This window comes from Curcuma longa, chromosome 1, assembly GCF_044706935.1.
Source record: "Curcuma longa cultivar G26 ecotype Majalengka, Jawa Barat chromosome 1, ITB_CL_G26_1.1, whole genome shotgun sequence".
Classification (NCBI taxonomy): Eukaryota; Viridiplantae; Streptophyta; class Magnoliopsida; order Zingiberales; family Zingiberaceae; genus Curcuma; species Curcuma longa.
In genome coordinates, this window is record NC_133861.1 from 6,421,493 (window position 1) to 6,493,581 (window position 72,089).

At 36.5% G+C, this 72,089-nt stretch overlaps 4 protein-coding genes and 1 pseudogene across 4 annotated transcripts; 1 reads left to right on the top strand and 4 right to left on the bottom strand.

The window, feature by feature from the left end:
* The first annotated feature begins 10,256 nt into the window (after window positions 1-10,256).
* LOC141823222 (uncharacterized) lies at window positions 10,257-11,328 on the top strand. Its single transcript, XM_074710490.1, has 4 exons — window positions 10,257-10,313; window positions 10,562-10,675; window positions 10,749-10,850; window positions 10,930-11,328. The coding sequence occupies exons 1-4, from the start codon at window positions 10,257-10,259 to the stop codon at window positions 11,326-11,328; spliced, it is 672 nt and encodes a 223-aa protein (XP_074566591.1).
* Window positions 11,329-15,049: 3,721 nt separating this feature from the next.
* LOC141813914 ((3S,6E)-nerolidol synthase 1-like) lies at window positions 15,050-17,653 on the bottom strand. The gene is made up of 7 exons (XM_074701924.1): window positions 17,510-17,653; window positions 17,156-17,420; window positions 16,706-17,075; window positions 15,975-16,193; window positions 15,747-15,885; window positions 15,424-15,663; window positions 15,050-15,340 (listed from the first exon to the last, which is right to left on the bottom strand). The coding sequence occupies exons 1-7, from the start codon at window positions 17,651-17,653 to the stop codon at window positions 15,050-15,052; spliced, it is 1,668 nt and encodes a 555-aa protein (XP_074558025.1).
* A 9,602-nt stretch (window positions 17,654-27,255) lies between these two features.
* Window positions 27,256-29,915, bottom strand: LOC141813831 ((3S,6E)-nerolidol synthase 1-like). The gene is made up of 7 exons (XM_074701824.1): window positions 29,772-29,915; window positions 29,418-29,682; window positions 28,968-29,337; window positions 28,168-28,386; window positions 27,940-28,078; window positions 27,623-27,862; window positions 27,256-27,546 (listed from the first exon to the last, which is right to left on the bottom strand). The coding sequence occupies exons 1-7, from the start codon at window positions 29,913-29,915 to the stop codon at window positions 27,256-27,258; spliced, it is 1,668 nt and encodes a 555-aa protein (XP_074557925.1).
* An 8,420-nt stretch (window positions 29,916-38,335) lies between these two features.
* On the bottom strand, window positions 38,336-42,057 carry LOC141823232 (uncharacterized; annotated as a pseudogene).
* Window positions 42,058-48,951: 6,894 nt separating this feature from the next.
* On the bottom strand, window positions 48,952-51,619 carry LOC141813272 ((3S,6E)-nerolidol synthase 1-like). Its single transcript, XM_074701214.1, has 7 exons — window positions 51,476-51,619; window positions 51,130-51,397; window positions 50,685-51,051; window positions 49,869-50,087; window positions 49,641-49,779; window positions 49,325-49,564; window positions 48,952-49,242 (listed from the first exon to the last, which is right to left on the bottom strand). Exons 1-7 carry the CDS (start codon window positions 51,617-51,619, stop codon window positions 48,952-48,954), a joined length of 1,668 nt encoding a protein of 555 aa, XP_074557315.1.
* Between the last annotated feature and the right edge of the window lie 20,470 nt (window positions 51,620-72,089).

A 72,089-nucleotide genomic window follows, 5' to 3' on the forward strand; every position in this document is an offset into this window, starting at 1 on the left:
AATAGCATGACTGATATAACATGGTAGAAGTAATAAATGGTGTCACTTTATCTAGGCGAGGAACAAGGAAATTAAAATGATAATGCGGCTTTAGATTGTCAAGTTAAATATTGGGACAAGGCATAATCCTAATTTAAAAAATATTGATTACAAAAAGCTACACTAGTAAACAAAGAATCAATAACTATGCAATTCTGTGACTCTTAACTAATTTCATGAATTCTATCACCTTTTAAGAAAAAGTATGTTTCATCACATATCAATTTAGGGAAGGAAAAGTAAACCCTAGAAGCCCTGCAACAAAAGAAACTCAAAAACTAGATGTCTATCTAATCGTGAACAGTGACTTTACCAGATATCAGGAAATTTCTGGTTTATTGATAATAAATACAAATTGACAACCAGAACAAATCAGTATGAATTTCCAAGGGGTAACAAACTTGTGCTATCACTGCTAGTGTTATGGTGAAAAATCCATGTTTCTTACTATAGGTAATCTCTTCTACCGATGTAGATTATTAATCAGTGTAAAAATTATAAGTAGGTTCTCTTGTATGAATAATATAATTTTACATTCAGGTACATTCTTTATAACTACATTCCGCAAGTGTATCAAGTACATACATTCATCAACGAGCAACCTCTAGAATGAGTACTCGATGTCATAAATTTTTAGTCTAAAAATGTTAACATAGAGTAGGTACTCCTTTAGTCTTGTGATCCTAATGGAATAATAACTGATGATAATGATGTCATCTACATAGTCAATAAGAAGGATGCCATCCTGATTAAGAAATGAGATGAAGTGATCCATCACACTCCTAGTCATGCCATATTGAAGAATAACATAGCCAAATTTTCCAAACCTCAAGTCCTCAAAAAGTTTTAGCTCATAAAGTGATTTCTTAAGCAAAAACACTAGGAGAATCTCTACCTAAGTAACAAAACGTGAAGCTTGCTAGTTCTGATGAAGGAAAGCATTCTTGAGATCAGCTGATAAAAGGGCAAGTAAAATATAGCTAATAAGGTGAGAAAGATGCAAACTGAAGTCCACCAAGTCACCTTTCAACCAGTCTACAATAGCATTAGGAGAGCATTTACTAGTAAAAATTCACTTGAATCCCAAATCCCATTGCAGACTTTCTTGATAGGAGATTAGTCAGCTCCCAGTTACTACTAAATTGGGAGAGCATTCATCTTATCAATCATATCGTACAACCAATTAAGATCCAAAAGAGCCTCCATGACAAAACAAAGCAAGTAGGATAGATATATTTGGAACTTGCCTGCAAATATCACGAAGCATTTTTAATCTCTTACGCCAACTTAACCTCTTTTTCTGGCCACTTGTATGTATAAGATAATACAATGATCCCATCTCCATGTACTCCGTTATCAATGAAAAGTGTGGAGGTTTCATGCATGCACCAAGGAATAAAATAACTGCATTAAGAAAAATAAAAAGAATTTAAAAAATGTTGCGCGGAAGATTAGTTCTATCTGTGTTGCAATATTATGTGGTAGTAGAAAACCATTACCATTAGGGTGCCGAAGACGACTGAAAAGAAATGAAATATGTCAAGAATGGAAATAAACGACTAGAGAAAAACTACAAAAGAATACTTGTGAAAGAGTAAGAACGTGATACCAGAGTATAGATATCTCATTGCAGAAATCTTCTATGTTGTCAGTTGTTAGATCTTGTTCTAGAAAAACTTTTATTGCAACATCAGTGCCATTCCATATGCCTCGGAAAACTTCTCCAAAAAATCCTGAAAATAAGTTAGCAAATCTTTAGTCAATTATCCCTCTGGTTTGTAGAAAGTTGATAAACTTCCGACAAGCATCACTGCTCGACTAGCAGATGCTTAGCTTTATGTAACTGTTGGAAATTAATCATGTTTTCTTATTGGATAACATAAAAGCAATCAGTATAAACTATCTTTACGCTACAAAACTGAAATACCAAACTTGCATTATTTACATACCAGACATATGACTGGTGGGCACCAACAAATATGCTATGAAATTCTTATGCTTAATATTGTAAAGCATTAAGAAACACTTCATAGTTTGCAGTGACTGATGTTGGAAACTTATCTACTGATGGATCAGCAGTAGAGGGTAAGTTTATTGAAAATATTGCACTGGAATAATGCTGAATCATGAACGATTTTCCAAATATTTTAATTGAAACTGAATTTAATGTTTTTTTTACCATTGCTCATCAACTACTATATATATACGTGTATATATATATATATATATATATATATATATATATATATATATATATGGAATTTTACCTTGTGCCCCTCCCCCTCCACGCCCCGCGTGCGGGCCTGAGGGGGGCGACCACATGGGGGGATGCCACCCCTGCTACCACGTCGGCCCCCCCCCCAGCATGGACTTGGGGCGCGTAGGATATCAACACCCTATATATTTGCGGGGTGCCCGAAAGTGATCCGGGTGCCCGGATATGCACTCTGTTGCCCATGAATGGTGTGCACGGAGGGTGTACAGGATATCACCCCTATATTTATATATATATATATATTCAATGCTTGCCTTGATGTAGTCAAGTGTGTCAATTGCCCACCTAGAGTTGTTGGTCCAATATTAAGATAGAAGAGAGCAAGTTAATTCAAGCATTCAAATATTGCCCCCATCCATCACATTTGCATAAGGTGTCTAGGTAGCCAATTGAGAGAGGCTACCAACAAGTTGCATCAATTACTATCGGTGCCAGTTGGAATGTCTCACTGCTAGTACAGGTACTCTCTTTACTAAACAAGAGATTGAGTTATACATTAGTGGAGTGCACACACCCTTACAGGTAGAAGTTAACATATGCAGGTACAGAAATTACTGTCATCGTGAACTTGTAAGATTATATAAACATCAGAGTAGCCAAAGAGCATATCCAACCTTAATCTACCTCCAAAACAACCAACACATAAACCATTCATCAAATGTTAAGCATAGAGAAATGCTTGAGTGGTACCACAAAGGCTTGTGCTTTAACTGCAATGAACATTTTACTCCCACCCATTATGGCATGCATGTCTTTTGGCTCAAAGGATAGGAGTAAGAAATAAGAAAGACGTCAGTAATAAGCTATTCACTCCCTCCACCTCTAGCTAGACATGAGTCCTATATGGACCATGGGCCGTGGACCAGACTAACAATCTTAGCAATTAACCTGTAGAGCACCCATCACGTAGACCATAGCATATTGACACTCAGATGTAAAAGTGACTCTAAAATATTTCTAAAAGATAAAAAAAGACACAAAGGTAGGGTATTTCAGTGACAGAGATGCATAGGATTTAAAATGAAAAAGTGGATCCAAAGTGCAACACTTATGAGTTCTTTTATGAGAAGCAATGGAAATGCCTAAATCAGAGAAAGGATCCAGAATAACATTTGATGATTAAAGGTTGGAAGTCTCAAGGAGGTGTTAAGAGTGTCTCCACAGCACAGTCGTTCACTGTGCATCTGCAAGGTAGGTGCCTCAGGAGAGTGGTAGGTCAACAACAATAGAGGGTAGTGAGAGGTCTACCAATAAAGTTGAAAGAAAATGAAATAATTTCTTACATAAACTCAAGTAAAGGTGGTGTAAATGAAAGAAAGGAGTGAACTCAAAAAAGGTCACATCATAAGAAGAAAAACATGACATATCTCGGGAGAGTAACAATGGTAATAATTTTAGAGATGACAACACCTGAGGAAAATATACTTGGTGGATCAGGGGCATATTTATCGCAGTTGGGGGGCATCAAGTGAGCAAATCAAGTGAATTTAAAAAGTTGTGGTGAATTAAAATATATAGGATAGTGAAGAAAATTTATTATGAAGAATGGGGAATCACATACGATTAATGAGATAACATTCAGTGAATAGCATTGCCCTAGAAAGAAAGGGTACATACAGTGAGAGTAATGCATCTATTTAATTTTACTCGAAAAGAAATTGAAAACCACATTGAGGAAATTGAAGATGAATTTTTATTCCACTAATATATATATATATATATATATATATATATATATCAAAAGAATCAGGGAATGGCAACCCATATTCTCAAAGATATCCTAAAAGATTAATTAGCTAATTAACACGTGCAACTATATAAGGCATTTTGTAACACCCCGATTATTTCTCCCTATTTTTAGGGATTTTAATTAGATTTAAAATTCTAATAAACGTACTTTAGTTAAACAATAGAAGAGAGTTTAATAAAATAAAATGGATAAAAAGGTTTGTCTCGCAAAGACGAATCCAACAAAACTTGTTTGGATCAAATCGGAGGTCGTTTGGTTAGTAAACCAAGTGAACCAAAATTTAACCCGGTTCGGTTCAATCGTTATAATGGGATTTAGCCGGTAGTTTAGAATTAATTGGGTAAAGTTACTGTGCACTCCTCAAATAAACGCCGCGCGAGACGTTCCCTACGCGCGACCCCGTCCTCCGAGTTCGGCGGAACCGAAGCCGGAGAAAACGTCGGGAAGCCGCCTTTAAAAGGTCGTGCAAGGGAGGGAGGCGAGGCACCAAACCCTAGCCACCAGCGCCTCCCCTTTCCTCCGCCGCCGACAGTCGCCGACGCCGCTGGGCCGCTGCCCTTCGCCGCCGCCGCGTGAGAAGGCGCTGCCGCTCCCCTGCGACTGCCGACGCCAGCACCGCCGCCCGGCCAGCCGCCCTCTGCCGGAAGCTCCCCGACGCCACCGTGAAGAAGCTGCCGACCTTCGCCACTGACCAGCACAGCCACCGTGCCACCTCCTCTGTTCTGTCGGGTTGAAGACGAGCGAAGCAAATTATTAATTAGAGTAATTGATTAAGGTAAAGTTTAATTAAAGTTAGGTTTGTTGATTAAACTAGTTTAGTTAATAATCGGATGCTGATCAGTTAATTAAGTAGTCAATTAGTAAATTAGTAATTAGTTTAATAGTTAATTTATGTTTGATAAATATGTATATGGTTGATTAATCTAATCGGATTAAAGGGTATTTGGGTTTAACTAATTAATTGATTTAATTGGGATTAAGTCGTGATTTGGATAAATTCAGATGAGGTATAGGATTCGATTAGGGTTATTCTTGTATAAAGTTTATAGGATATGTTAAGAGATAAGTGTTAATAATTAATTAAAGTATTGAGATTTAAATAATTAACGGACTTTGACTCAAAGGTGGATCTAATAGTATTTAGAGGTTCGTATTGCGACGATTCATCAATAGCATTAGGTAAGTACATCTCTCACCTGCAGTATGAGTTGTTCCGTTACTTTCGTTATTGTTTCCATGATGTGATTTGATAGAGCATGCATACAGTATTCCTGCCATGACATCATTTTAAGTTAAAGCATGTGTAAATTGTTTCTTTCAAAATTGCATGATATACGAAGTATAAGAAAAGTATTTTACTTTATTTTGATGTTGACAAGTACCGGACCGTGAGGTGTCCAAGGGATGGGCTCCATAAGTTGCCCCTAGGCCGCGAGGTGCCTAGTACGCTCTAATCGGCTTCGGTGGCTAGCTACCCCGAACCGGTTAGGGATGCGCGCATTGGTACTTTGTCAGAGCCCAAAGGATGGATGTTTAGTATGTTTACTTATTATGAAATAGTATGTTTTGAAAACCCCCTCACATGTTTAGATACGAACATTCATGTTTGCATTACGAAGTTTTCTATGGTTTTGTGAGTTAGATGATGTACTTACTAAGCATTGCTTATAGTTTGCATTTCCTTATACTGCAGATAAATAAAAGGAAAAGTTTTAGGAAAGAGGAGGCAGCTGGAGAAGTGTTTGATGTGTGGTGTTGGCGGAACCGCGGAATAAGATCAAGAATTTAATAAATGTTTATTTTATGTCCAAGCATTATTATTTATTTCCTTGCTTCCGCTTGTTAAACAGAAAAGAATATTTTAAATTGTGCTATGTCATTAAAGTTAAAGTACGTAACGTCTCCCTATTAGCTTAAGAAAGAGGGGGATGTTACACGAGGTCAAAGAATGAAGAAGGGGTAGAATTACTGAATGAATATGAGCTGTGGCTAATACCCGAGGCATAAAAGACGCATTTTCTACGGGATCCCGAAACCACCAGCCATCCCCACCAACTTCCTAGCGACAAGTCGACAATGAGTGTCAGAGCGAGGCCAATGGGAGCGGAATGACAAAGATACGGCCTGCGATCAGCAGAAGCGGAATGGAAAAGGAACAACAAAGCTGTGACCTGCGGTCGGCTGAAGCAGAATGGGAATGGGATATGTGAAATGTGATTCGTGATTCGGGAAGGCCGAAGTAGATCTAGGTTTTCCTTAATAGCCGTTGGATTTAGGTTTAGGCTATTATAATTGATAAGGTGTAGTCTGTGCAACTTATTCATTATTTGAAATTTTTTATTAATTTTTTTCAAGCCCACGGGCCAACTCGAGCCCGCCACGGGTTGGCCTGCCTGAACCCGCGGCCTGCTTGGGTTGACCCGTTTAGGCCTGCCTGATGATGGGTTGATAAATTTTCAACCCAACCCGCTTAAATTTGATGGCAGGGCGGGCCAATCCGATGGGTCCAACCCAAATTGATGACTATAGTTTTGTAGAGTCAAAATTAGACTTAGATTTTAGGTATAACCAACCAACTTAACTAGTTCGTGTTAGTGCAATCAACCTCTGGTCAAGATTGATCAAGTTGACCAAACTCGAGTTGACTCGAGTTCGATTTTGATGTTTGAGCAATATGTAGGTGGTAAAGTGAGACGTCCAGTAAGTCAAGGTTGACTGGATACTTGATAATGTCGTAAGTCCAGTGTGGCGTTGGCATAAGGGTGAGAAAAGTCCAGGTGGATCACAGTTGACCGTAGAGTTCTCACAGGAGAAGGTGTATCATATGTAACTCAACAGGAGGAGGAAGCTGCATCCACCAAATATGCTTTGTTATCCAGGTATGAAGACTTAATCTGTGAAACATCTAAGCAGATACTATACAAGGAGGAGCATGACAAGAGGAACGAGATGGCAAGCATCGAGGAACGGGCCCTACAGAATATTTTGCATAGCCTGAATGAGATGGAGTTAATCTTGCAAATTAGTGATCAAAAGACCACAGGAAATTTGCATGAAGATGATAAGTCCAAGTGGATTATAATTGATTCAACACTTTGTGGTCAGAAGTCTAATAGAGAGTTGACATGAGAAGGGAAGTCCAAGTGGGTTATTGAGGACCAAACACTTGATATGAAAAATGAAGTATAAGTGAGTTATGAAGGATTAGATACTTAGCATAAGAAACGAAGTCCAAGTGAGCCATGAAGAGGACTGAACACTTGGTGATGATGGAAGTCCTGGAAGGTCAAGGTTGACCAAATGCTAGACAAAAGAAAGTTTCAATAGGTTAAGGTTGATCGGATGTCAAACAATGATGAAGTTCCGACATGTCAAAGTTGATTGAATGTCAGACAATGATGAAGTCCCAACAAGTCAATGTTAACTGGATGCTAGACAGTGGGAACTCTCGGCAGGTTAAGGTTGATTGGATGCCGAGCAAAGAAAGTCTTGGTAGGTTGAGGTCAATTACATATTAGATAAGATGAGAATTTAACCTTAGTAAGGTTGAAACATGAGTATTAGCCGATTGATTTGGTATACTGATCGACCGATAGACTATAAATCTCAAAATTAGAGTTTAAGGTGTTTTATAGTAATTAGAGTTTCTACTATAGTAGTTAGGATTGCTACAGTATCTAAGGTTTTTTGCAAACCCTATACCTTGAAAATTATGATTGCATAATAACTTTAGGGGTTGCTATAATAACTATAGGATTGCTACAGAATCTCGTTCTTTGGAAAATTATGACTTTTCTTCTAAAAAGTCATTTTCTTCTGTTATTAAAGATCTTATTTAGTGTTTAGTGCAGGCCAAAAGAGGTTTTAGGTCCGTGCATGCCAAAGAGAAGTTTTAGGTCCGTTAGGCAAATCCTGTCTGCTTAAATAATTTAAATAGATTAGATTAATATTTTATTAATTTATTTTAAAGTGCGTCCAGGTAGATTGATCTGTCTTGGCCTCCACTAAATTTGGATTGATTGCAGATTATAATTTTTAAAAATAAAAAAATTAATGGTCTCATGAACTTAATCCATCCAATTCACAATCAAATTTAAATTTTTTAATATTATATATATAGTGGACTTGTAGGATTAACTCACGTAATCCGCAATCCAAACGTAAAAATTTCGATCTTATATTTTTAGTAGGTCTGTAGGTTTGCTAACATGTAACCCGTCTTAAGTTGGATCAAATTTGAAATTTCTTAGTCCGCCAAAATGACGGATTTGTTCGTCCCATCCCGTCAATGGTGAAGCCAGGGGCGGATCCAGGATTTCATATTTGGGGGGGCCATATTTGAGGTGTATAAATCTATGGCTTGTGCAATAGGAGGACAAATTAACATGGATGTGTGCTGTGTGCATATGTTATAGATTTATAGGTGAAAAATTCTAAAGCGCCATTCAATTTGGAAGCAGGGCAAAGAAGACCATGTAATAAACTAATAATAATTAATAACTATTAAGATTTTTTTTCCCTCTCACCGAGGAGGAATATTAATATATAGTACTTAAAACTCAAAAATAGTTTTTTGAGAGGAGTACGTATACTACGTTGATATTATCATCAATAACGCTTAACAGCTCTTTATAAATAAGTTGATGCAATTGTTCAATAATTTTAAATAATCAGATAAATTTAAAATATAATTAACGGAGATAATATTTGGACATGTCGATGAATTAACTTATTTATATAGTACGTATATATATATCATCTAACTTTAAATTTTTAGGGAGTTTATTAGTATTTGTAAAATTATATTTAGAATGCAATCTAATTTAATTATTTTATGTAAATTCCATTACAATTTATTAGCGACTTCATAAACCGAGCAAAAGACAAATAATACATTGATTCTAGGAAAAAGAATCAGTCGTTGAGTTCTTACACTCGTTACCAGCAACGGCCTAGATCTTATAGGGACCTGGACGACGCTTCGGACCGGGATGAAAGGGACTCCGAACCGAGCTGATAACTCGAGAACGAACCGGAACCAGCTTCGTCGGAACTGGAGAAGAGTCCCGCGAGCCGCTGGGGCACAATCTCGGGCGACAACTTCGCTGCTTCGCCCTCCTCCACTGCCGCCCTCCACCGCTGGTAGAAGAACCCCCTATACGCCGGGAGCACCATCCCCCTCACTGCCTCCCTCACCTCCTCTCTCATCCCAGCGTCCACCACCACCCACCTCGCCTGTGCGGCACACGCCGCCTCCACCGCCTCCACGAATGCCCACATCTGCACCCGCGCCACTCCGGCGCTGACCTCCACGGCCGGAACCTCCGCTGCTACCTTCCCCCACGACACCCTTTCGTAATTCGCTGCATGCTGCCTCGCTTTCGCGGCGTGCCGCGCCACCCACTCCTCGCCTAATAAACCCCTCAGCCGGCAGTGGTGGATCGTGTTCACGATGTACTGGAGGTTGTTCGCCAGGAAGAGGTATGATTGTCTTGCGTTCCGATACGTCGCCGCCTTGCCGTCGAGCTTGCAAAGGAGCACCAGAATCAACCACGCCAACCGACCGGTGATCCCCGATCGATTACCGTCGGAGGAGGAGGATGAGGAGGAGGAAGAAAACAAGGAGAAGGACGCAAGCGTTGATGTCCCTGTTTTCTCCGCCGCTGCCGCCGATACAGAGTCCGAGGCATCGAAAAAGAAATTCGGATGGAGACCAGATTTTTGAAATGGGAACTCCGCGTAGATCTCGATGAGGGTGAAATCGTGGTCGGCGAGCTTATGTAATCCATCACGCGATGAGTGAGCAGGTGAATCCCACCACCCGGAACGATCACCCAGGGGTCTCCGTGGGCTGGGGGGGCCATGGCCCCCCCGGGTCCCTTACTACATCCGCCACTGGGTGAAGCCAGCCCGGATGATTTACCCGAGATGATTCCGGACTGTGGGCTACGTACACCGACGAAATATCCTGGGCTATAGGTCCTTCGACCGGACAGGCCGCTGCACAGACACGAGTGTTGATAGTCCCACTCGGTGATTCGTAAGTATCATATCTTTATTATATTGTCAATTAAATTTTGATAATTATTTAACATTATTTATTTGATATTGTATAATAGGTTTACTGATGATCCTATATGGATTGTTCACGATATTAATCGAATCGTGAACAATCTTTGACGAGGGGATTCTATGAATTATAGAAGCACTCCTGATTCCACCAAGGACTTGTGGTGGAGTGAATTCAAGGTAAACTATTCATTTAATTATATATATATATGATATTATTGTATAATAGTTAATAAATTCATTGGTTTAATTTTCAGCGAGCGTTTACTTGGGATCCGACTCATGAAGTCGAGATTCGGCGTATTTTTTAAAAAAAATGCGGTGATCACATCCGGCATATCTTAAATCATGCCAAAACAAGGAAGAAAAAACCAGCTTGCATCACTGATGAGAATTGGGTGAAAATTTCTAAATTTTGGAAAACTGAGGAAAGCAAAAAGATAAGTGCTCAGAATAAGTTGAATCAAGCTTATAATACTGGTGCCTCATCTGCGACGTATGCGGGCGGCTCAATCAATATGGATGAGCATACGCGTAGATTGGTAATTTCTTTCAACTACTTCAATTTAAATTTATTTCATATTTTTGTTTATATATCTAACAATATTTTTTTAGGCTAAGGAAATAGGTCGAGATCATGATTTCATCGATACTTTTACTCGCGCATTTCAGAAAAAAGACAAGAGTTGGAGCGGAGACCGAGCAAAAGCCATGAAGGTTTTAATATATATTTAAATATTTATGTGTTTAATTTCTCAAATATTATAACTTATTGATATATCTTTTGATAATACAGGATAAATTTATTGAGCTTTCTTCAGTTGCTAGCTCTGAGGGATCTGAGTCCTTAGTTGGGAATGAATTGAGTCTGTGGTTGAAGGCGAGTGGGGGATGCAAAGGTGGTGGAAGGATTTTGGGTATGGGTTCTTTGAGCAGAACCCATAGAGTTGCTGGTACCTCTTCTACCACCTCCCCTGCCGTCACATCACAGATACATAGCTTGACAGAGGAGGTCACTCAATTGAAAGGGCTATTACAACAAAGAGACGAGGAAATGATACAAAGAGATAATCAAATTAAAAAATTACAAAAACAACAAGAACGAATTTTGCGCCATTTTCAGTTGCAACTTGGTGACGACGACGACGACGATAACGACGACGACGACGGCGACGATGGTGGTGATCCTTCATGAGTTTTTTTGTGTATGCATTTTTTTAAGCATTATTTTATTTATTTGACATGTATTTTATTACAGCTGCAAGTTAATAATTTATATATTGTTAATAATACTGTTTGTTTTTTGTTAAACAGGTTTTGATAAACAAATCAAAAAAAAAGGTTAGTCTTTACATATTTAATTTATAGGTTTTAGTATTAGTTTTAATTTTAAAAATGATACTTTCTCTTTATCTTTTTTTTCTATGCAGGCGAAGACAAGATAGTGACGAAGAATCAAGCAGAGTTTCCGGCGGACCACGATGATCTCCTCTATCTTGTCTTCATATATCTTCTGATTTGTTTGTATCAGTACTTTGTAGCTTCTTTCCTGTATTATGATGATGTGACTTGGTTAGACTTATAGACATGTACATACATGTCTAATGTAGTTATTTGCTGGATTGTATTATGATTTTTATGGATTGTAGATGTTATGGATATTTGGATGTTATGGATATAGATATTTTGGATGTTATGGATTCGTGTATGTTATGGATATTTTGGATGAAATGAATGGATGTTATTGCTGTAGGGTCTAAAGAATGTCCGTATCTCCACAATGGTATGATATTGTCCACTTTGGGCCTAAACCCTCATGGCTTTGTTCTTGGGCTCTCCTCAAAAGGTCTCATACCAATGGAGATACTTTTCATCCTTTTAAACTCATGATCTTTCTCATGTGTTTTAGATGTGGGACTATGTTTGCACCCTTGCAACCCAACAATCCCCCCCTCAAACAAAGGACCACTGGAAGCTCCGCTACCATTTCTCATGGTCTGGCTGTCATTTCTCATGGTCCGGCTGTCCTCATGGTCCGGCTGTCATGTCCCTCATGGTCCGGCTGCCATGTCCCTCATGGTCCGAGCCTCCCCTATTTCCTTTGTTTTTCCCCGAGGGTCCCCACATGGTTAGATCTGGATCATGGCTCATCCGGCGGTTAGTCCGGTGAAGAGCGGCCTCGCTCTGATACCAATTGTAGGGTCTAAAGAATGTCCGTATCTCCATAATGGTATGATATTGTCCACTTTGGGCCTAAATCCTCATGGCTTTGTTCTTGGGCTCTCCTCAAAAGGCCTCATACCAATGGAGATACTTTTCATCCTTTTAAACCCATGATCTTTCTCATGTGTTTTAGATGTGGGACTATGTTTGCACCCTAAACCCTAAACCCTAAAGGAAGGCCTAAACCTTCCTTTATTTGTATTGGATTTGATATGCTTGTTTGTTACAGGTTACATGTATTTATGAATCGATCCAATTGGATCGATATTGTTTGTATATACAGGATAATCATCAAAATAAATATTGCATTGAAATTTTTTTTGTTTTTGCAACGAAATTTGTGACGAATATAGGATTCGTCGCCAATTGGCGACGAAATTAGCAACGAAAACTAGTTCATCACAAATATATCGTAAATTTACTATTTATCAAAATTTGCAACGAATTCTAGATTCGTTGGTAAATTCGTCGCCAATTGGCGATGAATTTTGGATTCGTCGCAAATTGGCGACGAATACATTTTCGTCGCCAATTGGCGACGAATTTGACAACGAAATTTTATTTTCGTTGTAAATATTTACAACAAATGTGGATTTTTTGACATAGATTTTTGGCGACGATTTTATTGCGACTAATTTTGTTTCATTGCAAAATTCATCGCCAAAATTTTTGGGACAAATTTTTTTTAAAAAATTCGTCCCAGATTTCGTCGCAGATTGGTGATTTTTTTTGTAGTGAATTGACTTAAGTTGGGTTTCAATTTTTGAGCAATATGTAGGTGGTAAAGTGAGACATGAAGTAGGTCAAGATTAACTAAATACTTGACAATATCAAATGTCCAGTGTGACGTTGGCATGAGGTGAGAAAAGTTCAAGTGGGTCATGGTTGACTGAACACCTAATGATTAAAAGACCACAAGAAGAAGATGATAAGTCCACGTGGGTCATAGGTGATCGAACACTTGACGGTCAAAAATCCAACAAAGAATTGGCATAAGAAGGAAAGTCCAAGTGAGTCATTAAAGACTGGACATTTGGCATAAGAAGTGAAGTCCAAGTGGTTCATGAAGGATTAAACACTTAGTATGAGAAACGAATTCCAAATGGGTCATGGAGAGGACCGAACACTTGATGATGATGGAAATTCTAGAAGATCAAGGTTAATCGAATGTTAAGCAATAAGGAAGTTCCGATAAGTTAAGGCCGATCGGATGTCAAGCAATGATGAAGTCTCGATAGGTCAAGGTTGACCGGATGTTAAGAAACAAGAATTCTCGACAGGTCGAGGTTGACCGACCAAACACTTGGTGATGATGGAAATTCTAGAAGGTCAAGGTTGATCGAATGTTAAGCAATAAGGAAGTTCTGATAGGTTAAGGTCGATTGGATGTCAAGCAATGATGAAGTCTCGATAGGTCAAGGTTGACTGGATGTTAGACAATGAGAATTCTCGACAGGTCAAAATTGACCAGATGTTGATCAAAGAAAGTCTTGGTAGATTGAGGTCAATTGGATACTACAAGATAAGAAGTCATCCTTGGTAAGATTGAAAAATGAGTATTAGTCGATTGATTGGATGTATTGATCGACCGATTGACTCTAAACCTCAAAAATGAGATTTAAGATATTTTTAGAGTTTGCTATAGTAATTAAGATTTTTGCTATAGTAGTTAGGGTTGCTATAGTATCTAGGATTTGCTGCAAATCCTATAAAAATTAGGATTACTCAGTAACTTTAGTGGTTGTTATAGTAACTTTAAGGCTGCTACAGTACCTTTAGGGTTTGCTATAGTGTCGGGTTCAAGATTTTCTACTATAGTATTTTTGCTACTATAACCAATCAATTGGTGGCTTTCAGCAAACAATTGGTGACGTAGTAGCAACGAATAGAATGCTTCAAAATCGATTGACCAATTTAGCTAGAAGCAAGCAATCGATGGGTATGAATTACCAATCAATTGGTCAGGTAAAAAAATAAACTGTTCTACAGGTTGAAATGGTCGAATTCAATGACAATTGATTGGTGATGATAATCAATCGATTGTCAGACGGAAATCAACCCGAAAGCAACCTAGAGAACGGGGTTTCGTGGAGATTTGAAGGTGTCGGATCTTGAGGGATTAGAGGTGAAGTGATACTGTATTTTCAACCATCAAGAAGCTATCCAAAGTAACAAGCAAACTTCAAAAGCAAAGATTTTATATATAAAGCTTGTTTTACTTTTATTTACTTTTGTATTTATCTTTCTTGTTGTGTTCATGTAAGAACAAGATTGTAAGAAGCTTCTCCGCCTCCGAAAGGAATTTGAAAAGAAGAAAATTCTAGTGGAGGGAGATTGTTAGGAGTAGCCTTGGATTAGTCGTCTTAAAGATGTAGACCAAGCTAAGTAAATCTCAGAGTTATGCATATGACGTCAAATTTGAGTCAATATTTGCGCTACACATTCAAACGACGAGTCCTCATTCAAGATAAGAAATGATTGGAGTTATTCCCCCTTGAAGCTCGCACGGGTCTTAACTAGTTCGAACTATCATGTGCCTATTATGTCACAAGACTTTGAAATTAATGTGATATATAATTGACATATTGGAACATCATCCGATTGACCAAACAAAATGAAGGGGAACATTTATACAATACATAATAGCTAGCATTACGTACTAACCTTGAACATTTTAGATATATATGAGGTGTTTAAATTTGTTTAAACAATAATAAGTTTATATACTCCTTAAGCATGGGGAGGTTATGCTCTTCGTTGTAGTTGTACATCACCCTCACCATCCTCGCACTATTCAAACAAGCCCTCACAAAATCTTGAGAGAACATTGAGGTCGATGAGCTGAAGCTTTCCTTGTTGAGCTCCTCCCATGCTTCATCTATCATTTGCATTACTTTTTCCTTTGCAACTTCCAACGACCAGTGTGGGTTCTCCTTCATCATGCAAACCAACAACGAGCCATCCCTCCCATTTTGTTTTTCATCCTAATTAAATATTATCATACACAATAAATTCATTATCCTCTTATTAGTACGTATATAATCATAAAAATAATAAAACTATCTACCTTTGCACTTCCCAAGTCATCCCAAAGACGAAGAATTCTCGCAGGACAAGATATAAGACTTGGGATATCTTCGCAAAGATCATTCTTCGTGCGATGTCCTAATAGAAAATACATGTGTATTAAGACAACAGGAACACCACAAGTAATTGTGGCAATCTTCATGTAGTCATCCATCGTCGGGACTTGGTCTTTTGACAACCATTTTGCTTCCTCTAAAAATGCATTGCTTAATTGTATCCACTACAAAACAAAATCAAATCATTTTTTAACCAAATAATACAAACACTAACATATATGTTACCAAAAAAAACAACAATTCATACTGATTTCTTTAGATATTCGATTGGATTCCATCCATGTTCCTTGAGTACAATCTCAGCAATCTCATTGATAGTGTTATTTAATGCCTTGAAGCATGCCCTCATGTAGTTGGGAAGTGAATCCATTGAAGAGTGATCCCATCTGGAAGGACCATAAAAGTCATTAATAATTATCTCACTCTAAATAAAAACTCAATCTTATTAGTTGTTGAAATAAACATGATTAAGTACCTTTTGATGGCCTGTACAAAGAGATGGAGATCATCCATCGATCCTTCCACATCAAAAATATCATCAAGAAGATAAACGAATGCGATGATCTTCGAGAGAACAATCCTATAACTTGAAAATTTAGGATTTGGTAGGCTTGTCATTATCCAAGTGAACCATTTCAAGGATTGATCTCGAGCAAACCCTAACTCTTGGCCCAACCCTGACTTCTTCCACCAACTATATTCACATACATATATAATTAATCAAACAATAAATCAATCAAATAATAATTATGACTTTAAATGAATCAAATGTTTGTGAGCAAACTTGATGTTCAACGTAAAATCATTAAATAAATAAATTTTAAGAACTCATTAAGCTATATAAACAAGTTTGAACACATATATATTTAATTTATATATTAATGCTAAAGAAACTCTTATGTAATTTATAAATAAATAAAGAAACTTTTAAAATAAAAATAAATAAATTTATAATATCAAGCTCACTAATTAGTCAAATAAATTTAAAAATATAAAAGTTTCAAATATAAAGTTTGAACCAAGCTCAAACTCTTTTTTTAAAAAAATCAAATCAAGGTTGAATAATTTTTTTTAATGATTTGGTTCATTTTAAATTCAAGTTAATTTGATTCGATTATCTTATCAAATAAATTTAAACATCAAAGAGTTTGAATGACTTGACTCATTTATAGCCCTAACAAAAATTAGCCAAAACAAAAATTATACCTTGTGACTTCTTTTAGTTCCTTTTGATGCAGTGACTGGAGCATGGTGAAATCCATCTCCCCCAATTCTCGAACATTCAAATCGTGATAGAAGTTGTCAGTACTATCGAGATATTGCCTGGCTCTGAACCTCTGCAAGGTCATATGAGATGGAGCCTCCAGCACTTGTTCAACAGCCACTGCGAACTCTGGCCCCAAAGATGCCATGTAGGACCTGAGGTGATGGCTACTGAATTCCTTGGCTCTGTAGAGTATTAATTCCCCACCAGTATTCAAATTCGATGCTTCAAATAGACTCATCAGTCCATCCATCTCCTTGCTGAGAGATGCCATGAACTCTCCTCTACCATCATGGAACTTGTGCAGCACATCTAAAGAGATAGAGAAGAATTAAGGAAGTAATTAAACCCATTTCACCATGAAATACAACAACAACATAAACCTCGATTACCTGTCGATATGGGGTATCGAGCTTGTCTCAGTAACCGAAACAAAAGGGCCACTTCCACAATGCTGCTGCCTTCCCCATCGGCGATGGTGAATCGCTTGTCGTATAAAGAATGCATCTTGGCTTGAATCTCTTCTTCGAAATGGTAGTCGATCGCGAGCTTTTGAAGGGAGTCTACGAACAGCAAGGTCTCCTTGTCTCCTCTTGTCTGGTCAAACATCCTCCTCACTTGGCTCAGCCGGTCGCTGTGCCTCAGGCACAAACTCTCCTGCATGCATGCACGCACAGAATTAAACCAGCAGGCCAAGAACAAAGTGCATGATCTGATCAGAATAGCTAAGAGTACTGGCCACTCACTTGATCTTCATAGATGTCGGACTTCATGATTCGTTCCTTCTGCAACTGAAGCGGCCTCGGGATGTGAGTACTGCTAGGGTTGGTGTTGTTGATGTGGAGAGAAGCTAGAAACTTGGGGTAGAAGGAGGAGCACTGCGCGAGCATCTTGCTCTGAATTACTAATCGTATCGCTATGTTTGATAAGCAGAGGCGGCAACTTATTTATAGAGTGGAACGATGGCCGGTGTCTCTACGTGCTTTTAAAATAAAATAAAATAGCTGTTAATATATATATTTTATATTGAAAATAGCATAAATGAATTTATAATATTTTGATATTATAAACTAATATCATCTGCCGCGTGAAGATGAAGATGGACTTGGCAGCCACTACTATTTGTGAAGCACGACGACGCGAGGATCATGCACGCACACGTTATTCACATTTAAAATATCATTTTCATATGTCTGAATTCGACTAAAAAAACTCATCGTAAGCGGCCGAATTGTTTTCGGTAGTTCGAAAATTTTAATTTGTTTTATTTTAAGAAAACAAAAACAAAAAGACTTTTCTGTTAATAAGTCATAATTATGGGCCTGTTTAAGTTCTTCGCTCTGCCAATGGATTTGACTTGTCGTTTAATATAGGCCAATCAAGTCGATCAAGGATAAAATTAAAGAGACTTATCTGGTTAGGTAGGGGCAAGGAGTTGAATAATTAGATCGGGTTAAGTGGGCGAATTGAAGCAATTCAGATGAGTTAGCTCGTGGGTGGTGGTGAGGGTTGGATAGGTCTGAGGATTTGGTTGATCTGATTGAATTAGTTGAGTTGATGGATCGATGCAGTCTAAGTAAGTTTATAAATCTGAACGATTATATTAGTTGATCCGGTGAGTTAAACATGTTAATTGGATCACTAAGTTCAAGCTAAGTCAATGGGTCAAAGGGTTGAATGATTCAGTCAAACTAGTTGATCTAAGATGTTTAACACACTTTGATTAGTTTAAGTAAGTGAAATTTTATATGCTTTTTGTTTAAAATTTTAATAAAGCTTCTTGTCACAACAAATTCCTGTCACAAATTTGTGACGGGAATCTGCACCGTTCGATTTTAAAGTTAAGATTAAATCCAGGCCGTAGATTGAATGGGTGATTGTGATGACTTGGATTTAATCTTCTATTTTAAAATCTAACGGTCCAGATTCCTGTCACAAATTTGTGACAGGAATTTGTTGTGACAAGAATCCCAACTGTTTTGTTTAACACTTTAAATCCTCATGTACATGGTTGTTAACCTAAACTCCTTACCAATTTTTTTTACTGTAGAAACTATCAGTCATTTGGTGATCAGTAGGGAGCAACTCTGACATCAATTGACAAATGTCATCGTAACATCGTTCTGAGAAATGATGTTCAGCCTTGATGTTCAATAATCTTGTAGTAACTGATAGTTGGGAATGGCCAGATAGAATACCTTCATACACTTCTCTTTCACTAACCTTTAACATATCATATAGTTGTTGAATTGCAGGTGTTGGTAGTTCATCTACATTAGATGGATCAATTGCATTAATTGCGTCATAAACCATTGATTGCATCATATGATCATTAGATGTTGATTCCGCAAAAACAGTTGTGTTAGATGAAGAAACAGCCGAAGTTCCAATTCGTTAGAGACATAAGGCTCCCCGTGACAATACCAATTATAGTAGTTTGGTACAAATCCATGTTTACATATATGTACTTTCATGGTATCTTCATCACGAAAAACTTTATTTCTACATTTGCAATGATTACACGGGTAACGTAACTCTGGACTATTCATGCATTCTGGATGACTCTTAGCAAAATTCACAAACTCTTCAACTTCAATATAAAATTCAGCTCGGATAAATCCATTGTCTAATCTATTGCACATCCAAACTTTATTCATATACACTGCAAATATATATTTCCATTGAATACAAATAATATGTTAAACTAAACACACATTGAATAATATGTAAACCTAAACACACATTGATCATATCAAAAATATATTAAGTGTAAATTTTAAATATATATGCACTCTATCTTTCACTCTCCTTTATCTCTTTCTGAACCATCACATAGTTGAATCTCCTCTTCAATAGATTAATTATGCAACAAATAGTAAACAAAACCCTTTTTAAACTTCAATTTAGAAGGTAAAACTACACATTTCATAAACTAGACAACCAAAAGCAAAATATATAATCTGTTGAAGACAAGTATCCTACCAAAAACAAGGGTGTACTGTTTCTAGTAATTCTTGGACACCTATCGTAGAAAATTCCATTTTGCCATTAAGGTAAAAAATAAACAACTTAAAAGAATAGCATGCCTTAAATCATTTAGCTCACATGAAAGGAATCAAGCATAACAAGCATATCATTCCCAATTCGTTCATAGCTGTACAAATTCTATCATATCATTTAGATCACATTTACTGGAATCAAAATGAAAGGGATCTTACTGCTGAAGTATGCCGCAGAAGATTACTATCGAGAATGCCAAGAGGAGCTCGCCGTTGGTAGGAGAGAAGGCCAGAGAGAAAGCCGAGAGCAGCTCGTCGAGAGAAAGCCGAGAGCAACTCGCCGAGAGGAAGCCGAGAGCGGAGACAAGGCCGGAGGAGATCGACGAAAGATTACTCACCGCCGGGAGGAGACAAGGCCGGAACTATCGCCGGGAGAAGAGAGGCCGCCGGGAGAAGAGAGGCCGGGAGTATAGAAGCTTCAAAAATCAACTAGAAAACTCTACTAATGCTATCAGTTGACTAATGAGTTTGATTAGACAACTAATGATACTGTAATAATGAACAGAAGCTTTAACAATCGATTGAAAAACTTGGCTAATGGTATAAGCGATCAAAAACTACACAAAAACACATTGACTCGATTGTGACATTCGACTAATTAAGCAACAGTTAACTGATGATAATGAGCCATCAACTGATTTTGAGATGGATGAAGTTATTAAGTTGCTAGGTCAAACTAACATTTGAATCATAATGTATCAATCGAGTAATGGGTAAGCTCAGTCGACTAATTGGTGAAAATCAACCCCAACCTAAAGGCTATAAAAGAAGACTTTCGAGGAGATTTTTGACATCGATTTGACGGGGTTAGAGGCGAAGTGCTGTCCTATTTTCTTCCATCAAGAGACAATCCAAAGCGACAAACAATGATCCAAAGCAAAGTTCATTTGTAAAGTTATACTTTTCATTTGTGTGTGTGTATTTGTTTTGTATTTCATTTTTTTGTTGCTTTATAATAACAAATGTTGTAAGAGATTTCTCCATTTTTAGAAGGTATTCGAGAAGGAGAAGGATAGTGATAATAGATCACTAGGACTAGGCCTTAGAGTAATCGTCTTGAGAGGCGGTGAACCAAGTAAAATCGATTTCTTGTGCATGTGTTTACATTATTTTATTATATTTTATTTCTACTACATATTAACTTTTGTAGACAAGCATAAGATCGAGAAGAAGTAATCAAAGTTATTCACCCCATCTACCTCGTAGAAGTCTAGGAGAGTCACAGTTGATCGAACACCTAGTGATAGGAAGACCAACAGGAAGTTGGCATGAAGACGAAAATTCCAAGTGGGTCACGGTTGATCGGACACTTGATGATCGAAAGTCCAACAAGCAATTCACATGAGAAGGAAAGTCTAAGTGAGTCATTGAGGACTAGACACTTGGCATGAAAAGTGAAGTCCAAGGAGCCATAAAAGATTAGACACTTGACATGTAAAACGAAGTCCAGGTGGGTCATACAGGACCATACACTTAGTGATGATGGAAGTCATATCAAGTCAAGGTTAATCGAATAATAGACAATAAAAAAGACCTGGTAGGTTAAAGTTGACCGATGTTAGGTAATGTTGAAATCCTGACAGATCAAGGTTGACAGGATACTAAGTAACGGAAAATCTCGACAAGTCAAAATTGATTGGATATTGAGCAAAGAAAGTCTTGGTAGGTGAGGTCAACGGATGCTAGACAAGCTGAGAATTCAACATTGGTAAAGTTAAAACATGAGTATTAGCCGATTGATTGGGTGAATCGATTGATCGATGAACTGTAAACTCCAAAATTGAAGTTTAAGATGTTTTAAGGATTTAATATAGTAATTATGACTGCTACAGTAGCTAGGGTTGCTATAGTAGTTAGAGTTTGCTACAAACCCTAAACTCTAATAATTAAGGTTGCTATAGTAACTTTAAGATGTTCTACAATAATCGAGTTTAGGATTTTTTGCTATATTATTTTTACTACTGGAGCTAATCAATTGGTGACTTTTAGCAATCAATTGGTGGCACTGTAGCAACGAATAGAACACTGCATAATCGATTGACTAGTTCGACTGGAGGCAAGCAATCAATTGGTGACTTCTAACAATCGATTGCTAAGGTAAAAAAGAATCATTCTGTAGATTTAAATTATCGAAATTGACGACAATTGATTGGTGAAGATAAGTAATCGATTGTTAAGTGGAAATCAATTGAAATACAACCCTATAAAAGAGGGTTTCGAAGCAAATTGACGACGTTGATTTTTGGAGATTCTGAGACAAAGTGTTGATGCATTTTCAAATCAACAAGAGGCTTTTCAAGCAACAAAAAAACATTTAAAGTTCTTTATTGTAAAGTCATCTTCGATTTTATTTATATTTGTATTTGTTTTTCTTGTTGTGTTCTTGTAAGATCAAGCTTGTAAGAAGTTTCTCCGCTTCTGGAAGGTATCCGAGAAAGAGAAGATATAGTGGTGGTAGATCACTAGGAGTAGACCTAAGATTAGTCATTTTAAAAGACGGATATCAATACAATCTCTGAGTTGTGCACAAGATGTCAATTTTAATTCAAGTATTTCGCTACGCATTCAAACAACAAGTCCACAATCGAGATGAAGCAATCGGAGCTATTCACCCCTTTAGCTCACACAGGTCCTAACAAATTTGACCAAGCAAGTCAAACACTATAATTGAGTCAAATTAATTAGATTGGGTTAAAAGGGTTGGGCAAATCGAGCAAGCTAGCCAAGTTAGGTTATCTAGTCAAACTAGGAGAATATGCTGCACGTACATGCTAAAAAGTCTAATCTATTTTGTTAAACTAATCGAGTTAATGAGAAAATTAGGTTACGTGATTCAATCAATTTGAGCAAGCTAATAAATTTAGATGGCCTAATTGTCCAGGTGGATCAAACGTGTAGGTCGGGTTGGATGATCTTTTCCAGTTAGTTGAATCGAGTTAGTTGAATCGATTGATAAGTTGAGTCAAATGATCCGATCAAGCTAGTTGATCTAGATTGTCTTGGTGGTGCAGTTGATTTGAGCAAGTAAGTCTTTCAATTGACCTAATTGGTTTGAGTGAGATAGACATGTCGATCATGACTTGGTCAAACCAAACAAGTATGTCTCATGTATAGCCATCTTGCTAGAGTTGCTGAAGTGAGCAAGGGTCGAATCAATTGTCGAAGCTGAGGCAATGTCCTCATCCGTTGTGGTCAACTACAGCTTTTCGATTTACCTCCTAGCTCACAATTGATCATGAGGTCAACCGTGTGGAGCCGTTAGGATGACGAATTTCACCTTTTACTGAAATGTATAACCATCTTGCACATTAATACTATAACCAAACTTTTACTACTTGTATTATGCCAAGCTGATAGGGACCTTGAAACAACTATTAATCAATTAAGTTTTGACAATCATGCAATTTTGTATTTTCTATCATCATGATTTACCATGAAAATTTTTAAAATTTTCAATAAAAACTCTAAATTTATAAAATATTTTAATATTACAAAATCATATTCTTATATCTCTATTACTCATATTGATTCCTCTAGAACTACATAATTATTTTTCAATGATATTTATCGTGAATTATCTATTAACTAAATTTCCATAATCTTGTTGCGAAAGATTTATTAACTTATTATATGGGATATAATTATATTGGTTGTTGTGTTATGTACGTATAAAATAAATGACTTTATTATGAACAATAGTAATACCATTAATTTTGCTATTTAAAAATCTTCACTTTTTTCGACTATAGGTGGATCTAAATATTTTATTATTATTTTTTGATGAGTTTTTATGATTTACTCAAATTTATTTAATGCATTCATCGGATTTGATGTTGATAGAGATTTTTTTTAGTGATTGTTGTCCTTATTATCAACACATTAATAACGACGTGTCGAACTGTCGACGTCAAATTAAAGTATTTTTTTAAAAAAAATAAATTTATTAGGGGATGCATTTAGAGATGGTTTAATTTTGCCGCTAAATCATAATTACAACATAACCGTATAAATATTTATTACGATCATTCGTGAGGAAATAAATTGAAAAATTATAATTGATCATTACGAAAAAGATATTATTTCGATTTCATCAAAATTTAACTCTTATCTATTTAAAAAAAATCTACTCCGCACTAATAAATTCAATCAGACCCCGAGGTCTACTATATCACCCTCAATATCACATAACCGTGGTAGGGTCCGGGGAAAGGATCCATTGTACGCAACCTTACCTTGCGTTTGGCAAGAGGCTGTTTTCAGGATTTGAACCCGTGACTTCTAAATCACATGGCAGCAACCTTACCATTGCGCCAAAGCTCCCCTTTTCTTTGTACTATATATGTCATACTATTGATTCCTTATAGACAATATCACATGCATAATCGTGGATCATAATGCATCTTGGATTGTTCTGAATTATTAATGCCTTTGTGGTAGCCTTACATTTGGTTCGTATAATATAAATTAATATATATATTTTTAAAAAATCTGCATTTATTTTTAAAATCTACTACTGTATTAATTATTTAAATATATTAAATAGAATTTACGGACGACATATAAACAAATTTGATTGAGACTTGATCAGTAATTCACGATCCATAAAAATATTACCCGACCATTATTTTGACTGATGATTATTTGAAAAATTATTGGCTAAATAAATGATCAGTAAATATTTATAAAAATAACGATTAAATATATATTTGACCGGTAACTTTTAAAATAAATGATCGGTAATTTTTAAAAAATACTGTATATATATTTGATCGATAATTTTTTAAAAATAGATGACCAATAAATTTCTAAAAATACCGACCAAATATATATTTGGTTGGGGAAGTTGATATTAGTGGGGATCAGAACACTTGCTTACAAAGCATAATTAATCAAGTCACAATTCCAAATCCAGCTTGAACAGACATAGAATCACATTTAACTTGACCAAAGAAAATTAATATAAGTTTTGATTGATTTACTCTCATACAAAGAGGACTAATTAGTAACATAATTACTGCAAAAAGGAGGGAATCGATCGAAGTGTACTCTGAATTCTTCAAAACATACATCTGAACATTAAGTAAGAGATTTATGCTTTCATGGAAAATCTTACCGATTGAATAGAATTCATCAATAATAATAATAACAATAACAATAAACTGAAACATCGATCTAGCACATATAGCAATAAGCTAGTAAATGTTTTTTTTTAATTTTTAATATGCCACAATAAATATATAAAAATTTACTATTCTCTCATCAATTTAAAAAATCTCCTTATAAATTTTATTATTAATTAATTACTAGCCCACCCACATGATTAATTTCAATGAAAAAAGTAATTTTGAATTTTTTTTAACTGCTCTTAAACTAAAAATCTCAAATCTCACATCCACAATAATTAGAGTTTTTTTATTTCAACTTTTTTGTTTCCTAATCCTCTCAAAAAACCTTGCATTGGAGATGTGTTCACCCAGATGCGATTCTGATGGTACCCGTTGTATTTCTTCTAGTCCAATTAATAAAGGCTCATTAATCCATTCCCATCCAATTAATTACGTGTCTGATACATGACAAAGACAGCCACTTGATATGTTCCATTACACGACAATTATGTTGGGATTACAATTAAAATTTCATATTAAAAATTTAAAATTTGATTTACTTTAGTATGACTAAAATAAATTGGATATAAGTTTAATCTAAAACTTGTTTGATTAATGGTTTAATCCAATATGTGTTTGAAATTTTCAAATAGGTCCAAATTAAATAAGGCACACGGTATATTCACGTTTGTAATTTTATTTGCATTATTGGATATGCATAAAAATTCGAAAAGGTTTTATTAGATAAGACTTGGAGGTTAACAAATTTCGAACATGATTTTATCATATAAGATCGTGTTAACCCTAAATGTTAGACTTCGATCTTAATTTTAAATAGTAGCTAGCTGGCACTATACGACATGGGTTATGTGATTCTTCAATTATGCTCGTGAGACGGGCGGTGGCGGTTGTACTCATGTGGATACCATAGAGGCGTGGATATTTTGATCGCATTCAGATCGATTTCATCTTTTGAATTCACAAAGGTTTACGCATCGAGAGCTAATATTCTACAACAATGAGTAATTAGAATTCACATAGATCCTTGGTGGATTCTATTTCCATTGCACTTTTATATTTTATTTCACTATGACACCCAACAGTGGGATCAGAGTCCCTTATGAATTCAATTACATAATTTTTAATATTTACTTTTATATTAGATATAAACGAATATGCTTATTATGATTGTTAAATTATTTATGGATGTTTTTTAATTAATCTGGCATGAAACAGAAGCAGTTTAATTTGATTAAATATTAGGGGCACGTTCCCAAAGTGGAACTGTAGGTGTCAGTCTAATCCAAAATTTCATTGGAAACCTGAAGTTAAGACCAACTTAACAGTTCAAAGAACTGTTAACCAATCTGTTATTTTGTATTTTAGGACTAACTTGTAATGCAAATTGGAAAGATGAGGATTTTGACTCCGGGTGACTTTATCCGGAATCCAGTCGACCGAACAGTCCAGGCGCCTAGAAGGTGGAATCCAGACGACTCGGGTTCAGATAATCGCAGCGGAAGTCAAAGTTTATACGGATCCTCCACATTAGCACGGAGTCGACAGGAAGGGGGAATCCAGTCGCTGAGTCAGCCGCGAAGATGACGAATCGACGGTCTACGTGAAGTCGCCTGGAATGGGAATCCAGGCGACTGGAAAGCCTTATATAAGCACATCGAATAGAAACTTCAATACAACAATTCAATTCATTCTGAAGTGAGCCGGCGACACCCTGAGCGAAAAGAAACACCCGAGCAGCTGTCGTAACGCCAGAGTCGCACCGCAAAAAGATCCATCTTCATCTCTGGATTGGTAACGATTTTATGTTCTTGTATGTTTCAAGTTTACGATATAGTTGTATCGTGACAATATTTTTGTAATCGTTACAACTCTTTTCCTTCGGAAAAGAGTTCTATAGTAGATTGCACATACGTACACGATCAAAGATCGTGGACATTGGAGTAGCAGTTAGTGGTTGTGAACTAAGTAAAAATAAACATGTTCATTGTGTGCTTGTCTTTTTATCATTTTAACTATTTCCATTGTAAACGAATCTGATTTACAAACGAGCACAATTGACGGGTTTCAAAAATCGAAAAAAAATCGCTAAAAGATAACGTTATTTACCCCCCTCTAGCGTTTCTACGATCCTACAGTTCCAACTTTCATGTGCCTAATATTACATGTGCTAAAATTTAATATGATATATAATTGACATATTGGAACATCATTTGATTGACCAAACAAATTAAACTGAAGGGGAACATTTATTCAATACATAATGAATTTTTAATAGCTAGCATATATATATATATATATATGAGGTGTTTAAATTTGTTTAAACAACAATAAGTTTATATACTCCTTAAGCATGGGGAGGTTATGCTCTTCGTTGTAGTTGTACATCACCCTCACCATCCTCGCAATATTCAAACAAGCCCTCACAAAATCTTGAGAGAACGTTGAGGCCGATGAACTGAAGCTTTCATTGTTCAACTCCTCCCATGCTTCATCTATCATTTGCATCACTTTTTGCCTCGCAACTTCCAACGACCAATGTGGGTTCTCCTTCATCATGCAAACCAACAATGAGCCATCCCTCCCATTTTGTTTTTCGTCCTAATTATTATACACGATAAATTCATTATCCTCTCATTAGTACGTATATAATCATGAAAATTAGAAAACTATCTACCTTTGCACTTCCCAAGTCATTCCAAAGACGAAGAATTCTCGCAGGACAAGATATAAGGCTCGGGAGATCTTCGCAGAAATCATCCTTCGCACGATGCCCTAATAGAAAATATATGTGCATTAAGACAGCAGGAACACCACAAGTAATTGTGGCAATCTTCATGTAGTCATCCGTGGTTGGGATTTGGTCTTTTGACAACCATTTTGCTTCCACTAAAAATGCATTGCTTAATTGTATCCACTACAAAACAAAGTTAATTTTTAATCAAATAATACAAACACTATAATATATTTACTGAAAAAATTAAAAATTCATACTGATTTCTTTAGATATTCGATTGGATTCCATCCATGTTCCTTGAGCATAATCTCAGCAATCTCATTAATAGTGTTATTTAATGCCTTGAAGCATGCCCTCATGTAGTTGGGAAGTGAATCCATTGAAGAGTGATCCCATCTGCAATGGCCATAAAAGTCATTAACAATTATCTCACTCTAAATAAAATTTTGATCCTACTAGTTGGTGAAATTAACATGAGTAAGTACCTTTCGATGGCCTGTACAAAGAGATGGAGATCGTCAATCGATCCTTCCACATCAAAAATATCATCAAGAAGATAAACAAATGCAATAATCTTCGAGAGAACAATCCTATAACTTGAAAATTTAGGGTTTGATAGGCTTGTCATTGTCCAAGTGAACCACTTCAAGGACTGATCCCGAGCAAACCCTAGCTCTTTGCCCAACCCTGATTTCTTCCACCAACTGTATACATATACATATATAATCAAACAATAAATCAATCAAATAATAATTATGGCTTTAAATGAATTAAACACTTGTGAGCAAACTTGGTGTTCATCATAAAGTCATTAAATAAATAAATTTTAATAACTTATTAAGTTATATAAACCAGCTTGAATATATATATATATATATATATATATATATATATATATATATATATATATATATATATATATATATATATATATATATATATATAAATATAATTTATTAATGTTAAAGAAACTCTTATGTAATTTATAAATAAATAAAAAACTTTTAAAATGAAAATAAATAAATTTATAATATCAAGCTGACTAATTAGTCAAATACACTTAAAAATATAAAAGTTTTAAACCAAGTTCAAATAAAGTTTGAACCAAGCTCAAACTCTTAAAAAAAATTCAAATCAAGGTTGAATAACTTTTTTTTAATGGTTTGGTTCATTTCAACTTAATTTGATTCGATTATCTTATCAAATAAATTTAAACATCACAGAGTTTGAATGGCTTGACTCAATTTATAGCCCTAACAAAAATTAGCCAAAACAAAAATTATACCTTGTGACTTCTTTTAGTTCCTTTTGATGCAGTGACTGGAGCATGGTGAAATCCATCTCCCCCAATTCTCGAACATTCAAATCGTGATAGAAGTTGTCAGTACTATCGAGATATTGCCTGGCTCTGAACCTCTGCAAGGTCATATGAGATGGAGCCTCCAGCACTTGTTCAATAGCCACTGCAAACTCTGGCCCCAAAGATGCCATGTAGGACCTGAGGTGATGGCTACTGAATTCCTTGGCTCTGTAGAGTATTAATTCCCCACCAGTATTCAAATTCGATGCTTCAAATAGACTCATCAGTCCATCCATCTCCTTGCTGAGAGATGCCATGAACTCTCCTCTACCATCATGGAACCTGTGCAGCACATCTAAAGAGATAGAGAAGAATTAAGGAAGTAATTAAACCCATTTCACCATGAAATACAACAACAACATAAACCTCAATTACCTGTCGATATGGGGTATCGAGCTTGTCTCAGTAACCGAAACAAAAGGGCCACTTCCACAATGCTGCTGGCTTCCCCATCGGCGATGGTGAATCGCTTGTCGTATAAAGAATGCATCTTGGCTTGAATCTCTTCTTCGAAATGGTAGTCGATGGCGAGCTTTTGAAGGGAGTCTACGAACAGCAAGGTCTCCTTGTCTCCTCTTGTCTGGTCAAACATCCTCCTCACTTGGCTCAGCCGGTCGCTGTGCCTCAGGCACAAACTCTCCTGCATGCATGCACCCACAGGATTAAACCAGCAGGCCAAGAACAAAGTGCATGATCTGATCAGAATAGCTAAGAGTACTGGCCACTCACTTGATCTTCATAGATGTCGGACTTCATGATTCGTTCCTTCTGCAACTGAAGCGGCCTCGGGATGTGAGTACTGCTAGGGTTGGTGTTGTTGATGTGGAGAGAAGCTAGAAACTTGGGGTAGAAGGAGGAGCAGTGCGCGAGCATCTTGCTCTGAATTACTAATCGTATCGCTGTGTTTGATAAGCAGAGTTGGCAACTTATTTATAGAGTGGAACGATGGCCGGTGTCTCTACGTGCTTTTAAAATAAAATAAAATAGCTGTTAATATATATTTTTTTTATATTGAAAATAGCATAAATTAGTTTATAATATTTTGATATTATAAACTAATATCATCTGCTGCGTGAAGATGAAGATGGACTTGGCAGCCACAACTATTTTTGAAGCGCGACGACGCGAGGATCATGCACGCACACGTTATTCACATTTAAAATATCATTTTCATATGTCTGAATTCGGCTAAATAAAATTCTTCGTAAGCGGCCGAATTGTTTTCGGCCGTTCCAAAAATTTTAATTTGTTTTATTTTAAGAAAAAAAAACAAAAAGGCTTTTCTGTTAACAAGTCATAATGATGGGCCTGTTTAAGTTCTTCGCTATGCCAATGGATTTGACTTGTCGTTTAATATAGGCCAATCAAGTCGATCAAGTACAAAAGAGACTTCAGGTTAGGTATGGGCCAAGGAGTTGAATAATTAGATCGGGTTAAGTGGGCGAATTGAAGCCATTCAAATGAGTTAGCTAGTGGATTGTGGTGGTGAGGGTTGGATAGGTCTGAGGAGTTGGTGTAGGTCTCCAAGGATGTTTACATCTTTACAATAGTATGATATTGTCCACTTTGGGCCTAAACCATCATGACTTTGTTCTTGAGCTCTTCCCAAAAGGCCTCGTATCAATGGAGATATCTTACATCCTTTTAAATCTGTGATTTTTTCCATGTGTTTTAGATGTTGGACTATGTTTGTATCCTTGTAACCCAACAATCCCCCCTCAAATAAAAAACCACATGCCCCCCTCAAACGGAAAGTCTCTGTTTGATATCCGAATCCTCGACCCACCAAGACTTCCTGCCCCTCGGTTCATCCAACCTACTAGGACTTCCTGCCTAGCCGCAACTAGAACTTCCTGTCCCTCGGTCCACTTGACCTACTAGGACTTCCTGCCAAGCCACAGCTAGGACTTCCTGCCCCTCAGTCCATCCGACCTACTAGGACTTCCTGCCTAGCCGCAACTAGAACTTCCTGCCCCTCGATCCACCCGACCTGCTAGGACTTCTTGCCTAGCCGCAACTAGGACTTCCTGCCCCTCGGTCCATCCGACCTACTACGACTTCCTGCCTAGCCGCAACTAGAACTTCCTGCCTGGTGTCTGGTTCTCTTGATTCAGACACGGAAACACCCACTTCCTTTGTTTAAAGTTCAATCCACATGGTTAGATCTGAATCATGGCTCTTCAGCCGATTAGTCTAGTGAAGAACGGTCTCGCTCTGATACCACTTGTAGGTCTCTAATGATGTCCGCATCTCCACAATGGTATGATATTATCCACTTTGGGCCTAAATCTTCATGACTTTGTTCTTGAGCTCTCCCCAAAAGACCTTATACCAATAGAGATACCTTACATCCTTTTAAGTTCTTCGCTCTGCCAATGGGTTTGACTTCTCGTTTATCATAGGCCAATCAAGTCGATCAATTATAAAAGAGACTTATCTGGTTAGGTAGGGGCCAAGGAGTTGAATAATTAGATCGGGTTAAGTGGGTGAAGCAATTCAGATGAGTTAAGCTAGCGGGTCGTGCTGGTTATATAGTTAGAATACGGGGAGGGTTGGATAGGTCTGAGGATTTGGTTGATCTAATTGAATTAGTTGAGTTGATGGATGCAATCTAAGTAAGTTTATAAATCTGAACGATTAGTTGATCCGGTGAGTTAAAACATGTTAATTGGATACTTATTTCAAGTCAATGGGTCAATCGGGTTGAATGATTCAGTCAAACTAGTTGATCTAGGATGCTGAACACACTTTGATTAGCTTAAAGTAAGTGAATTTTATATGCTTTTTGTTTAACACTTTAAATCCTCATGTACGTGGTTGTTAAGCATGCGAATAATGCATTCAAATTTCCATCCTTACAAATGTTGGTACAATCGAGCTGTAGTCAAGGTTAAATAAGTTAACAAAATTTGAGTTGATTCGAATTGGATTTCAATATTTAATCAATATGTTAGTTGGCACGAGACAGAAAGTCCAAGTGGATCACGATTGACCGAACACTTAATGATTGAAAGTTCAACATGGAGTTGACAAGTAAGAAGTTCAAGTGAGTCATGGATGATCGGACACTTGACAGTCAAAAGTCCAACATGAAGTTGCACAAGAAGAAAGACCAAGCGAGTCACAGTTAATCAAATATTTGGCGGTTAAAAGTCCAACAGAGAGTTGGCATAAGACGTGAAGTCCTAGCAAGTCAAGGCTGAAACATACAAGATGATATATAATTTAACTTTGGTAATGCTGAAACAGGAGTATTAGGCGATTGATGGAGTATATCGATTGATTAATAACCGTAAAATCTCAAAAATACGGTTGTTACAATATTGCTATAGTGTTGCTACGATGTCGATGAATAGTCATTTGCTACAATAAATTACTATGGTAACAGTCGACTGATGGGTTGTATCAGTCGACTCATAACAGTTTATAGAGTATAGAAGCTTCAAAATCAACTAGAAAACTCTACTGATGCTATCAGTTGACTAATGAGTTTGATTAGACAACTAACGACATTGTAACAGCGAACAGAAACTTTAACAATCGATTGAAAAACTTGACCGATGGTATAAGTGATCAGAAACTAAACAAAAGCACATTGATTCGATTGTGACATTCGACTGATTAAGCAATACTTGACTAATGATAATGAGCCATCAACTGATGTTGAGATGGATGGAGCCATTAAGCTAATAGGTTAGACTAACATTTGAATTTACAATGTATCAATAGACTAATGGGTAAGCTCAGTAGACTGATTGGTGAAAATCAACCCCAACCTAAAGGCTATAAAAGAAGACTTTCGAGGAGATTTTTGACATTGGTTTGAGGGGTTAGAGGCGAAGTGCTATCGTATTTCCTTCCATCAAAAGACAATCCAAGCGACAAATAGCGATCCAAAGCAAAGTTCATTTGTAAAGTTGTACTTTTCATTTGTGTGTGTGTATTTGTTTTGTATTTCATTTTTTGTTGCTTTATAATAACAAGTGTTGTAAGAGATTTCTCCGTCTCTAGAAGGTATTCAAGAAGGAGAAGGATAGTGATGATATATCACTAAGACTAGACCTTAGAGTAATCGTCTTGGGAGGCGGTGAATCAAGTAAAATTGATTTGTTATGCATGTGTTTACATTATTTTGTTGTATTTTATTTCTGCTACATATTAACCTTTGTAGACGAGCACAAGATCGAGAAGAAGTAATCAAAGTTATTCACCCCCTCTACCTCGCACAAGTCCAGGTGAGTTACGGTTGATCGAACACCTAGTGATAGGAAGACCAACAAAAAGTTGGCATGAAGACGAAAAGTCTAAATGAGTTACGGTTGATCGGACACTTGACAGACGAAAATCCAACAAGCAATTCGCATGAGAAGGAAAGTCCAAGTGGGGTCATTGAGGACTAAACACTTGGCATGAAAAGTGAAGTCCAAGTGAGTCATGAAAAATTAGATACTTGACATGTAAAATGAAGTCCAAGTGGGTAATACAGGACCAGACACTTAGTGATTATGGAAGTCATATCAAGTCAAGGTTAATTGAATGTTAGACAATAAAAAAGACCTGGTAGGTTAAAGTTGACCGATGTTAGGCAATGTTGAAATCCCGACAGATCAAGGTTGACCGGATGTTAAGCAATGAAAAGTCTCGACATGTCAAAATTGATTGGATATTGAGCAACAAAAGTCTTGGTAGGTTGATGTCAACCAGATACTAGGCAAGATGAGAATTCAATCTTGGTAAAGTTAAAACATAAGTATTAGCCGATTGATTGGGTGTATCGATCGATCAATAGACTCTAAACTCTAAAATTGAAGTTTAAGGTGTTTTTAGGATTTAATATAGTAATTAGGACTGCTACAATAGCTAGGGTTGCTACAGTAGTTAGAGTTTGCTGCAAACCCTAAACTCTAAAAATTAAAGTTGCTATTGTAACTTTAGGATTTTCTACAATAATCGAGTTTAGGATTTTTTGCTACTGGAGCCAATCGATTGCTGGCTTCTAGCAATCAATTGGTGGCACTGTAGCAATGAATAGAACATTGCATAATCGATTGACTAGTTCGACTAGAGGCAAGCAATAGATTGGTGACCTCTAACAATCGATTGCTAAGGTAAAAAAGAACCATTTTGTAGATTTAAATGGTCGAAATTGATGACAATTGATTGGTGAAGGTAAGCAATCGATTGTTGTGAAAATCAATTGAAATATAACCCTATAAAAGAGGGGTTTGAGGTAAATCAATGACGTCAATTTTTGGAGATTCTGAGGCAAAATGCTGATGCATTTTCAGATCAACAATGTTAAAACCGATGGAATCAAAATATCTCCACAATGATATGATATTGTCCACTTTGGGCCTAAGCCCTCATGGCTTTGTTCTTGGGCTCTCCCCAAAAGGCCTCATACCAATGGAGATAATTTCCATTCTTTTAACCCCATGATCTTTTCCATGTACTTTAGATGTGGGACTATGTTTGCACCCTTGCAACCCAACAATCTCCTCCTCAAATAAAGGACCACAGGTCTGGGTCATGGCTCATCCGGCAGTTAGTCCGGTGAAGAGCGATCTCGCTCTGATACCACTTGTTAATACCGATGGAATCAAAATATCTCCACAATGGTATGATATTGTCCACTTTGGGCCTAAACCCTCATGACTTTGTTCTTGGGCTCTTCCCAAAAGGCCTCACACTACAAGAAATAATAAAAATAGCGACGAAATATTAGCGACAAATTTTATTTTCGTTGCTAATGTAAATATTTGCGATGAAAAAATAATTTCGTCGCTAAAACAAACGTTTTGCGACGAAAATGATATTTCATCTCTAAATATTAGCGACGAAAATGATAAAATCGTCGCTAACTCTAGTTTATTATTTTGTTTGCGGCGAAAATTGGTTTTCGTCGCTAACATTTAGCGACGAAAAGGCTATTTCGTCGCTAAGATTTAATGTTTGTGACGAAAACGCATTTCGCCGCTAACCTACGACTAAAATTTCTAACACCCCGCTATCCTCATCTCCGCGCAACTCCTCCTAACCCGGCCGCGATCCTCATCTCCGCACGCGACTCCCTTCTTTCTCCGATGCCTCCGCCGTCCGCCCGTCCGCCCGCCGTCCGCCGTCCGCCGTTTGCAGGTGCTCCTCCTCCGATCCTCATCTCCGCGCACCTACGACTAAGAAAACCCTAGTCCGCATCCTCATCTCCGCGCGCAACTCCTCCTAACCCAGCCGCGATCCTGATCTCCGCGCGCGACTCCCTTCTTTCTCCGACTTGAGGTCCTCATCTCCGCCGTCCGCCGTTTGCAGGTGCTCCTCCTCCGATCTATTTTTTACGCCGCCGCCTCCACCTTATTTCTTCCTGATCGCGCAGCCTCTTCTTCCTCGAACCCGACATGAAGAGCTGGAACTGGAGGCCGACAGTGACCAAGGGTTTGGTTATCGGGCCGATTCTCGCCGGGAGGAAGCAGGATTTCACTCAACCCGACACGAATAGCTGAGGAAGCACGCTGGTAAGTGGATTTAAAGTTGGTTTTTGGTGTTCTTGAATTAATTATTCTATCCTAAAACTTATTTGATGTGCATGTTTTGATGTTCTTCCTTTGCTGTAACATAATCAAATTTGGACATGTAGAAATTGAAATGTAGGCTTATAAGTCACAAGTTTCGTAAGTTTCATGTGCATCCTACCAAGTCTTGCACAACATCATGAAACAATAGTGACATTATAAATTTTAACTTAACAGATTACATCATGGTTGAGCACAACTACTTAGGGATTGATGACACTAACTAATAACATCTTGACGTGCAAACTAGAATAATACTTTCCCTTGAGTGTTCTTACACATCCAAATAAAACTCATAAAACCCTTTAGATGTAGCAAAAACAAAATCAAGTTAGGCAATGCTAACTTATTTATGGATGAAACTTCGATAATTATAGAAATGATTAATTATGTTTGAAATTTTTCATAACATAATTATATGATTTTTTATGAGTTAATTTACGGTATGATAATTTTTATTATTTCATCAGGTTGTATAAATATGGATAAAAGTTGGATAATGAACGAGAATCGGATTAGCCATGAATATATAAAAGGGTTAAATGAGTTTTTAAAGATGGCGGAGAATTATATGATAAGTTTGAATTGCCAAATATAAATGCCATGGGAATAGGAACACTAGTACTAAGTAGATCTTATTATTTGTATTTTTGCCTATGCCCAAATCATTTTTTGATTGTTATGTTCTTCTAGTATGTTTCCACAGTACCTATATTCTTGTGTGAGATTGTTTTGTTCTGTCATAATTAATTTGATCCATTTTTGTTTGATTTTGTAAGAGGCAGTCCCTTACTTTCATTATTCTTCTTCTCTTTTTTCCTTTTATAGTCTTCTTTGTGCTTTGTTTTTTCTACCTTATGTTTTGAGCCATATATGTGTTTTATCTAAACTCATTATCTTGAAAGTGTTCTAACAAACTATATGAGGTAAAAATAACATTTATGCAGCTCAGTCTTTTCTTGTTGGTCCTGGTTGTTGGAATCTTACATGTGCACTACTTTGCATCTCTATGAAGCTAATTATGAGATAGGCACTAATGACATCTTGTAAACTGACCAGGGAAGCTGATATAACAAAAGAGCGAATTCAGAAGCTTCTGAAAGCTGGTGCAAATGTTGTACTAACAACCAAAGGAATTGATGATATGTCACTGAAGGCATGTATTTCTTGTACTTGTTGCTGAGTGTGCTGAAGTGTAGAAGTTGTGCATTGGACAACTTGTATATATCTGAACGTTGCTGAACTTCGTGTCTGAATGTGTATGAATTGGTATCTAAACTTTGTGTATTGTATTTGAATTGGTTTATGTATCAAACTTTGTATTTTAAGTATGTTTTGAGGTGAATTTTTATGTTGTTTTGGTGTAATCTGTGATAGGTGTGATATTGTATGTGACATGGAAAAAAAAAAAAGCTGGGCGCAGAATTATCGTAAATTAGCGACGAAAGGAAAATCAGCATTTCGTCGCTAAGTTACATATTTAGGGAACCAAATTTCCTTAATTTAGCGACGATTTAATTAAATTCGTAGCTAATGTTAGCGATGAAAATATAGTATTTCGTCGCTAATATTAGCTACGATTTTCGTAGATTAGCAACGATTATTATATCGCCGCTAATGTTAGCGACGAAATTGTATTAATTCGTCGTTAAGTTTCTTTTGCGACAATCCTATTGCGACGATACTAGCGACGAAAAATATTCGTCGCAAAATAAGGTTAGCGACGAAAATTTTATATTAGCGACAATTTTAATTCGTCGCTAAAATACTAAATTGTTATAGTGTCATACCAATGGAGATACTTTCCATCCTTTTAATCTCATGATCTTTTCCATGTACTTTAGATGTGAGACTATGTTTGTACCCTTGCAACCCAACAAACAAGATGCTATTTCAAGCAACAAGAAAACATTTAAAGTAAGTTCTTCATTGTAAAGTCATTTTTGATTTTATTTATATTTGTATTTGCTTTCCTTGTTGTGTTCTTGTAAGACCAAGTTTGTAAGAAGTTTCTCCGCTTTTGGAAGGTATCTGAGAAAGAGAAGATATAGTGGTGGTAGATCACTAGGAGTATGTTGGGATCGTTCCGGTGCAATGCTCGTGTTCTTACGTTTTGAAAATATACGCAGCGGAAATATACAGAAATAATTAAAATTAATTATCATCACACACGCATGCATAAACAAGAATTAATAGTGTACAAGGGATGACAGGAAATTAAAATTTTTTAGAATAATAAAATTATTCTAAACGCGTACCTCGGTGTTGGTATCAATCGAGTGGTCCTCGTCGGAGTCCCGCCTCTACTGGTAATCCACGACAAGCCCTTGTCTGGACGGCTTCAGAAGCCACGAGTCGCGTCATCGTCTTCGGTACTAGCCGATAATCGATGACGATCGAATCGAGAGAAGTCTTATTCCGGAAACCACGCAACAACGTTTGTCACGATCATTCCGAGACTTTCTAACTATCATCGAAAATCGTATTCCCGATATAATTTTCGTCAATCAACCATTGACCGCCGATTTATGACAAACAACCAGAATTTCCGATGTCGATGGAATAATTCTCCGGAAGATTACAAAACTTCCAAGAGGATTATAGATGGAAAAACTCCCGACCACATCCCGACAATAATTCCGTAAGCAATTTCACAAATCACTCCCCAAAAGAAAAACAAAACAAGGTATTTCTTTTCTTCTCCCACATGGCTGAACAAGGACTACCCTAGGTTTCCGGCTGTTCTTGCAGACAAAGCCAATAATTGCTTCTTCTCTTGAACAAAGAAGAACAGGTCTTCTTCTTCCTCTCCGGCGGCAGTGAGGAGGGCAATCCAACGGCAGTGAGCATGGCTAGCGGTTGCTCTCTGGTGTTGCATCTCCTAGACGAAGAAGAACAGGTCTTCTTCTTCCTCTCCGGCGACAGTGAGCAGGGCAATCCGGCGGCAGTGGACAACGCAGTGCTGCCCTCTTCAACGTGGCTGAAACACCTCGCTTCTCCGGCGACCTTAAGCCTTCTAATGCGCAGCACGGGGTAGGAAGAAACACCTCCTAGAGTTGCCAATGCCTTCACGCGAGAGAGAAAGAACAGCGCCCCCTTAGGGTTTTCACGACCCAGCCTTTTTGCGCCGTGAGGAAGAAGCTCTCTGCGAATAGAGCAAGAGCATCGTGGGGTCGGGCTCGCGGGGAAGAGCTCGCGAGGAAGGAGCTGGCCGGGATGAAAACTGGGGTGTGTCACGGCTGAAGCCCTCTTCGCCGAAGCCACCGTCTAGGGTTCCTGTCCGGCGCCGTGCTCCCTCACGCGAAGAAGAAGAACAGGGCAGACCCTATTTGTATCACGCGATGCCCACTGTTGGGAGAAGCTACATTAGCCTTTTAAGCAATTAGGTTTAGGACTAATCAGGGATTTAGCCCGGATCAACTAAACAAGATGAAACAAGCTGAACCGAACTACTACTGTAGCGAATCAAGTTCAAACTTGATTCGCTCGGTGCACTAACCAAACGAACTCCGATTTGATCCAAATTAGTTTTGTTCGATTCGTCTTCACAAGACGAATCTATTCATCTCTTCCGTTTTGCCAAAATCTCTTCCATCGTTAATCAAACCAAGTTGGTTCAATTCAGTTCAAAATCGAATCATTTGGTTCAGTAACCAAACGGTCTCTGATTCAAACGAAATCAGTTTCATTCATTTCATTTTCGTAAGATGAATTCCATCATATTGTCTTTTGTCTGGTCCAATCAGATCTTTATTTCTTTCGTTCTGAGAATCCAATTCTCAAACTCATTTTAAGTCCTTCGGAGAACTTGTTGTGTGTGTGACCCAATAGGTTCCCGGTTATGTTGGTGGTCCATAATTAACCATTAATTACGGAATGATCATGAGTGACACCTAGTAGTACATCATGATCTCCAATTGATTAAAAAATCAACGATTGATTCTAGAACGTCTTCTAAACCCTTCAGCAACTTCAATTAAACGTGTCTTGTTCCTTTCACCGTCTTATACCCGCTTGGTTCAAGACATGGTCTATGTGTCGGTCCTCACTAGGCTGACTACGTCATACCTAACCCAAGCTGCTTTCTTGTCCTGTGGATTCAAGTTACTTGTACATGTGTTCAAGAGTCTCATACTCTTAACATGTAATGTTTTGGCCAAAGACTTTTAGTAACAATCCTGACAAGTGGTCGCAAGGTATATGTCTCTTTTTTCAAGGAGCGGTTACCCAATCACCTCCACTTTACTGAACAAGTTTACCAACTCTTGAAATTCTTTGGATTTCTCCTCCTCTACGCTCCTTCTAGCTTGGATTTTTCGTTGTGGAAAAGGCAAAGGCACCCTAGGTACCTACCCCTTGAGCTGAATTTTGTTGTGTTGAACTAGGGGCTGCATCCTTGGTTGGTTTAGCTGCTGTCCCATCCTCAAAAATTTTGTTTTCTTCATGTTCTTCCACCGAAATTGGATGATCAATTGAAGAGGGGCTTGGTTGTGAACTTTGACCACCAATGGATGCTGAAAAATCATTTTTGGGGCTGTTTTGTGCTGAAATTGGAGTTGCTGGAATTTTCTCGTTAAAATCAGATTTTTGATTGTTCGGATTTGAAATAGACTTCCCACTCCTTAAAGTTATTGCACAAATACTTCCCTTAGGATTAGGAGTTGTTTGTGATGGCAATTGGTTTGACCCTTGAGCTTGCAATTGATTTATTCCACTTGCTAATTGTCCGATTTGCCTCTCAAGATTTTGCAAGGTTGTATCAATCCTTTGTTGGTTTTGTTGTTGCTGTAAATTGTATTGTTGTTGCTGTGACATTTGTTGCATCAACTCATCCATCTTTTGTTGTTGTACATTGAAAGAACTAGAGTTACCATAGCCCGTATACGGTTTTTGTTGAACTTGAAACATGGGAGGGGGCTGCTGGAAATTTTGCACAAGCTGTGAATTCAATGAAGGAGGCTGGAATTGCTGATTTTGGTTCTGAAAAGGCTGAAATGGCTGCTGTAAATTCTGAAATTGTGGTTGGAATTGCTGTGATGTTTGGAATTGAGGCTGGAATGGTTGCTGAAAAGTTTGCTGAAATTGTTGTGGCTGTTGAATTGATTTGTAGGTTGCTGAAATGACTGCTGTTGATGCTGAAAATCAGGTTGGAATTGCTGAAAACCTTGCTGAAATGATTGTTGTGGCTGTTGAAACTGTTGCGTAGGTTGCTGGAAATGGTAAGGCTGATTTTGTGGCTGAAAACCGGATTTGCTGTGAAGGCTGGAATTGTTGCTGATTTTTCTGTTGGGACTGTTGAAATGGTTGTTGTTGATAGAAAGAGTTCCCATACTTCAAATTTGGATGATTCTTCCACCCCGGGTTGTATGTTGATGAAAATGGATCATTTCGTTGTGGAAATTGTGCTCTAGCCAAGGCCGCAACCGATTCATCTTGTTGAAGATTAGGGCAAAGGTTAGAATCATGCTCTTGACTTGAACATATGCTACAAACTTCATAGGTTGAAATGAAACTTGAGTTGATGTAGGAAAATTTGTAGAACCTTGATTAACACTGTTCAAAGCCATTTGCTTGACTAGAGAGGTCAATTCCAACAAGGAGCTCTTAATCTCTTTTTGTTCATTAGACACCAGTTGAGCTTCATTAACCCCTCTTGTGGTAAGTGCTCTACCCCCAAATTGTTGTGAATTTTCTGCCATGTTGGAAATCAGTTCTCTTGCTTGCTCAGGGGTTTTGTTTACCAAGGCTCCACCAGCTGCAGCATCAATCATGCTTCTATCCATGGGAAGTAAACCTTCATAAAAATACTGAACAAGAAGTTGCTCACTAATTTGATGTTGAGGACAGCTAGAGCATAACTTCTTGAACCTCTCCCAATAATCATAAAGGGACTCCCCCACTACTTGCTGAATGCCACATATGTTCTTCCTTATGATTGCCGTTCTGGAAGCTGGGAAAAATTTTTCTAAGAATGCCTTCTTCATTTCAATCCAGCTAGAGACATGTCCAGTAGGCAAATAATAGAGCCAATCCTTTGCTACTCCAGTCAGTGAAAAAGGAAAGGCTCTCAACTTGATATCTTCTTCAGAAATTCCCTGTGGCTTCATGGTGGAGCAAACAATATGAAACTCGTGCAGGTGCCTGTTGGGATCTTCTCCAGATAGTCCCTGAAACTTGGGCAAAAGGTGAATGAGGCCTGATCTGAGCTCAAAATCTCCAGCTAGCTCTGGATAAGCAATGCATGAATACTGGTAACCAGCATCAGGAGCTGCAAGCTCCTTCATAGTCTTGCTACTCTCTGCCATGGGACTGGGACTAGTCAAATCAGAACTGCTGCTCTCTGTCAAGTTAGAAGCTCTCTCTCGAATTTTCAAGGCCCTCAGTGCTCTCAAAGTTCGTTCTAGCTCTGGATCAAACTCAGTTAATTCATCACCTGCACTCCTGGTCATAAACAACAAAAACAAAGGAAAAAGATCAGATATGCAATTAATTCAAGAAAAATAGAAACAAAAATGCAAAACTGTACTAAAGCTCAAAATAAACAATTTCTACTAGTTCCCCGGCAACGGCGCCAAAATTTGACAACCCTAGATTTGCTATGTGTCACGAGTAGGGTTGCAAATTAGAATTTATATTTATCGAAAACCCATAATAAATTCAAATAAATGAAGTATAGGGGCCTCGAGTCGTGTTTTTCCAAGGACTAGTAGAAAATTGTTTAAATTGAGCTTTCGTGTGTCGTCTTTTTGGGGTTTTCGAATAAAAATGGGGTTTTGGGGTTTTGAAATGAAATGTAAATTAAAATTGGCAAGTAAATGGAAAATGCAATTCGCTAATCTAAAAATGAAACCCTAAAGCAGGTTAAACCCTAATTCAAGCTAAGTTTCTAAGGAATACGATTAACAAAAACTCTGAATCTGAAAAACCGCAACAGAAAACAGAAATTGCATCAAAAACTCATCCAATCTTCCTCTTCTTCGTGTTTTCTTGGTTGGGTGTCAATTTAACTGCCGAATTCAACAATGTGAATGTCAAAAATCCCTTTAGAAGCTCAAACACAGTAGCTGGTCTTGTTTGCTCGCGTTCACAGCGCTGATTAACCGGAGAAACCCTCTCCTGCAAGCAGAACTCAATACGCGGCAAATGCTGAGTTGCAATCTGGAATTTCCCTCCTTCTTCTTGCTCTAATGGACTTGCTGAATCTTGATACGTGTTCCGCGATCTTCAGAGCACCCCTCGTCGACGCGCGGCTCCTGATAACGCAACCAATCACCGGAACAAGAAGGAACAGAGAATGCCGCGCCGATGAAACCCTCGTCGGCACCGAGCTTCCAGTTGCCTGATTTATGCCCAACGGACCGGTTCCAGCCTCCTCAAGGATCCAGAAACACGCCGGAGGTGGAAGATTTGGACGGGGCTTGGCCGGGAGTTACGCTCCCTAACAGGGGAATTGTCGCGCGGGAAGGCGATGAATAGTGCGCAACCAGCCACTGTTCATTGCCTATAGTTTGGGCTTTTATACTCTTGATTAATCGTTGAATCTGGACCTTCCGTTTTGAATCTGATGATCTGGACTTGATCTAGGGTTTGAGGGCAGCCTAGGGCTTGGAAAAATTTATGGATCTTGATCAGACTTGAGTTAGGTCATGTCCTTCATGTGGCTTGATCAATTTGGGCAAATTTGGCTCGATCCGATCGCGATTTAGCTCGATCTTGGTCCGATTTGAACCCTACAATCAATTAAACTCAATTAATGCAAAAATTCACCATTAAATCATGAAAATTATAATCAAGCTCCAATTATGCAATATAGGACAAATACGATCAAATCGATTCATTAAATAATTTATTTTCATGTAAAAGCCCAAAAATAAATCGATTAAAAATATATAAAACCCTAACTCATCAATAATCATTATAAATTTTTACCTTTTCAACACCCTTTTAGATAAAATAAGAAAGATTTTATAAAGAATGAAGTGGTCAGAAAACTTTTACCAATAATCAAGTTAGGAGAAGAAATCATTGAGGAAATAGACAACTATAGATTTGTACAGTAACTCAGACTGAATCTGATGATTTAAATAAATATATTGTCAGGGTGTGCAAATATAGTTGAAAGAAATAAAGCATATTTTGGGAGTTGTCATATGGTAAGTGTTAGTACCGATGGAATCAAAATATCTCCACAATGGTATGATATTGTCCACTTTGGGCCTAAGCCCTCATGACTTTGTTCTTGGGCTCTCCCTAAAAGGCCTCATCCCAATGGAGATACTTTCCATCCTTTTAACCCCATGATCTTTTCCATGTACTTTAGATGTGGGACTATATTTGCACCCTTGCAACCCAACAATCCCCCCTCAAACAAAGGACCACAGACCCTCCTCAACGTCGTTTTTGATGTCTGAATCCTTGACCCACTAGGACTTTTGCCTCTCGGTCCACCCGACCTACTAGGACTTCCCACCTAGCCGCAGCTAGGACTTTTTGCCTCTCGGTCCACCCGACCTACTAGGATTTCCCACCTAGTTGCAACTAGGACTTTTTGTCCCTTGGTCCATCCGACCTACTAGGACTTCTCATCTGGTGTCTGGTCCTCTTGATTCAGACATGGGAGCACCCACTTCCTTTGTTTAAGGTTCAAACCACATGGTTAGATCTAGATCATGGCTCATCCGGCGGTTAGTCCGGTGAAGAACGGTCTCGCTCTGATACCACTTGTTTGTACTGATGGAATCAAAATATCTCCACAATGGTATGATATTGTCCACTTTGGGCTTAAACCCTCATGGCTTTGTTCTTGGGCTCTCCCCAAAAGGCATCATCCCAATGGAGATACTTTCCATCCTTTTAACCTCATGATCTTTTCCATGTATTTTAGATGTGAGACTATGTTTGCACCCTTGCAACCCAACAGTAAGTATATATGTTTATTCAACATAATTTAGATGTGATGCATGTTGAGAAAAGTTTTTCGATATAATATTTTCAATAGGTGCAACTAAGGTGTAGAAAAGATAGAGACAAAATTTGCATTATGGTTTTCAATCTACGTAAGTTAGAGACTCAATTTTTTTCTTCAATTGTAATGTAAAATCAAGAATTTATATCAAAACTACTTTTTTAGATGAATGGCCTAAGATCAAAATGGGCAGGATCAAAGGATAAAGGATCTTGCAAGAGCACCTCTTCATAACATAAGTGTGTACTTTGATTATTATATTAATGACTTCAAATTTTATGTGGCACAACGTGATTCAAACACTATGATTAATAATTCAGGTGTTTGTTTGCGTAAAAGGATCTAGCAACAACATTAATACTAAATTTGATTACTATGGTAGACTTAACGTAATCATTGAGGTGGAGTATCCTATTTTACCTATAAAAATGTGTGTAGTATTCAAATGTTCATGGTTTGATCCAACTCCAAGCATAGCTATTAGAATACATTCGAACTACAATTTAGTTGAAGTTAATGCAAATAAAAAATTCAACATATTTGAACTTTTCATTTTTGACGAAGAGAAGAAGATCTAATGAATGATTAGTAGTTTGTCAAATGAAGCTTCATTCGGCTATAGAAATGTCGAATTCCATTATGACCCAAAACCATTATGTATTTTAGAATGAGTGGAGAGATATTTAGTTGATTCACAAATTCAATCCACATCCTAGTTACTTGTAGATGTAAATGTTAATTACGAGGAATTAGATAATGAAAAGATGTCCAATAATGAAGAAGTTGATGTACTAATAGAGCCTAGCAATGAAGACTTAAAAACTATTAATATTAATGATTCAGATTGTAATGACGATTAAATTCTAGGATTGAAAACTATGTTGAATTAAATTTCTAAGGTTGATTTTGAAAATAATATGGTGCTGGTTTTGAAAACCAGTATCAGCACACTATGGTACTGATTTTCAATGGTATTGGTTTTGAAAACCATCACCACAGTGTGCTAGTGCTAGTTTTCAAAACTAACAATACAGTGGTGTAGCTCATTTTCGGTCAGGTTCGATTAATCACTGTTGTTAATGATTTCAAGATGATATCTCTGGCTACATATAGACTCCTGAGCATTTCAGAAACCTGTAGCACTTAGAATGTGTCCGATTAGATCTTTCTAGGTCTATCAATGGATTTTGATTAAAATTCATTGATGAATCTAGTAGATTTGAATTTCTAAAAAAAATGACATGTAATGGAAGAGTTGAGTGTAGAGAAGGTAAATATAGTATGTAAACCTCATCCTAAGCATCATAAATGAAATTATGGTTGTGTATCAATTGAAACACTCTAGTGTTGGTTCATAAGATCAGTACCACTGTGGTATTGTTCTTTCGTGTGCTGGCCACAGTGTGCTAGCTAGTTCTAGTTTTGAAAACCAGCACTACATTGTGTTGATGCTAGTTTTCAAAACTTGCACCACAATCCAATTCAGTTGATCACTGTTGTTAATGAATTTATGTCGATATCTCTAGCTACATATAGACTATCCGATCAATTATTGTTGTTTCTATTATGTACTGAATAATAATTTTTATTATGTGTACAAATTTAATTTACAAATCTCATTAGTTTGACCATATAGGGCATTATTATACTGATTTGATTATTATTTGAAACTTATATGCGTTATAATATTATTTTATAGATACAATCATACTAGATCATACACCGGTATAAGATGACCAAATTATGCTAAAAATTATTTATGATAAGTAAGTATATTTATTATATATTGTTAAATAGTCTATGTTATTAATAATTCATATTCATAAAGTCTTACTATTTTGAAATATTAAAGATTTTTTTTCATGTAATTTTATTCTCAATGGTCATAACATATCAATATACATCACTCAAAAAGTTTAAAAATATCAATGTGCTTCTAGATATACATGGAGGTATGTAGATCAACACATTAAAGATTTCTATTATGATAAATTTTTGGTAAGAATTTGAATATTATTGATACTGTATAATATATCCTTATACTAAGTTTCTTGATGTTATTGTAGAAAAAATATATATGGGAGCTAGGATAGGAGATCGAATTTCAAGCAACATGGAATTTGTATTGTCAAAAATAATACAAAGAATTATTATACAAGTGGAGAAAAAAAGGAGACAAAGTCATCTAATGTGATTCGGGATGCTTGAAAGAACATTTGGCTGCAAAAAATGACAACACAATTATACATTGCTCGAAATAATAGAAACACTAAAGTCGTTGACCTAGGTATGGGAACCACAAACACACTACTGGATCACGATCTATATTATAAATCATGCAATAAAGTTAATGAGTTTACAATAAATTTATATAAATACTTTATAATTATCAATGAACTTATTACAAGCTATAGACGACGTAAGTATCTCAATTTTATTACCTCTTACATTTAACAATACTAGCTATATTATTTAATTTGTATATTAGATAATACTAATATTTTCTTTTACATAAGACGATATAATTGCTAGAGTTGCATAGATGCCTTAGTCTACTATAGACGAAGGGGAGCAACAAATTCTATCACATGATGTTATAAATGATATGTTATGAGGTTGTCAATGGAAACAAAAAGAGCTCTCTCTACAACCTTGATTCTCAGGCAAAGGTTGTATTTGATCCTGTGTTGTGTACTCCTAAGCTCAGGAGTCGTTCAAGCTATTCATCTGTTAAAGTGCAAGCGTTAAGAAAGGAGAAACAAGAATTGAGAGCTTGGATCACGCCAATAGAGCTGTCGATGGAAGATCGGATCCAAGTGACAGTAGACCATTAGATCAAGACAACAGTAGGCCAGTCGATGAAAGATCGGGTGCAAGCGGTAAATATCATTGGGTCAAGGCGACAGTAGACCAGTCAATGCAAGATTTCATATCTTATTTTATGTTGTCTTATTCATTAGCTCATTCGTCTATTTTTCTCTTTTTAAGTCCACACAGTTTTAATTCCCAAGAGACTCGAGACCCTAGAACTACTTATCCATAAGTTATATATGTTGTAGATTTATGTCATAAATATTTTTGGATAATATTATATTTTGAAATTGATGATTTGGATATCCTAACTAAATATTAAATTGATTGATATTGATATCGTAATTGTGTAGATTTGGATGTAGTTACTAATATTATTTTGATTGGTGTGATATTATAATATTATACATGTTTTTATATATATTAAACTGTATTATATTAAAGTTATGTTAAAATAGTGACGGAGCGATTAAATTTAAATTCGATTGTTAATTATTAAATAATATCCATGCTAATTTAGAAATCAAATTTAAATTTGATCACTAAATATTAAATATTAATATGTTAATTTAGTAATTAAATTTAAATTCGATCATTAAATTTATAATTGATTTAAATTCAGTCGTTAAATTTAGATATCAATTGCACCTTGATCTCAAAATTTAAAGATAAAATATAAAGTTTCAGTCCTTAAAATTTAATAACCAATTTTATTTAGGTCACTAAATATTTAATGACCGAATTGAAAATTTCGGTCGCTAACTGTTAGCGATCGAAATCGTAACTATCGATTAAATCGGTCGCTAAATTCATTTACCGACTGATTAACGATGAAATTAGCGACTGATTAGCGATAGAATCAGCTATCATAAATTGATTACTAAATCAAGTTCGTATATCTCTGTTACTCATATTGGTTCCTCTAAAACTCCATAATTATATTTCAAGGATATTTATCTTATTCTTGAATTATGTATAAACAAAATTTCCATATAACAGTTATGTTATCTCATTAGGAAAGATTTATTAAATTGTTATATTGGATATAATTAGATTGATAGTTGTGTTATGTATGTATAAAATAAATGACTATATTATTTACAATAGTAATTTTATTAATTTTGTTATTTAATAACCTTTACTTTTTTCGACTGTAAGTGGATATAATTTTTTTTATGATTTACTTAAATTTATTTAATGCATCCATCCGATTAGATATTGATGGACATTTTTTTAGTGATGGTTGTCCTTAATATATATGTTTAGAGAAAAACACATCATCAACTAACACAATTATTGATATTTTTTATACGACTTAGACAATGACTCATCCAAGACATTTATCAATATTTATATCGCGATGTCCAAACATATATATTACAAATTAAAATTAATTTGTTATTATAGTCTTAGAAGGACATGCTAAAATTTAATATAATATATAATTGACGTATTGGAACGTCATTGACCAAACAAAACGAAGGGGAACATTTATACAATACATAATGAATATTTAATAGCTAGCATTAAGTACTAACCTTGAACACTCTAGATATATATGAGGTGTTTAAATTTGTTTAAACAACAATAAGTTTATGTAGTCCTTAAGCATGGGGAGGTTATGCTCTTCGTTGTAGTCGTACATCACCCTCACCATCCTGGCACTATTCAAACAAGCCCTCACAAAATCTTGAGAGAACGTTGAGGTCGATGAACCGAAGCTTTCCTTGTTGAGCTCCTCCCATGTTTCATCTATCATTTGCATCACTTTTTCCTTTGCAACTTCCAACGACCAGTGTGGGTTCTCCTTCATCATGCAAACCAACAACGAGCCATCCCTCCCATTTTGTTTTTCGTCCTAATAGATATCATACGACACGATAAATTCATTATCCTCTCATTAGTACGTATTTAATCATGAAAATTAGAAAACTGTCTACCTTTGCACTTCCCAAGTCATCCCAAAGACGAAGAATTCTTGCAGGACAAGATATAAGGCTCGGGAGATCTTCGCAGAAATCATCCTTTGCACAATGCCCTAATAGAAAATACATGTGCAGTAAGGCAGCGGGAACACCACAAGTAATTGTGGCAATCTTCATGTAGTCATCCATGGTCAGGACTTGGTCTTTTGACAACCATTTTGCTTCCACTAAAAATGCATTGCTTAATTGTATCCACTACAAAACAAAGTTAATTTTTAATCAAAAAATACAAACACTAAGATATATTTACGAAAAAAATAACAATTCATACTGATTTCTTTAGATATTCAATTGGATTCCATCCATGTTCCTTGAGCACAATCTCGGCAATCTCATTGATAGTGTTATTTAATGCCTTGAAGCATGCCCTCATGTAGTTTGGAAGTGAATCCATTAAAGAGTGATCCCATCTGCAACGGCCATAAAAGTTATTAATAATTATCTCACTCTAAATAAAAATTCAATCCTATTAGTTGATGAAATGAACATGATCAAGTACCTTTCAATGGCCTGTACAAATAGATGTAGATCGTCCATCGATCCTTCCACATCAAAAATATCATCAAGAAGATAAACAAATGCGATGATCTTCGAGAGAACAACCCTATAACTTGAAAATTTAGGGTTTGGTAGGCATGTCATAGTCCAAGTGAACCACTTCAAGGATTGATCCCGAGCAAACCCTAGCTCTTGGCCCAACCCTGACTTCTTCCACCAACTATATACATATAGATATATAATCAAACAATAAATCAATCAAATAATAATTATGACTTTAAATAAATCAAACGTTTGTAAGTAAACTTAATGTTTAACTTCATAACAGCTTGTTTATACACGTTAAGTATACATAAAATCAATTAAATAAATAAATTTTAGCAACTTATTAAGCTATATAAATAAGTTTGAACATATATATGTTCAACTAGTTAATATCAACGAAACATTTATACAATTTGTAACTAAACAAAGAAACGAAAATAATTAAGCTTATAATATCAAGCTCATTAATCAATCAAATAAATTTAAAAATATAAAAGTTTCAAACTAAATTTAAATTAAATTCAAAGTAAGCTCAAACTCTTAAAAAAGAAATCAAGTCAAGGTTGAACAACTTTTTTACTAGTTTGATTCATTTTAGATTTGACTTAACTTAGTTCGATTAAGTTTGAACACACAAAGTTTGGTTAGTTTGACTCGTTTGCAACCCTAACAAAAATTAGCCAAAACTAAATTTAAACTTCACAAACTTTGATTGAGCTTGACTCATTCACAGCCCTAACAAATTAAAAATTAGCCAAAATTAAAATTATACCTTGTGACTTCTTTTAGTTCCTTTTGATGCAGTGACTGGAGCATGGCGAAATCCATCTCCCCCAATTCTCGAACATTAGAATCGTGATAGAAGTTGTGACTATCGAGATATTGCCTGGCTCTGAACCTCTGCAAGGTCATATGAGATGGAACCTCCAGCACTTGTTCAATAGCCACTGCAAACTCTGGCCCCAAAGATGCCATGTTGGACCTGAGGTGATGGCTACTGAATTCATTGGCTCTGTAGAGTATTAATTCCCCACCAGTATTCAAATTCGATGCTTCAAATAGACTCATCAGTCCATTCATCTCCTTGCTGAGAGATGCCATGAACTCTCCTCTACCATCATGGAACCTGTGCAGCACATCTAAAGAGATAGACAAGAAGGAGTTAATTAAACCCATTATATTTCACCATGCAATACAACGTAACAAACCTCGATTACCTGTCGATACGGGGTATCGAGCTTGTCTCAGTAACCGAAACAAAAGGGCCACTTCCACGATGCTGCTGGCTTCCCCATCGGCGATGGTGAATCGCTTGTCGTATAAAGAATGCATCTTGGCTTGAATCTCTTCTTCGAAATGGTAGTCGATGGCGAGCTTTTGAAGGGAGTCTACGAACAGCAAGGTCTCCTTTTCTCCTCTTGTCTGGTCGAACATCCTCCTCACTTGGCTCAGCCGGTCGCTGTGCCTCAGGCACAAACTCTCCAGCTGCATGTATCCACAGAATTAAACCAGCAGGCCACGAACCAATTAATATGAGAATTAACTTGAGTAGTGGCCACTCACTTGATCTTCATAGATGTCGGACTTCATGATTCGTTGCTTCTGCAACTGAAGCGGCCTCGCGATGTGAGTAGTGCTAGGGTTGGTGTTGCTGATGTGGAGAGAAGCCAGAAACTTGGGGTAGAAGGAGGAGCACTGCGCAAGCATCTTGCTCTGAATTACTAATCGTATCGCTGTGTTTGATAAGCAGAGGCGGGAGCCAGAAATTTATAGACTGCAGCGGAACGATGGCCGGTTTCTCTACCGCGTCCACTGCCAGCTTGCGTGTGAGCTTCGTGTTTGGACGCCTTTTTTTTCTAAAATAAAATAAAATAAATACTATTATAAAGTCAACTGTAAATCATTTTAAATAAATTTTATCATTTCAACAGTAGAATCCGCAATGTTAACGATTCCAGACGATTATGACTATTTAATTGAAAAATTATAATTGATTATTATAAAATAGAATACATTGCAAATTAATTGTATCATGTAACATATGTAGATCATGTTCACATACGAATTATTTGAGTTAAGTACAATCCAGATTTTAAATTTGTACGTCTAAAAAGTCGTGCGTGAAAGATAATTTCTTTTCGTACGTGGTTCATAATTTTAATAATTATAATGAATTGTGGACGATTATATTCCATCCATTTAATTTCTCTCTCCGAGAAAACCATCTCAAAAACGTCGGTTCGACGATTCACAGATGAGGCTTGGTATTCGGGAGCCACAACTATTTGTTTGTGGAGCCCCGACAACACGAAGACCATTTGCACGTATATCCATCTTTAGGTAGTAATGTTTCGCGTTTGCACGTATATCCATCTTTAGGTAGTAATGTTTCGCGTTTTCAGACTCAAAATAGCATTTTTGATATCTGAATTCGGCTATAAAAATTCTTCATGATCGACCGACCGACAAGTTGCGCAGTCATTATCGATTTGACTTTGTTGTTTAGTGTAGACCAATCAAGCTAATTGCAATCAATATAAAAGAGAGCCGTCTGGTTAGGTTGGGGCTAAGGAGTTGACGAATAATTAGATCGGGGTTAGGTGGGCCAGGCAATTCAGATGAGTTAACTCGTAGGTCGTGTGGGTTATATATATAGTTAGATTAGGCGAGGGTTTGGTTGAAGAATTAGTTGAGATGATGGATCCGATCTAAGTGACGATAAATCTGAATGGCTAGCTAGCTAGTTGATCAGGCGAGTTAAACATGTTAATTGGATTACTTAGTTCAGGCCAATGGGTCAATTGGTTTGAATGATTCAGTCAAAGTAGTTGATCTAGGATGTTGAACCATTTGATTAATTTTACATGCTCTTTGTTTAACATTTTAATGGTAGGACTTGTACAAACTAGGGGGGGGGGGGGGGGGGGGGGGGGGGGGGGGGATAAATAGCCTTGATTACTTCGTCTTGATTGCGGACTCATCGTTTAAATGTGCAGCAGAAAATTTAACTTAAACTTGTAGCTACATGCACAACTTCTAGAATTTTATTTAATATCCGTCTTTTAAGACGACTAATCCAAGGTCTACTTCTAACGATCTACCACCACTATAATCTTCTCTTTTTTGACAAGTTTCCTACAAGAACACAACAAAACAAGATATAAGAATAAATGAAATCGAAAACGACTTTATAATGAGGAAGTTGCTTTGGATGCTTTCTTATTGTTTCGAAATGCTTCTTGTTGGTCTAGAAATGCAACTGCACTTTTGCTCCAAAACTCCCAAGAATCGACAGATTCAAATCTCCATGAAACCCCATTTTCAAAGGTTGCTTTGGGTTGATTTCTGTGTGACAATCGATTGATTACCATTATCAATCAATTGTCACGTCAAATCTGACCTTTTAAACTTGTAGAATAATTTTTTTACTTGACCAATCGATTGGTGAGCCATACCAATTAATTGCTGCTTCTGGTCGAACTAGTCAACCAATTCCGAACTATTCGCTACTACAGTGCCACCAATCGATTGTTGGAATCTACCAATCGATTGAAAACGTACTGTAGCAACAAATCCTAAACCTAGTTACTATAGCAAACTCTAAAATTATCTTAGTAAATCCTAAAGTTATTGTAGGAACCCTAATTTTTGAGGGTTTAAGATTTGCAACGCATCCTAGCTACTATAGCAGAAATCTTAATTATTGTAGCAAACTCTAAAAACACTTTAGACTCCAATTTTAGGGTTTAGAGTCCATCGGTCGATCGATACATCCAATCAATCGACCAATATTCATGTGTCAATCATACCAAGGCTGAATTTTCATCTTGCCTAATATCTGGTTGACCTCAACCTATCAAAACTTTCTTTGCTCAACATCCAATCAACTTTAACCCGTCGAGACTTTCCGTTGTCAGCATCTGATCAACCTTGATCTGCCGAGACTTTATCATTGTCTAACATCCGGTCAACCTAGACATATCGGGGCTTTCTTATTGTCTAGCATTCGGTCAATCTTGACTTATCAGGACTTCTATCATCACCAAGTGTTCAGTCTTCCATGACTTACTTAGACTTTGTTTCACATGCCAAATGTTCATTCCTTCATGATCCACTTGAACTTCACTTCTCATGTCAAGTGTCCTGTCCTTAATGACCCACTTGGGCTTCCCTTCTAATATAACTTTTTGTTGGACTTTTAATTACCAAATGTCTGATCAACTGTCACTCACTTAGACTTTTCGTCTTCCTGCCAACTTCTTGTTCGTCTTTCAAACACCAAGTGTCCAGTCAACCGTGATTCATCTGGATTTTTCTCGCCTCATGCCAACATCATATTGGACTTCTGATATTATCAAGTATTCGGTCAACTTTGCATCAAAATCCAACTCAAGTTAATTCAAACTTTAATCAATTTGATCAACCAACATTTAAATACTTGTGTATGTAGTTGTTAAGCATGTGAATCATGCATTTAAATTTCCATCCTAATAAATTATTCACATTAATTTAGAATATTTTATAAATTTTTATAATATTTAATGTAATAAACATTATAATTAAAATTAAATTTGTAGCAATAAAAAATTCTTTTATATATAAAAATGACTCTTTTTTAAAAAAAAATTAACGAAATCATTTTCTTCACATTTTTATAAGTCCTCCACTCTACTAATTAATAAAATTTTCTTCATCCTTTAGCCATTATTCATGCAAGTTAATCAATTTGGAAAGATTAATTTTGTTAGTTAGACAAGAAAGGTGGGCTGTGTCACTCGTCAAGCTAGTTGATTCAATGAGGCGATCGAATTAATTTGAGAGAATAGTTAATTTGGTTGGGTAATCAAGGTGGTCAATTTTGGTTGGATGAGCCAAGCCAAATGATTTGATTTGACCATGTTGGGTTGCAAGGGTGCAAACATAGTCTCACATCTAAAGCACATGGAAAAGATCATCGGGTTAAAAGGATTGAAAGTATCTCCATTGGTATGAGGCCTTTTGGGGAGAGCTCAAGAACAAAGTCATGAGGGCTTAGACCCAAAGTGGATAATATCATACTATTGTGAAGATATTTTGATTCCATTGGTACTAACAAATGGTATCAGAGCGAGACCGCTCTTCACCGGACTAACCGTCGGATGAGTCATGATCCAGATCTAACCATGTGGTTTGAACCTTAAACAAAGGAAGTGGGTGCTCCCGTGTCTGAATCAAGAGGACCAGACACCAGGTGAGAAGTCCTAGTAGGTCGGGTGGACCGAGGGAATAAAAGTCCTAGTTGCGACTAGGTGGGAAGTCCTAGTAGGCCGGGTGGACCGAGGGGCAAAAAGTCATAGTTGCGACTAGGTGAGAAGTCCTAGTAGGTCGGGTGGACCGAGGGGCAAAAAGTTCTAGTTGCGGCTATGTGGGAAGTCCTAGTAGGTCGGGTGGACCGAGGGGCAAAAAGTCCTGGTGGGTCAAGGATTCAGACATCAAAAACGACGTTGACGACGTTGAGGGGGGTCTGTGGTCCTTTGTTTGAGGGGGGAATTGTTGGGTTGCAATGGTGCAAACATAGTCCCACATCTAAAACACATAGAAAAGATCATGGGGTTAAAAAGATGAAAAGTATCTCCATTGGTATGAGACCTTTTGGGAAGAGCCTAAGAACAAAGCCATGATGGCTTAGGCCCAAAGTGGACAATATCATATCATTGTGGAGATATTTTGATTCCATCAGTACTAACAGACTAAGCAAGTCAGACATTCCAATCGTTGATCAAATTGAATGATCTAGTCAAGTTAGTTGAATCCGAATTGTTTTCGCTGAAAAAAAAAATTCCTTTGGCGAAGTCATTTTCTTCAGTTATTATGGACATTATTCTTCGCTCTATACAGATGTTTATGTAGGCCAATCAATAGAAAAGAGTCATGTCTGGTTAGGTAGAGGATAAGGATCGGACTTAAATAATTAGATCGCTAAGTAATTCAGATAAGTTAGCTTGCGGGTCTGTGTGGGTTATATAGTTAGATTAGAGGAGGTTGGATAGGCCAGAGAGTTTTGGTTGATATGGCGAGTTAAACTTGTTAATTGGATTAATTACACTGTAGGAAAATATTCAATTAACCATCGATTAACGATGAATTTAAATCCGTTTATAATATTTTCTATCGCATGCATCAAGTATCTACTTACGCCGATTGATTCTGGGATGATCGGTCAGATTCTACCAAAGTTTTCTATCGACTATTAATGTAAATCGAGAAGTATTCATAGTGAGTAGCCCATCAATTCAGCGTTCTTAGGTCGACCATCCATTAAGACAAATTTATCTGTTAATTCGTTGAAACTAAGACTCGATCCTTAAATGCTTGAGAAATTGAGAAGACATCCCGTCGTTGCATCATTGCTCTAGGAGTTATAATATTTTCTTTCTGATTCAATCCAGTAAAAGATGATTTCGTTTACCCTAAGTGACTCATTATTGTCGATCTCATGGTGAGATATAGATAGTTAATCATATACTTATGGTAGGTTCTGATTCAAGTTAATAATGGACGATTTCATCCATTTAATTTTTCGAGAAAATAATGTCAAAAACGTCGGCTAATAATTCGACGATTCAGTACTGTCAAATCATGTATGAAGATGATATGAACATGGGGCTTGACATTTGGGAGCCACCGCTATTCGTGAAGCATGGACAAACACGAGGATCATGCACACGTACGTATCTCCATCTTAGAGATGTTTCACGTTATTCAGACTCAAGATCATGACATTTTTTATGTTTGAATTATGCTAGAAAGAATTCTTCATAATCGACCGATCGAATTGTTTGTCGACCTATCAAAAAATTTTGTTTTTGTTTAAGAAAAAAACAAAGACTTTTCTTTTAACAAGTCATTTTCTCCAGTTATCATGGGTCTGTATCAGTTCGTCTCTTTGTCAGATTTGACTTGTTGTTTATAAGTGTAGGTAAATTAATGATCGAATTTTTTTTATCCGTAATTTAACAATGAAATTAAATTTCGATCGCTTAATTAATAATGAAATTAAATTTTGATCACTTAATTAATAACAGAATAAATTTTTATCGTTGATTCGGTGAGGAAATTAAACTTTGATCGCTAATTAACAATCAAATTAAATTTTGATTATTAATTAATAATCAAATTAAAATTTTGTCATTAAATTAATGAAAATTTTATTTTAGTTGAGTTACTTTCTCAACAAAATAAAATCGGATCGTTAAATTAGAAATGAAAAAAAAAAATTCTCGAATAAATTTTCGATCACTAAATTAACGATGAAATAAAATTTCGATCTCTAATTAATGATCGAATTAAATTTCATCGTTAAATTAACGATGAAATATTTTTTTAGTCGCTAATTTAGCAATGAAATTAAATTTTGATCAAATTAAATTAGTGATGGAATATTTTTTCGATCTCTAATTTAGCTAAAGAATTAAATTTTTTTATTATTAAATCAACAACGGAATAAAATTTCGATCAGTTAATTAATGATCGAATTAAATTTCGATATCTAATTAACGACTGAATTAAATTTTGATAATTAATTATGATCTAATGAAATATTTTTTTAATCACCAATTTAATGATGAAATTAAATTTTGATCGTTCAATTTTAAATTATCAACCAAGGAATTACTCTCTCAGATTCTTTTGCGCTCTGCTGTTCTCATCTGATTTCCTATTTGGTCTTGCAACGGAGGATATTTGATGCTATCTTCCATATTCTTGCAACTCTCTCGAACGAATGGCTTATTAAATCAGTTATAGTTTATTTGATCTTGCAGGATTGATCCTGCCAATAGTCACATGCTTATCTCAAAGATTAATCATGCATGAGAAAGTTTTATTTCTTCCATTTTTTTTTTTAGTTCGGTTACTTTTCTTTAACATGCTCTTAGCCATGGCTAGTTATCCGCTTCTCATCGAGTTGGATAAAGTTTTTTTTTTTTTGCTTCTGTCTTGATTAAAAAAATTCCAGATATTTGTTCTCAATACGGGGAATTTATGTAGTTTCACAGCACTATCCTCGAATATACTTGTCAAAATCTCAGACGAACTTGAATCATCATCCAGTGATATAAACAAGCTTGCTGTGGTTAAAGAGGTGAAGAAACTTTGTTGTATTTCTAGTTCTATTGTGTATTTTCAAAATGATAAATTTAGTTACCTATCTTTTCAGGCATGGCCACCATTTAATCTTGCATCAGGCAGCGAAGAGGGAGCTGCTAAGGACTCGTGCTATTTGTTTGACCCATTGGTGAACTGAATCTCCCTATGTAAACACTGGATGCCACTTTTTGGATCCATGGAATGCCACTGCGCTAGAAAATAGTAGAGAGCATTGATTAAACTCATATTTTATCGTGATACGAATACAAATAAATTATCGAAACTCTTTTTACACTAATACAGTATAGAGTAGTTCAGATCGTCTCTCAAAGAATGTAACAGTGAATTCTAATCTTACAGCAATAGGGAATATCACACACATCTAGATTTTCAGATTACTGAACAGGTTGTTGTGCAGACCTTCACCCTATGCACTTAACACACAGATTAGGTTGGATTTAAATAAACATGAAACTATTCCACAAGCAATCAATTCCAGAATCAGATTCATGCTTCAGTTCTGGTTTCAGAATTCTGCAACTTAAATCTTTAGTTCCAGAAATGAGATTCCTGGATTTAACAGCTGTTGATGCACAAGGGACTTGGGGAGAAGAAAGCATCAAATGACAATAAGAAAGCAAGAGTTTCACTTGAAATCCCACTGATCAGAAATTTGTAATCAAAACTTGGCACACAACAAGTAAGGATTGATACATCAAGTACAGCTTCTTCCTGCAGATTTCAGAAAATTGAATTTCAGTTCTGGTTTTTTTTATATATAAAGATGACACTTTTCTTTTGAATTTCTGGAGGATCACCTGAGAGTTGATTGCTGAATTCATAACGCATCAGTAAGGGACCAAAACAGGGTTAAACCAATACCAAAAGCAACCCTTGAAATTCATACTAACTTATTGATTTCGGCATTGTAGTTTCAGCTGGACAAATTCAGCAATTAAATCCATCAAAGTTGAATACTTTATATCATGGAAGACTTGAGGAAGGAAGGCACCACTTGTCACTACTACACAAGATCTTTACTTGAGTTTTTCATTGATCAAGCAGCCGCATAAGAACTTGGCAAATTGGTTTCTGGATTTCTAGTTTCAGGAAATTTCACAAATTCAGTTTCAGAATTTGGACTTTAAAGGAGTCTTGTCTTGATCCATGAAGCATCAAGCCTGGGAAGGAGTTTCATTTAGCCCTGAAAGATTTGGAACTTGAATTCAAACCAATGCCGATAAGGAACAACATTAGCATTTGGCACAAAGAAACTTCCTTTTTTTCAATTCCAGAGTTCAGCTTCAAATGAGGTTGAAGAACTATAGATTGGATCAGAGTTATGATACGGCGGAAAACTACAGTTGCCACGTGGCCCGAGATATGAAATAATGTTGAGCTATTAGTCAAAATTAAAGAGGATCAGAAAAATCTTGAAGGATAGTGAGTTGGCAACCTCGGCCTTGGGTCTGTGGGCTCCAACCTTGGCCGCTACTCGGTCTCGGGCACCGACCTCATATTAGTCTCAAGCTCGACCTTGACCTCGGCTCGATCTCAAGTGTCGATCTCCGGGGATACGGCGGAAGCCTACAGCTGCCACGTGATCCAAGATCTAAAATAATGTTGAGCTATTAGTCAAAATCAAAAAGGATAAAACAAATCTCGAAGGATAATAAGTTGGCAACCTCAGCCTTCAGTCCGCAGGCCCCGACCTTGGCCTCAAGTTATGGGTCCTGACCTCAGCCTCTACTCAATCTCGGGTGTCGACCTCATATCAACCTTGGGTCTCGACCTCGATCTCAGGTGTTGACCTCAGGTGTCAACCTCATCTCAAGCCTCAGAACCTTGACCTTGGCCTGTACTTCGGTCTCGAGCGCCGATCTCAAATCAGCTTCAGTCCCCGACCTCTGCCTCGGCTCGGTCTCACGTGTGATCTTATCTCAACCTTGGATCTCAAATATCTCTTTAACTGATTCTAGGTTGAGTTCCTAAAGTCGGTTCGCCCGTAAGATCATGAAGGTTGGTTCGCCTGTAAGATCATAAAATCCTAAGACTGTATCATCCAAAAAATAAGAAAAATATTTTGAAAGACATAGATAATTGAAACGCGTATATTTGAACATATCTTAAACGAATGCTGATGTTTTGGAGATTAGATATCTTGATAACTCTACACACCCATGGGCGGTATACACATATAAAACTCTAATTTTTTTCAAGCCCTTAATCTTCTTCCACGCACAAAATCCTAACTTGAGCGTCAAAGTGGCTTGTCGGGATCCACCCCTGGCGTCATTCTAACTCTCTTTTGGAGTATTTTTCAGGTCTCTTCATCCTTTCACTATCTTCGAGGAGTATGCACGTCAGCCTGTTCGTTGACTGATGATTTGATCATCCACGGTATTTAACCGAAATAAATTGGCATCATCTATAGGAAATCTGAGCCAAGACGCTGTGATGGTTAACACCAGAAGAACTAATGACAATCAAGGCTTTGCTGGAGAAAAGTTGCGGCGAAGTAATAGCCATTATGCCAGAAAAGATTAATGAACTAGTATCCCAAGCGATGTTAAAAGTACTGCAACAACACTTGCAATTGCAACCCTCACCTTAGAAGCTCCTCCTCTCTCTAGGGCAAATCCTTTCTTTCTAGCAAATTGTCATCGCCATTAGTGGGAGCATATCAATTATAAACTCTATTAACGAAGAGATAACCCTACTTCGTGAAGATTCACATGAATCTCGGGCAGGGGCGTCCCCTCGTGATCGCAAAGGCAAGATAGTGGCTGCTAGTTAGGTAAGCATACAAGGAATGCCTTTCTTTATAAAAGTTCTCGAACAAGAGTTATCTCAGAATTTTCAGCAACCATAATTAGGGGAGTATACAGGATCATCAGATCCAGAAGATCATCTATGCCATTTTGAAAATGCTGCTTTATTATACTAATATCCCGATGGAGTTTGATGGAGTTAAATGTCGAGTCTTCCTAACCACATTATCATACTCCGCCCTGCGATGGTTAAGTTGTCTTCTTGCCTCTTCAATCCATTCATTCACAGATTTTAAAGTCGCATCCCTGTATCAATTTGCCAGTAGCAAGAGGCATCAGAAGATGTCTCTAAATTTGTTTACCATATAGCAGAAGCCTCGGGAAACTCTCTGAGAATATATCCAACGGTTCGATCGGGTCGTTTGGGATGTCCCCTTGACTCCTTAAGCGGTATTAAATAGCATCTTTTTTCAAGGTCTGGTACATGAAGAATTCTTCAGATCCTTAGTGAAAAAATCCCCACAAATTATGCAAGACTGTTAGAACAGGCTGAGAAGTACATACATCTAGAAGAAACTCAACTCGCTCATAGGAATGATGTCTCAGTTGCTCCTGTATCGAATAAGAAACCTTTTCAACCTACGTCGACGAGTAAGGCCACATCGCAACTCCTCAGTTATATACCCACTCAACAAGAAAGATATACAAAACAGGCTATGGCCTCCAATCCTGCCCCTGTAGAAATATCAAATCAGATTCCTCCAGAGGAGTCTGTTCGATTATGTACATATAATCATGACACTTAGAAATGTCGACAGAGCTCAAGAAGTCAGCTGATTTATAAAGGAATGACAGCAAGGAAGGAGGACCTCACCTCCAGTAACCAGATGCCTCTCCTTCAAATATTCTCGACGTGAGGACTCAGAAAGTAGGTTGAACCAACACCGATCCATTCCTATCCAACACCAAGAGGCAGAACCCCCACGACGACGTTCTCCTAACCGACGTCACGATCGCTGTAATGATCAACGGGAAGATCATTCTTTACAATAAATTTTCCTCTGGCATGATTTCATTCTTCTTAGGATTTGTGATGATGTAGTTAAATGAGTTTATCAGATTTTTAGAGATTACAAAGCATGAAAGAGTTTGTGGACTGTGTGAGGATATAATCTAGTGATGGATGTCACTTTGAAAAGTTGAGATGATGACTTACATTTACCTAGTGAGGACTGAGCCTGATTGATTTCTTTGTTGAGTGGCACTCATGGAGAATGTTAAGCTAGAACTTGCTTGATTATGTTGAAATCACAATAACATGAGGTTACATTAATTATGAAGGCATTTCATTATCCCACATCCCTTTTCTTTTCTTAGTATAGGTCTCAATAAATTCTTCCATCATTTGTTCCATTTTCCCTATCATGTTTTGTTTTTCTTTACTATTGGAATTGGAAACCTTAACTGTTGAGATGAGTTTTGTCCGGGACGGACAAAAGTTCAAGTGTGGGGGTATGGTTAAATATTTCACCATGAACAAACTAGTAGTTCTAGTTGATCTTAGTTCACTTATTAGTGAGTTGTGTTGTTCTATATTTTTTTTATTTTGTATATTTCTTTTTGGTTGGTGGTGTAGGTTGTTAAAAAAAAAACAGCTTCTGTTCAAAAAGAAAAAAAAAGAAATGAAAAAAAAAGAAGCTTCAGTTGAAAAAAAAAAAAAAAAAAAAAGGAACAGAAGTAAAAAAAAAAAGACATTTTGATTATTTGTTGTTCCAAATAATATTTGTTGTTTAGTTGATAGCAAAATAAGAGTTTGTAAGTGGATGACAGTAGTAGCAAGTTTTCTTTTGGATTCTCCTATTATGAGCTTCATTAGAAATGGTTTGAGTTTAGGAGAGGATGGAATGATATGTCTTGCTATTAGCTTTTCCCCATGCTAGCGTGGATGATATGTTCTCTTGGGCATTGCTTACTATACTCATCTATGAAACATATTAGGTGTTTCCATTTCTTCCACTTATCTTCTTTATTGCATTATTTTTCCATCTTTCATTCCACATCATTGTTCAGCTTTATTCCTTTTATCATATTCTCTTTGCAATTTTAATAAGCCTTCATAATTGTGGAACTTTGTGGATATATAGTGGTGGAGATAAGAAGAAGAGCAAGCCTATGGTAAGGCATGATCCATGAATTGTTGAGAGCACTCCACTTATTACTTGCTTATGAGGATGAGCCACTTCATTATTTTTTTTCCTGTGAAGTTATGGTCATCATTCTTAGTTGATTCAGAGTAGATTGAGATTACTATGTTGTTGATCCATGTAGGAAATAAGTTCTGGATTATTTGTATCTTTAAAATTTGATACTCTTATTTAGCTTATCATTACAAACTCTTAATTTGGTGGATCATTGTTAGGGGGGAAATAAATGTATATTAGTGACTTTCACGGGACGTGAAAGAATAAGTGTGGGGGATTTGATAACTAGCTATTTGACCGGATAGATTAGGATTATTTTGGACCGGCTTCACCATCTTTTATAGCATAAATTGGGCTTTTAATGTATTCTTTGTCTTTGATGAAATTTTAATCTTCATTCTATTTTTCTTATTATTTTGAGGTAATTATGGATATTAATTTATGGTATGTAATTTTTCAGGAAAGTAGGATGAAGATAATCATATTTTTGAGGTCCAAATTGGAAGGAAAATCAACTTGGCTCAACTCGGGTTCGACTTAGCTTCAAAATGGTTCAATCAGAATTAATTTGGTTTCAATTTGGGCTCAATTCAAGCCACTTCAAAGTCAAGCCCACTTCACTAAACCAGCCCACAAGTAGCCCGGCCCAAATCTTTATTAAACCAGCCCAAATCAATTTCAGCCGGTCCAATTCAGCGGTTCAATCAAAATTCCGCCGGTTCATCTCTAGGTTAAAACAGCGCCGGTTCACCGAGGACAGAGGGCTCGCTCGCGATTCCCAAATCGCGAGTACTGTGCGTCTTCTCCCCACCGTCGCCGCGATCCCGAGCCCGTCGCGCGCGCCGCCACCTCCATTTCCTTCTCCGATCAGCACAGCAACGGTGGCTTGAGCCGGTTGACGAACGCCGACGCCCGTGAGGTCTTCGCCGAAGTGGTTCGGAGGCGAAACCTTTTTCCCCGTCGTCGCGGAACGGTGGCCGTGGGTGGTTTTCCGGTCATCGGTGCTCGACGGTCGCTAGCCCGAGAGAGTGAGGTGTGAGTGGTTCTCCATTTCTACTCTCCGGCGCTCCATCTCCTTGAACCAAGCTCCATGTTCTTCGCCGATGTGGTTCGGAGGCTGTAGAACTTGGGTGCTTGGCTCTGATCATCATTCATCCCCCGGAGAAGCTAGGTAAGTGGTTCCGTTCATTTGCCCTAACCTTTGATTGTGGTCAGCAGGGGTTCGAGCAAAGGAAAGGGGGACTACGGCTCTTGCTTTCCCCGATCAACTCTCGTCGGAGTGGGCCAGCTCCGGTGAGATCCGTTCTGTTGGCGTGACTCCACCGATTATATGTCCCTCGTTCTGAGCTGGTCTGGGAGCACCATCCTACCGCACCCTTTCCCCTATTTCTTCTTCCTTCGGTTGGTACCGGTGCCTAATGAAGGAAGTCACTAACCTAACCCTAATTTGTTTTCATGTGTTTTTGTATTCTGTTGTTAGCTGTTACAATCAAAACCCTCCAACATTGTTTGTTCTTGCTGTTGTTTCGGTTGAACTTGAAGAGGGAGTGATATTAGTTGTTTCCTGTTCTTGTGTGTATTGATTGGTTTCCTCAGAACATCAATTGTAGAGTTTGGGTTGTAGCTAAAAGGCTCCATGTTAAGCTGTTAAGATTTGTGTTGTAATTCTATTTTGTTGGGCAGTAAAGATGTTTTTTTCAAATGGATTTTCCGGTTGATGTGATGAAGTTTTGTTTTGAGGAGTCAAATTTGAGTATCAATTGAATGTTTCAACTGCTTGTTTAGAGTTATGATTAGCATGAAGGCAGAATGTTCTGTTAATGGTTGTTTGTTAGTGGATGATGAGTTGTTAGCCATTTAAGTATGAACTTGAACATGATGTAACCGATGGTGATATTTGTTGGATTAATGTTCTTGAACACATTGATGTTGTATTATATGTTGTGTGATGTCCCGATTTATTGTAATTAATGTACATGGTATGAGGGATTCATGTTTGTATAGTTATGTAGGTTGAAGATTGTACTCAATTCATTTGGTTGGAATTCATTATTTGTTTTGAATGTTTAGTTGTTTTAATGGATTTGGTTGTGTATGTTGGTTAAACTGAAAGATTGAACTTGTGTTAACAGTGATTCATTTATGTTGATGATTGAGTTGTTAGTTTGGTGATGATCCTATGTTGAGCATGTTCAAGTTATGTTGTGTTGTTGTAATGCATTAGTTGTGTGTTGTAAAGCTTGAATAACATGGATTTATTTATGTTGGCTAATTGTACGATGTAAATATGGGATGTATGTAGTTGTAATTATGTTGTTGTAAGTTTAGAATAAGATCATGATCATTAGTTAATAAATTGTAGAAATTGTGTGGTGTATGTTGTATGTTATAGTTGTATATTGAAATTGTAGATATGTTGTTTAGATGTATATTGTTAGTGGGTTGGTTTGTATAAGGTGAATGTATCATTGTGTAATAATTGTAGGTTTAGGAATGTAAACTTTGTATATTAGAATTCTTTTGTTAATTATTAATTTAATTGTGAATAAATGAAATTGCTTGTATTTATTAAAATGAATAAAACTCAATAAGACCCCACACTATGAGTCTAGGATATAATATCTTGTCATTGAGTCTGAGAGAGAGACGATCCGGACCTCTCTATACCATTTAAGACAATAATAAGAGGTTTGATAAATAAATAAATAATTAATTTTGATGGGTATAAGTGACATAATAAATAAAGGGAAAAATATGTATATAAATAAAATTCTCATACAAACATACCGCATCAGTGTGCCATCAATTATCATTTCAAAACATTCCAAATAGTGCTTAGAAGGTTTAGAAGTTTTAGACTTTGTGTCAATTGATACTAACTCATAATTTATTAATTGAGACTTAGAACTATAATTGCATAATATTTATACTTTCTTCATACTTAAGTCTTTTATTTCATGATAATTTTTATAAAATTCAAATCGTGATAGGTCCATCAATAATAGATTTCAATTAAAGTTTATGATGGATTTAGAACTCATATTGCACCCATTCTAAATCCTTTAGATTTATATAGTGTCTCAAAGTCCAAATGTAACCTCAGTTACTGTTTGAATGCATTCACAACACTACTTAAAAGGTTTTTAAATTTCGAGAAGACTGTGATTCTAGTCTTCGAATAATAGCACCATAGTAATATTGATTTTCTAAAATTAGCACCATAGTGTTGTAAGAAATCAACAATAAAGTGATGATAATTTAATCAAAATAGCACCAAAGTAGATTAAGTATTTTTAGTTATATAATTTTTAATTTCTCCTTTTTTTATTAAATTTTTAATTAAAAAATAGATAAATTTAGGAGATTATCATGAATTTAATGACGTATTTTTTTAAAAAAATAAATTTTTTATGAACATCAATATTTATTGATCAAATAATTAAGTTTTTATTACTATTTTTTTTATTGGTTCGATTTAAATAAAGAAAATCAATGTTTTTCTTTTAATTTAAGATTGAAAATGTAGGAGGGATAGAGCCGTCAAACGGGCTAACCCACGGCGGGGCGGGTCAACCCATAGCGGGCCCATCATTTGGCGGGGCGAGGCGGGCCGACCCACCAATTGGGCGGATTGCGAAATCTCCAATCCAATCCAATCCAACTCAAGGCGGGCCGCGGGTTAGGCGGGCCAACCTGCGGGCCTGTTAAAAAATAAAAAAATATTAAATTTTAATTATAATTTAAATTGATTAAGTTGAAATTTTTAAATTTAAATTATAATTTTTAAGTTTAAATTGTAATTTAAATAGATCAAACCCACTAATTTATTGAGTTTTCTACTTTAATTTTAAAATTTAAAATAAATAAATAAACTTTCTCAACCCGCGCCAACCCAAGTCCGCTGCGGGCCAACCCACGTGGGTCGCGGGCCTAGGCGGGTCAATCCATCTGAACCCATCTTAAAATGGATTAATAAAATTTCAATCAAATCCGCCTAAATTACTTGGCAGGGCGGGCCAACCCGGCGGACCTAACCCAAATTGACGGCTATAGGAGGGAATATAATAAAAATAAATACACTGTTTAGAAAATATCAAATTTTAATGTTGGAAAAAGCCGAAGAAACATTATAGAAGACGAGGAGGAGAAGTTACCTTAGAATTGAATGAATGCAATGCAAGAGGTAGAAATTATTTATATTCATCGAAGGGGTCTCAGAGAGACATTTATTTATATTTATTAGAGGGGCACACAAAAGAGACATTTTGATGGAGAAATATGTCCTTTTAATTATATAAAAAATAAAAAAAGAACATGCACATGGTTGATGCTATAAATTAAAACTAAATCTGGAACCACTAAATGCATCATTAATATTTTCTTAAATATGATTTAAAAATTTTCAATGAGTAACAAGTTTAGGTAGCCCTCACCTCAAGCATAGGAAGCGTATGCTCTTCGTTGTAACTATACATTATCCAAACCATCTTCATCATATTTATACAATGTCGACTATAATAAATTTGACTTTTCACCGCGCCATATAAACACTGCACATGGTTGATGCTACGTGAGTAACAAGTTTACGTAGTCCTTAATTAAGCACAGGAAGCGTATACTCTTCCTTATAACTATGCATTATCTTAACCATCTTTGTTGTGTTTATACCATATCTACTTTAATAAATTTGACTTTTCACTAAACAATGTAAATATGTCATTAATATTATTATTTATGATGTGACGATATAAACTAAAAAAACACGTGTCTAATCGTTAATATTATTAACGAGGGTCGAAACATTACCGCGAAACTAAAGTGAATTACATGTTCAACATAGGGCTTCCATGTATCATTTTGAGAAGATATTATTTTATTAATTTTTTTTATTTTATAAATTTTTGTATGAAATATTATAAATATTATATTATTGTAATATGTGATAGTGACGGATATATTCACAATAAGAAAATGATTAATTCACGAATTTATTGAACAAATAAATTACCTAATAAGATTTCATCCTCGCAGACAAACCGTAAATCCCCAAATCTCATCGCCCTCCTCCCTCTCCCTCCTCCGCTTCTCGTCAATCCACCACCCTCTCCCTCCTCCGCTTCGCCAGCCTCCGCTCCTCCTCCTCATCCTGCCGCCATCCTCTCCTCATCCTGCCCTCGAATCCTACTCCGCCGCCCCCAAGACCGAAGACGAGAACGAGGAGGAGGCGTCAAAGAATGGGGAGGGTTGTATGGCTAGCGCGTGGAACTCATCTTCCTCGCCTTTCCCTTCGTCTTCAGTTCATCAATTCTTCACCTTTCTTCTGCGAGGGCTCTTGCTCCACCAGCAATTTTTTCTATTCTCGCCATCTCATCACTCCAGATCGCATGCCGCAGCTCCAGATCCCACCTGATGTTGATGTTGGATTTAATTTCTTAAATGGACTTAATTGTAGTTTATATATGCGTTTACGAACTAAATCCGTTAAAGTGATTTAATAGATTTTTAGATGTGGATTAAATATGTAGAACCCCTTAGTTCGATCCATTATTATCTATGAACTGATAACGGATTAGATTTCTATATATAGGGTTTGGTCCTGAGAGTTTAGGGTTTTAACTAACATATTATCTTTGTTTTTCATTGACGAAGGTTTTACGGCGCCGTCACCCTAATTCCCATAGAAGACCATCCTTTTGCTTCCGCTTCATCTTCTTCCACAGGGATCGAGCAGTTGACGCTGCATGACAAGGACAATGACTCTCCAATCAGGTTCCTTATCCTTATTTATATGTTTTTATATGTTAAATCATGTTCCGTTAATTAGATTCTTGTTTATTTGTATTTTCAATTATAGAAGTTTTTATTTGGTTTATAGCAACTTATATGGTTTCGAATTTACAAATTCTTTCATTGGTACCAGAGGTTAAGTTCTGTTTCATCGTATTTAATAGTTTGCAAGATCACATTTACTGTGCGATTGGTGGCATGTTCGTTCTAAGTTGATTGTGAACAGGTTGAATTGAGCGTAGACTCAATTTATGGCACGGTTCATAATGTAGAAGGAACATGAGTTTTTTTTTATAAAAAGAATGTGAGAATGTGAAAATAAAGAACGTAGAAAATTTCATGATTTTTTTTCCTATATTCCAGAAAAAAATACATGGAAAGTTAAAAAAATTTCATAGTTTTTTTTCTCTCCCACATTCCAAAAAAAACGTGGAAGACATTTTCCATATTAAAGAGTTTTTTTATTTTTGTCTAAAAAAATTGAAAGGACATTTTCCACATGAGATAAAAAAATAAATTATTAATTTTTTTTTTTTTTGGAGATCATGAGAACCTTTCAAGTGGTTTTTTTTTGACAAATGATTGACAATCCTAAATTGACGACAAAATCGATTATCTAATTTAATTGATTCTAGTAATCAATTTAAATGATCGATTGGTGACAATCAATCGATGGTCATGAATCAACAATCGATTGATGGGTTAGATATCGACCACAAAAATTTGTGATCGATTAGCGAAATTGTTTAGTTAACACCAATTGATTGACACTCATCATCAATCAATTGATAATCTTCTGCTTGAAGTCACATATAGTAGGTTTTTGAATTAATTGAGGTAATCGATTGAGTGATATCAATCAATTATCATATGATATCAATCGATTAATAAGTCTAATTATTTTTGGGTCTATCTACACACGTGTTACTAAATTGAATTATTGTGTCAGTCCAAAGAAAGACACATTAGATAGGTTTAGTGCATGTTGTGTGGATAGATGTATATCTATGCTAAAAGTAATTAGTCTAAAGGAAATTACTTTTATGCCAGATATATGTTCAAGATAGCTTACAACTATAGAATAAATTTATTTTGTTCAGATCATGCACAAAATATGTCGGCCCAAAGGAAGACATATTGCATGACTAATTAAGGTTGATGTAAGTTATGGATTAATATATAACTCATATAAAATGTTGAATTATGCGCATAATGGGTCGGCTCAAAGGAAGACTCATTATGTGGGCAACTAAAGTTTGAGTTATTTTAGAGAGTACCACTAACAAATTACATTTTAGTTCAAAGAGTATAATGTAATGTTATACTTGGTATTTCATAAAGAGCCTACTTATATGCTTTATTTGCATACTTTATTACTTATATATGTTCTTAACATTGATTAAATCGTGAGCTAATTAGTAACTGCTAGTCTTAATCACATCCCCACTTTAACTGGTTCTAATTTTGTTGAATGGAAAGAGTATGTTCTCGTAGTCTTAGGATGTATGGACTTGGACTGTGCATTGAGATATGATCGCCCTGCACCTCTGACTAGTGCTAGCACCATAGAGCAGAGGGTTGAATTTGACAAGTGAGAGTGATCAAATCGCATGTGTCTAAGTATCATGAAGCTTTCCATATCGGCACCAATTAAAGACTTTATTACTGAAGGACAAGATACTAAGAGTTTCTTGAGCCAATTAATGGACTGATTTGTTACAAACGAAAAAGTCGAGACTACCACATTTCTTTCAAAGTTGGTAACTATGTGGTATAACAGTAAAGGAAATATCAGGAAGTACATTATGAAGATGTCCAATATCGTCACAAGTCTGAAAGCACTTAATCTCGAAATGTCTAAATCTATGTTAGTGCATTTCATCTTGGTATCTCTGACTACACAGTTCAGTACTTTTAAGATTTTATATAATATTCAAAAGGATAAGTGGACATTAAATGAGCTTATAGCTCAGTGTGTGCAAGAAGAGGAAAGACTGAGACGTGAGACACTTGAAAGTGCTCACTTAGCATCTGGTTCCCGAGATATGAGCAAGAAATGAAAATGGATCAATAATAAAGGAAAGGGAAAGTAAATTGCAAATTTTGAAAATATTGACCATAAGAGCACAAGAAACAAGATAACGAGCCCACTTGTTACTTCTGCAAAAATAAAGGTCATATGAGGAAACATTGTCATAAATACGTCAATTGGCGTATAAAGAAAGGTAAACTTCTCAACTTTGTTAGTTCAAAAGTCAATTTAGCTATTGTACCTGCTGACACTTGATGGATAGATATTGGAGTTATTACTCACATAAGTGTCACTATGCAGGATTGTCTCAGGAGTCGTCTTCCGCTTGATCGTGAAAGATACATCTATATGGGAAATGGAAGAAAGGCTAAAGTCGAGTCGATTGATATTTTTAGGCTTTGTTTAGGAACTAATATTTTTTTTGAATTTAGAAAATATATTTATTGTACCATCTTTTCGACAGAATTTAATTTTAATTTTTTGTTTGGACAAATTAGGTTATTCTTGTTCATTTGGAAATGAAATTTTTAGTATTTTCTATAATTCAGCATTGGTTGGCAATGGTTCCTCAATTGATAAGTTTTATAAATTAAACACCATAACTCCTATGATTAACAACGTAATTATGTATAGTATCGGTACAAAACATAAATTAACTAATGAAAATTCATCCATGTTGTGGCATAGGCGTTTAGGACATATATCCAAACAACGCCTAGAAAGGTTAATGTCACATGGAATTCTCGATTCTCTTGACATGACAGACTTTGATGTCTGTATCGAGTGTATTAAGAGAAAAATAACTAACAAAAGAAATAAGAAGGCGAGTTGTTGTAGTGATGTTTTGGGACTAATACATACAGACATTTGTGGACAATTCTCTAATGCATCTTGGAATGGACATACATATTTTATTAGCTTCATAGACAATTATTCTTAATTCGGCTATCTGTACATCATTCATGAGAAGTCATAATCTTTAGACATATTCAAAATTTTTAAAACCGAAGTTGAAAATCAACTAGGGCTGCTACATGAAACCAAGTTATTTCGACAAATTCCTAAACGTCATTGTCTGCCATAGACTTCAACTCTTCTTGCATGACGTTAATCCACCTTTAAGGATTAGGACACTATTTGACTTCTTGGAAAGATACAGGATCACTTTCCAACCCAATGTCAAACTCGTCCTCTTGAAGATAAACATAATCACAAGACATCCTAGATCTCCGTTCCCTCGTAGATCGCCTAATTGATTT

Bases quoted from the DNA above. Each gene is read 5' to 3' on its own strand.
- LOC141813914 (XM_074701924.1), bottom strand. From the start codon at position 17,653: ATGCTCGCGCAGTGCTCCTCCTTCTACCCCAAGTTTCTAGCTTCTCTC. The intron at 15,664-15,746 runs GTATGAATTGTT...TTTGTTTTGTAG, and splicing joins TCGAATATCTAAAGAAATCA to TGGATACAATTAAGCAATGC. The intron at 15,341-15,423 runs GTAGATAGTTTT...ATATTTAATTAG, and splicing joins ATGACTTGGGAAGTGCAAAG to GATGAAAAACAAAATGGGAG.
- LOC141813831 (XM_074701824.1), bottom strand. From the start codon at position 29,915: ATGCTCGCGCACTGCTCCTCCTTCTACCCCAAGTTTCTAGCTTCTCTC. The intron at 29,683-29,771 runs GTGAGTGGCCAG...GCATGCATGCAG, and splicing joins CCGACATCTATGAAGATCAA to GAGAGTTTGTGCCTGAGGCA. The intron at 29,338-29,417 runs GTAATTGAGGTT...CTATCTCTTTAG, and splicing joins TCGATACCCCATATCGACAG to ATGTGCTGCACAGGTTCCAT.
- LOC141813272 (XM_074701214.1), bottom strand. From the start codon at position 51,619: ATGCTTGCGCAGTGCTCCTCCTTCTACCCCAAGTTTCTGGCTTCTCTC. The intron at 50,088-50,684 runs GTATAATTTTAA...ATATGTATATAG, and splicing joins GAACTAAAAGAAGTCACAAG to TTGGTGGAAGAAGTCAGGGT. The intron at 49,780-49,868 runs GTACTTGATCAT...TGGCCGTTGCAG, and splicing joins TTTGTACAGGCCATTGAAAG to ATGGGATCACTCTTTAATGG.
- LOC141823222 (XM_074710490.1), top strand. From the start codon at position 10,257: ATGAATTATAGAAGCACTCCTGATTCCACCAAGGACTTGTGGTGGAGT. The intron at 10,314-10,561 runs GTAAACTATTCA...TGGAAAACTGAG, and splicing joins TGTGGTGGAGTGAATTCAAG to GAAAGCAAAAAGATAAGTGC. The intron at 10,851-10,929 runs GTTTTAATATAT...TTGATAATACAG, and splicing joins ACCGAGCAAAAGCCATGAAG to GATAAATTTATTGAGCTTTC.